At 34.1% G+C, this 61,910-nt stretch overlaps 2 protein-coding genes and 1 pseudogene across 2 annotated transcripts; 1 reads left to right on the forward strand and 2 right to left on the reverse strand.

The window, feature by feature from the left end:
* The first annotated feature begins 6,518 nt into the window (after positions 1-6,518).
* Positions 6,519-7,364, forward strand: LOC103495667 (uncharacterized). The gene has a single exon (XM_008457293.3). It carries the CDS (start codon positions 6,588-6,590, stop codon positions 7,035-7,037), a length of 450 nt encoding a protein of 149 aa, XP_008455515.2. The 5' UTR covers positions 6,519-6,587; the 3' UTR covers positions 7,038-7,364.
* Positions 7,365-17,321: 9,957 nt separating this feature from the next.
* LOC103503146 (cyanidin 3-O-galactoside 2''-O-xylosyltransferase FGGT1-like) lies at positions 17,322-18,910 on the reverse strand. The gene has a single exon (XM_008467300.3). The coding sequence runs from the start codon at positions 18,848-18,850 to the stop codon at positions 17,474-17,476; it is 1,377 nt and encodes a 458-aa protein (XP_008465522.2). The 5' UTR covers positions 18,851-18,910; the 3' UTR covers positions 17,322-17,473.
* A 13,501-nt stretch (positions 18,911-32,411) lies between these two features.
* Positions 32,412-42,053, reverse strand: LOC103503211 (exopolygalacturonase-like; annotated as a pseudogene).
* Positions 42,054-61,910: the final 19,857 nt, after the last annotated feature.

Here is a 61,910-nt window from a genome sequence, read left to right on the forward strand (position 1 = left end):
CAGATGATCATATATACTTTTATCTACTTAATATGTGATAATTCGTATAGAGTTGTATTGTTTCATGAATGAACACATTTTTTTTTAAAAGAATAATCAATTTAAAAAAGAGAGGAGACTATTTGAATGACCACAAATAATCAATAAAAATGTCTCTTCTTTATATTGCTTTTGAGAAAAAAAAATTTCCATAATGATTTTCTTTCATAGACATTTTTCCCTTCTGTAAACTTTGTTCAAGTTCGATTTATTTTAAAACATTTTTGGATTTCCAATATTTATGAAATGTCATTTATCTATGAAATTATTTTAATTGTTATTAAATATAATTAATTTTATAAGTATTTATTGTACTTAAATAAAAAATAATTTTATTTTACTTTTAGGATGTAAATATTCCTTTTTTCATTTTCATTTAATTTTATCATGCCAATTCGACCATGATTTCAATGAATAAAATATCTATTACTTTGAACATAATTCAACATTAAGGATTCCATATTAAAAATATGGAGCAATCTTATCATTTATATAAGATACATTATTGATTATTTAAATCGATTATGTGACAAATTTTATGTTTATCTAATAAGGTATCAAAATTTAACGGCTTTTGCACTACTAATCAAGAAATCTTATCCTTTTCTTTTCTCTCTCTTCCCCTCTTATTAATGTTTCTAATGACTCTACCTACTGGCCACGTCACCAACGACCAACTCTGTCAATAATCATTATCAGTGATATGCTCTAATGATCACCTTCGATGGCCAACTCTAGTGTGATCATCTCCGACACCTAACTCTAGCGACAACCATTGTCTATGACATACTTTGACAACCACCTCCAATAACCAAACACTGACGTAACCACCTTCAATAACTACCTCTCCAACAATCATCTTCAACACCCCATTTCGATGTCCAACTCCACGCAATCCATCTTTCGATTATCACACATCCAATAGCCAGAACTCTACCTCAATCATCTCCCACAACTAATTTTCAACCGGTCATATACTTAAAGAAAGAAACTTGGTCGATGAAAAGTGTTCTTAAATACAAAATTAAAATTACTAGTTTGTGGTATGTTTAATAGTCATCTCATATATATTCTTTATACCCTAATGATTCCGTTTTTTGTTTCTCCCAAAAGGACTTAAAACGATTGGTGATACTTGTTTTTCCTTATATACTCATGATTATCGCTTTATCTAGCTATTATGGGCTTTTATTGCCTTCCCAACACCAAAATACACTAATATAGCAAACCCTACCCTTGAAGTAAAGAGTCGAACAATGGGGAGTAGGGAGTTATGAAGTTCAGGGAGTAGTTGTTTGTGAACACTGATCTTTGGGCAACAGTATAAGGAGTTGGTAAGGTATAAAATTGATGTCTTTTGGTGGGATTCACAAACTACCTTGAGCCAATCAAGGAGTGAAGTTTGTAACTCCTTACTTCCCAACTCCTACTTCTAAATTCTTTGGGCCAAACGTAGCACCTCAAACGCTGACCAAATAACTTTGTAACTCAAATATAAATATTGAACTTCAAACACATATAAGCTTCCGATTTCATAACTTAACTTCAACGTCTTAAACAACTACATAGAGTAATGTGATCTAGAATCATCTAAAATTATATACTACAAATATAAAATCTACAACACAATATGTACCATTTTTTAAGTCAATAAAATATAAATATAAATTCTTTTCTTTTCCAACCTAGTTGAATTGATCCAAATTCAACTTTGATTGAAAATTTAGAGTCTCTATACTCTTTCACTTTTTTTTTTTAATGAATAAACTAAAATCTTAAAGAATAAAAGAAAAGAAAACATTTAAATGGTATGGAATACTAATCAACCAATCAAAGTATGAACTACAAAAAAAGTTGAAAATCAACAAAAATTAGTGGCAAAGCACTCCAAACCAATGCCATAAGAAAAATAATTGGCTATTATCGAAAATGCCTTTTCATTGTCTACCATATTCAAATATAATGTGTCGGTAGGTTTAATAGCTTAATCCCATTCTGTAACATAAATTCATCATTAAAAATAACGTTGACTTTAATTTAAGAAGTAAATGGAAAAAAATAAATTTATTTAAGAAAAAAAAACAAACAAAAAAGGAAAAAGGAAAAAGAAAAAAATCCACTTTGTATTTTGTTTAATAATATGGAATTATGCAAATTCATGAACTTAGTTGACAACTTTTTCTAGTCGACCACTCACCACCTATATTTAACAATTTAATTCTCACATTTTTGTGGTTATTGTAGGTTTATAATGGGAATTTATTAAAATTATCTCATTCTAATTTTAAATTTATTAATTCACAATTAGTTATGTTCATTGTGAATTAATTATTAAAATATACATTATTTGATAGTTGTGTTTTTGTTGTTAACCACATCTTAATTATATTTTTATAGTTAGGTCAACATGTATTGTGTATAAATATATTGACCATATATATCAGCATTGCATCATCAATCATCCATATTAGTTATATTTTACATATCACCTAAGAGGAATAGGGACAATTAAGATTTAAGTATATAAGAATAAAGTTAAAGGAAATATCAAAATATCCACAAGAATACTTGCCTAGCTTGATCCATGCGAAATTAAATTAGGTGGAGAATGAAATAGAGAGCAAATATAGGATCGTATTAGGAAGCTATATCCTCTATGCCACTCGACAAACACATCTCTAATTGTGACACAACTATGAAATTACCACGCCGATTGAAGAAAGGTAAATTCATTATTATTTTATAAAAAAAAATCTTTTTGTTATAATATCATTCCGGTCGAATATGTTTGTTGTAGTCTTCAAGCTCTAGACCCTAATAAGTCAAATTGCAACTTTTCAAAAGTTAAATTTGTAAGCAAATTAGTTGAATTTACTAGCCAGTTGTCATCATGTAAGAAAATACTTTACGTCAATATGTTTTCAAAATTTATTGGGATCCCAAAGGAGGAAACCCTAAGAGAACTGCCGACTCCAACTACCATGTCCATGTATGATCCATACTAGATTTGACCAATTGTCTATTTTATCCATACATTTATTTTCTAGAAATGCCTTGCTTACGTATCATTGGGAAGTAAAGAAAATAAATAATAAACTAGTTAGTCATTAATACTAAGATACAACGAAAGTACAAAGACTAAAATGATACAACAAACTTAGAAAGAAAAATTAAAAAATGTCCACAACATTGATTTTTGACTAAAAATTTGTAGGATTATTCGATGTATCGACTATATAATAAAATTTTATTAGTAAAGCATAAGGTTGAAAGTGGGGGTAGAGGTTGATATTATTTATATAAAATATAGATTTATATATTTAAAATGTTAAGTTGTGGTATTAATAAGGAAAAACATTTGACAAAGTTGAATATGTAAATGTTATATATAAAATTGTAAGGACATAATTAAGTGAAAGTTGACAGCAACATAAGATGGGTATATAGTGGAGTAGCACTCGCATTTTTTCCCCTATTTTTATTTATATTTTTTTTTTTTTTGGTTTTGTGGTCAAGTCCTTATCACAAACAACACTTGCATATATCCCCTTATTTCCTTCTTCCTTTTTTCCACCACTTTTCCTTTTGGAAATTTCTCCCCTTCTCCAAAATGTTGACCTACCACATATCCTTTCAAATGCTTATCTACTAATAACAATTAAATAATAATACTAATAAACATATATTTTTCTTTAAATTCAACACATCTAAACTAGATTGGTATTTCTATAGCACTTTCGTCTCACTCCGAAACCAAAATCAAGCAAGGTTTAAAAATAAGTCAAGTTTAAGTTGCTAAATTCTTGTAGTATAATACATTCCTAAACTTTAAAGCTATACATTCCTAAAGTTTCTTAAATTGTGTTTATTTATTAAATTTTGACGTTTTAGACAAACGAAATTTAGTTTATCATATCTAGGTTATTAGACACAAAATCTTCTGTAGATTTTTCTTTTTTTTTTTTAAATTTAAAAGCATGTTGTATATTGCTTCAAATAGATAGGATACAAAATTAAAGTATAGGATCTATTGGATAGTTTTTAAAGTTCAAATATTTATTACGAAGTAAATTTAACTCATCCGTTAATATAATTGTTGAATTTTATTTTTAATCAATCATAAATTTTCAATTTCATGTCATGTACAAGGATAGATTTTTAAAAATATCGAATTTGATAACTTAATTAACTATTATAAAATTTCATATAGGTGTACGCACATAAGAAATCAATTTTATTACCAACATATGAATAACTTAACTGAAAAGAAATAACAAATCTTATTTCTTAAAAGTAATTAATTGTGAAGATTCATCTAATTAATCACATCCAACTCATTCTCAGAATGAATATCCAAAAGAGAATCTTACTCAAGTGTATAATTAATTTTGAAAAGAAAATAGCAAAATGCTTTTGAAAGAAAATTATGTAAGGTAATATTTAAAATAAAAAATAAAAAAAAAGAAAGAATGTTGAATATAAAAACCACTTGAAATTAATTTTAATTGTAAAAGGTTTCTAGAAATACTTTATTTTAAATGAAAGAAATTCCAAACACCTTCTTACCCGTCTGAGTTTAAAATCTGGTTTAGCATATTTAATTTTTTTTTTAATTAAAGTGAATCTGAAAGATTAATTAATAATTAAGATAGGATTATTAGAAGTTGTATTATTGATATACTTGATAGATTGGTCAAACCTTAGCTAAGCTACCAAAAAAAATCTACTCATACCTCAGCCCACATGTACATTTTTTTTTTTTTTATTGTTATTATATTTTCACTCCTTTTTTAAAATGAATAATTTATTTATTCTCCTCAAAAGAATAAAAAAATGAATAATTTATTTCTTTATAACCCTAGAGCTATATGTCTATATTTATATATATCCCACAACAAATTCTATTAGATGTGCAACTAAAATACTTAAATACATGACCATTTACTCTTTCACATATATTTCCCTTTTTAATATATCCTCTCAAATATATGTCTAAAATATCTATCTATATATTATGTCTTTTACATGTATTTAAAAACTTTTAAATTAATTTTAAATTAATTAGTTTACAATATAACTCTATTAACATATAAAATGAGTTTAGCAACTTTTATAATTTAAACTTCCATCTTTTATTTCACAAACAAATTAAATTATTAAGCAAGAACGGTGCATGAGTTTGAGTTTGTGAAATGGTCAAAATGTATTATTTATCGAAAAGAAGTTACTTCATTCATGATAAAAGAAATGTGTAGGAGAAGAGTTAAAGAAAAGCTCTCCCAAGAATCAAAGTATTGCAATAGAAAAAAAAAAAGACCACTAGATGTAGAGAACCGTGAGGCAGAAACTAACATAAGGATGATATTCTCACACAAAGAGAGGAAATTTGAGAGCTTGTTCTTGAAGATTTAATTGTAACACTCAAAGCCAAATATTCTAAGAGGATAAAGTCTCAAAATATATTGAGAGAACATCTAATGTTGGCATAAAGATCACTAAACCTTTAATATAGTGAGACTTTTACCAAATTTAAAGGCAAATCGGTAGTTGAAGTCTCTTTAATCAAATCTAAATGGTTCTCTGCATACAATAGTTACAAATATAGCCATCAGAATCACAATATTAGCATATATATATAACAACATTTTCAGAAAATTGTAAATATCATCACTTATAAACATCTCATGATATATATATTAGCGATAGACTATATCGTTGATGGTCGATAGAAAGTCTATCGCCGATAGATATTATTAAACTTGTAATTTTTTTAAAAAATATTGCTATACACTTGATTATTATCTTTAAAATTGCTACCTATCACTATTATCATTTATCATATGATAATTAAATAAAGACATATATATTATATATTTTTAAGAAAATAAATTTTGTACAGCAAAAACAATTGTAAATCGTCAAAGTCAACATCATAATTCATACTATATATTAGGAGATTTTAGCAAATTCAACTCAATAGTTGACATACAAATATACAAACAATACAAATAATATTCATATCAAAATTTCAAGTCTACAAATATACAAATTCTAATATATATGTTGACATCAATGGATGTTTCTTTAAATGAAAAACTTATTAAGAAAATTAAATTAATGACCCAAGTAACTATATTTTTACTCTCTGAAACAAAGTTATAAATCTTATTAATGGATGCGATACATTTTCTAAGTCTCATGAGCATTAGTAAAGATATAAAAGATACCAATATCATGAATATGACAACCTAACCTTCAATATTCAATATACATTCTCAGAAAGCATTTGGTAGAACTAACGATGTCAGTCACATTATTTCAATCCATCATCAATATATATATATAAGCTTCTTGTTTACATACCAAAACCCAAATAAATAAATAAATAAATAAATACATAAAACAAAAGTTTTGGATTTGTGAATAAATTAGGTAACATTGTCGGCATATTGGGTTGGATATGAATGGACCCCAAACAAATTGTTACACCAAAGAAAAAAGAAAAAAAAAAAAATCAAAGGTCCTTAAAAAGGTGACCATAAACCTTCATGATAAACACCCACCAACTTCACAATCTTCAAAAATCTCTCCTTATTAAACTTTCTTCTCCCAAAATCGTCTTCTTTTGTATTACAACAATTCTCAAGAACAAAAAAATAACTAAACCCATGTGGCGGTTGGCGGCGGCAGTGAGAAGAAACCTCCACAACATAAGGAAGAGCCCACGAGTGGCAGATGAAAGCATGTACGGCGGAGGAGTAGATGGCGGCGGAAGGGTGGCGGCGGTGGTGGTGGACGGTGACCGGAGAGAAGGTAATTCATATGGGTTTTCTATGATTTACAGCCTTCTTCGAACCCCATTTTCGATTCTGTCTTGCTTTTCTCAACCACACGTTAATGGCGTCGACGGGATGTGGGTCTCCGGCGAGTTTCCAAGAATCTCGGAAGTTAATCATCTTATGGTAAGCGACAGCATGAGATATGCAATATTAATGTAAATAAAAATAAATAAATGGTGTTTCTTCCTCTGTAGTAATTTCGATTGGATCTGGTTTTCAAAAAGAGTCACAAATCGAATGCTATAGAATTATTAATTGGGATCATATACTTTCGTTTTTACCTTTCTTTTTGTTTCCTTTTTGTGTTAGCATATTGTATAACAAATTGTGGGTGTGTAACGTTATATATGCTCGAATTGACGGTTTAAAAATGACTTGGATTTTGAAATTTAGTGATGTTATATGTATATGTTTTTGTATACAATAATGTATTAATATTAGTTCAAAAGTTACAGAAAAGAGTTTCAATGTAATAACTTTTGTGTATATTTTGTTTTTAATTTGAATAATTGGAAGCACATATGGGATTCAAAACCATGTGCCTACTAAAGTTTGAATGAAATGACAATATAACATTCTAATTTGTCGTCTGAGGTGAAAAAAAAATGAATCAAAAGAGAAGTTAAAAGAAAAGCAATTTAATTGGTGTAATGATATGACCCATTTGCCTTGAGAGAATCAACAGAATCTCTTCAATAAAATACAACAAAATTCGTGAATATATCGTCACTTTTGGTTGCTTCTTGGTACTAAATTATGATGCCTCGACTATTTTTCTCATTCATTAATGAAGTTCTTTTGAAGTACTCTTTTTTTTTTTGTTTAAAAAAAGCAATAATAACAGGAAAAAAAAATCTATTTAGGTCAAATTGAATGTAGATCCAAATGATAAGTTGAAGAGGTAAATGGGGAAGTTTTTCTTTTAGGGGTTATTGGGTGCATAATAATTAGGTGGGAAGAAACAAAATAAATTAAAAAGAGAGTCAACACTCTCCAACTTTGGTTTTAATGGGGACTAATGTGCACTTGTGTAGTGGTGGGAGTAGTGGTAGTGACTACCACTCTCTTCTCTTATACAATGTAACTATCCATCTTTGTTTCTTTTTTTTTTCTTAAAGAAAAAATTGAATCTTATTATTATTATTATTATTATTCTCCCAACCTCTCAATATATTCTTCACTATATGCATGTTGTGGGGAAAGGATTTCTTTTGATTTCTTTTGGGTTTGGTCTAAATTTTTTATTCATGCTCCACAAAATAGAGAAGATTTATTTATCTATTTTTATTATTAAACCAAACCCTTGTTTGGTGGTAGTTTCTCCAAGCGAATTCTTTGGCCAAACAAATCATATCTAGAGATTTCCATAAGCCAAAAATCTTTGGTTATCTATTTGGGTCATCAAAGAGAGTAGCTTTGAGTTCTTGTTTAAAGTTTATAATTTGTGTTTACGTTGTTGAGAGAATTCATGAACCAATGTCACGTTAAAGTAAGCTATTGATTTTTTTTGAAACTCTGGATATGTACTCTTTTAGGACAATAAGCACTGTAACCTTATATTTATAGCTTCTTTCATATTTTTTTATTTATTTTACATTTATGTTTTCATTGTTGGTTTTTTTTAGAGAGAATATGACATAAAATGAAAATAGATTCCAAAATAAACCCTAAATTTTGGAGAATATTTTACCAATTTGTACTATGTACTTATGAACATCACATCAAGGATGGAATTAATTTTAATAAGATCATTATTAATTTATTAAAAGCATGCTTAAGTTAAAGCCTAGCTATATAGCTAGAGCAAAGAAGTAGATTTAAGTATTTAAAAATTATATTAAGAGACAAACTTTATACTTTTCCTTTTCCAAAAAAGTAATGAATTAATTCTTTATAAAAATATCACATTTTTTAAAAACATTCATTGTCGTGATGTGATCAATTAGTGATTTACTTTAGAAAAGAAAAGGACATTATGGTCCGTAACAATTTGTTTATCATGAATATAAAAGTTAATAATATAGAAAAATTAAATTAACCAATAATTATAATGTACTTGGTTTATATTAAATTTTGAATTGGGTAAACAAATCGCTTTTTTGTAATAATTATTACAAAGGTCCAAATAATGTCTTGTATGACATTGAATGATCAAGTATGAAATTTTCGTTACGGTGAGATTTTCATTTACGTTCATGACATTGGGTTTAAACTCTCTATAAACAATGTAGACATCTTCATATTTTTCTTTTGAAACGTTGTCTCATGATATTGTTCTTTCTCTATCTTGTGGATGTTGCTAAAATATTATCGTTAAATCATGAAAATCTATATACCGTTGATTCTTTTATATTTTACGTTTGACATATTGATTTCGTAACATTATAAATCCAATAGATACTGTTACTATATTTGGTCATAAGTGCTCTATTTTATTTTACTATGCTATTTCTAATTGCAAATGGGATTTATATAGTTGCAGTGGTTTTGTGAATAGCCCTTTGTTTTATGTGCATATTGCAATTTATAAATATCAAAATATGCAAATTATGACAGAAATGGCCATTGGATGTTCCCAAATATAAAAGGACTTTTTTTTCTACCTTGCTTCCACTATTACTTTCTTGTCTTTTTTCATTCTTTTCTTTTTTTTTTCTCAGCAATCAAACCTTTGGAGAAAAGTTAAAAGGGATAAGTGGGAAAACAGTGGAATGGGAGACCAAGAAAATGATTGAAAGCCTTAACCTTTGAAGGAACAAACAAAATATTATAAGGGTGGTTTTGTGCAAAGTTTTACTTCCCATTTTCTTTTAATTTTTTTTCATATAAGATTCTATCTCTTCTTTTTAAATTAAGATTTATTATTATTATTATTATTATTGTAGCTTTTGATCACTATTTAATTTTTCTTTTAAAAAAGTCAAGTTTGTTAATGTCATATTTAGATAGTGTGAACAACAATGTTAAATATGTAATTTGGTGAAGAATGTAACATACAAGATGTAAAATCTACACATCGGTGTGGTGCTTGCCACACATAATTAACTTCAATACTTAAGGACAAAAAGTGTAATTGTGTAGCATGGAGAATGATTGTTTATTAGAATAAGCTTATAACTTCATAATTATGTGTTTATAGTAAAATCTTAATCTACTGTGGATCCATCTTCGAGTATTTCGAGTTACATTTGGTTAACTCTTAAACCAAAAATAAATATGTCCTGTTTGCACTACTACAAAAATCGAATTACTAGACGTTAATACAGTGTCAAGTAAACGTTTACTTGACGTTTTTAAAAGCGTCAAGTCATCGACTGTCAAGTATAGTCCGATTACTTGACACAAAAACCGTCAAGCATACATATACTTGACACTACAAAATCGTCAAGTATAAATATACTTGACACTTAAACACCGTCAAGTATACATTTATTTGAAACTAAAACACCGTCAAGTATACGTTTACTTGACACTAAAAACCCGTCAAGTATCTGTGTACTTGACACTAAAAAATCATCAAGTATACGTTCACTTGACACTGTATTAACGTCAAGTAATCCATCACACTTCACCTTTTATGTGTCAAGTAAGGTTGTATAGTTGATGCCTTTTATGTGTCAAGTAAATATATACTTGACGTTTTTGCATGTAAAGGAATATCGTATACTTGACATATATTTAAACATTATGTATAATACTGTTTATTAATATATATTAAATATACAAATTTTTCATTTTCTGGTTTCTGCATTAGGTACATTCGTTTCCATAAAACATATCCATCTCGAAAAAATAAACTTTTCAGAACCAGTAGTTACACAACAAAAAAAATGACAAATAATTAAGTAAACCAACAATAATTCGTTCTTCTCACTAATGTCATCAACAATTACACAATTTCAATCCAAATATAACCAATTAAAATTTCCTATCTGTGGCCTATTCCAAAATCAACAATAATAATAGCTATCTCTTATATAACCAATAATAATAGCTATCTTGTATACCAAAACTAAAGTATATCCCCTTGCATCTATTGCCTCATCTATAAATATAATGGCTATGAACAAAACATTTACACAAAAAACGTTATGGGCATTCTCCTATGTTAGCCATTTACAAAATCAAGAAGATCATATCTAGGTGTATCTATCATATGTACCGAGATAAAAATTCAGCCCACTCCACTCGTTACTTCATCCAATTCAAGCTGTGAGTATGAGTTTCTTGTATCAATCTATAAAACATAAAAAGTCAAGTAGACACTTAAAAAAATAGTCATATTATACTATTTATAACGTTACAATGTAAATAGTTTAAAAACATACCGCATCAGTAATAATGCTTGTGTCCTTACTCACGATTTCGTGCATGTATCTCATGACATAAAATCCACATTCAACAGTTCCTACATGTAAAGGACACTATAACACAAAACCAAATAACAATGCATATTAGATTACGTGCTAAATTAAATTGTAAATAAATTTATAAATATATTTACCTTTACCGCTTTCCAGAATGTTGTTTTTCTGGTCTTTTTCAAATTCTTATGAGATTGGAAAATCGTCAAGGCCCTATATTTCCCAAAGTATAGTATAAATCAAAATGAACTAATTTCTTTAGCTATTAAAAATAAAGAAACATGAATATAGTTAGCTTACATATTCGTTACGTATTTAATATCATCTCGGGAGCTTGTTCTTAACGAATCAAGATGGTACACCACATCATCATATTAATTAATAATTACTAATGACCAATGATCCCTAAATGAAATAAATATGCAAGTAATTAGTATTTTTGTACTAATGCAAGTTTAAATTGATAAAAATTTTAAAATATCTAAAATCTACCAAAACAAAATCAAATTGAACAACAAATGTTTTGGAATTTCATACCAGCAAATGTACAGAGCAAATAATGTAAATAATGAGTGGTGTTGTATCTGCAGTTGTAAATAATGGATTGTAGCAAATGCACAGAAGAGATGAGATTTACCAGCAAGGAAGGTCGGAATCGTCGTGGGTAGGAGTCTGCTGCGTGGGTCGTCGTGGAATGGGTGGTTGTGGCGTGGGTGGTCATGGAACATGTCGTGACGTGGGTGGTCACGACGTGGGTTGGCGCGGAATGGGTCGTCGCGGCGTTGACGTGGGTCTTCGCGGCGTGGGTCTCGCGGAAGGTTGGGTCACCGTAGGTAAGGGTGGAGATAGAGATGGAGATAGAGAGATTGAAGGGTTTTGGGAGAGAAAGGGGGAAAATGAAAGGTTTTTTGGAGGGAATTTTTTAATAATTTTTTTCAATAAAATTATTTAATTATTTTAATAAATTTCTTTTTACTAAATTTATTTTAATACATTTCTTCTGCTAAATTAATTTTTAATAAGTTTCTTTTAGAAAATTTATTTTAATAAGTTTGTTTTAATAAGTTTATTTTAATAACATTGTAATAACTTTATTTTAGTAACTTTAGTTTAATAAATTTATTTTAATAAGTTTATTCAATGGAATGGAAATAAAAAATATTTTTATATTTTATATTTTTATATTTTTATATTTGACATTTTTAAAATATTAATTTTCAAAGTATCAAATAAAAATTTTAACTATACTTGACGTTATTTCCATGTCAAGTAAATGTCGACTATACTTGACGCGGAATAAACGTCAGGTAAAATCCGCACTATACTTGACGCTAAAAAATCGTCAAGTACAATCTCCACTATTCTTGACGCGACACAAAATGTCAAGTAAAAATAATTCGAAAATTTTGGTGAAAATTTTGTCTTCTTTAAACTATACTTGACGTTGTTTTCGCGTCAAGTAAAGTTTCGCAATACTTGACACGAATACAACTTCAAGTAAAATGTCCTTTATACTTGACGCGAAAAAAACGTCAAGTAAATGTTAGCGTAAAATTATCCGAAAAACTCCGTGAAAACTCCGCTTTTTTGGGACTATACTTGATGTTTTTCCTTTAAAATTGTCAATACTCGACGTTTTTTAACAAAAGCGTCAAGTATGTAAAAGTGCCTAGTGTCAAGTAAAGTAGATTTTGTAGTAGTGTTGTCAAGTTTGATAGCGCCGACTTAGCAGCTGTCACGAGCTCAATATCCTTGGTCGAGGCTAAAGCCATGAAGATCAATTCGTAGTATTTTTGGCCCAAAACTATCATCTTCTCAGGACCAAACTAGGTTTGTATTGTGCTCCATTCAGCAAACGAAGAGTGTAGGCCTCATCCTTGGCCAAGGTCGAGGCTAGCCGAATCACTTTGACTTAAAGTCAAATTAGCTATTTTCCTTAAGCCCATCTTTCCTTGGTCCATTTACTTATATATGCTTATTATCATTTTCTTGGTTTAGTAGCTTTCTCTTTTTTATTATATCGCTTCAAGAGTGTAGTCTCTCATAACATCGCGCTCTTCACATGGCAGACACCTCATGGTATTGTTCTTTTTCTTTTTCTCTATGTTAATGATATATGATTATTTTGGTAATTATTCACAGGTCATATCCGACCTCCAACATTATCTTGGTCAACACTTTGAGATGAAAGATCTTGGATCTCTCAAGTGCTTTCTTGACCTCGAAGTCTCTCGGCACTCGAACAGGTATGTATTTGTGGTCTTAAGCAAAATATATGCCTCTGATCTTTTGATTTGCTCAGGAATTACTGACTCCAATACCATTTGACGCCATTAGATATATCCCAATGTTCACCCGACCTCTTTTGTTAGTTTTCCTCTTGAAGATGTGAGTTTGTATCAACAACTTGTTGGCAGTCTCATCAATCTAACAATGACTCGTCCGGACATTGCATATGCTGTTCATATTGTTAGTTAGTTTATGGTTACTCCTCGAACCATCCATTTTGCTGCTTTCATCATTCGCTATATCATGGAAACTTTGGGGCATGGACTTCAGTTTTCCTTTCAATCATCTATCATGTTATCTAGCTACTCTGATGCAGATTGGGTTGGAGATCCTACTGATCGGCGATCTACAATCAGTTACTATTTTTACTTAGGAGATTCTCTTATTTCTTGGCACACTAAGAAACAAAGTGTTGTCTCTCGTTCTAGTACTAAATCAAAATATCGTGCCCTTGCTGATGCTACCGTCTAACTCCTCTGGCTTCGTTGGCTCCTGCTGATATGGGTGCCCCTCAACAGGGTCTCGCCTCCTTCATTGAGACAATCTTAATGCTATCTAGATTGCTCACAATGATGTCTTTCATGAGCGTACGAAGTACATCGAAAATGATTGTCACTTTGTTCGTCATCATCTGATCTTGAGCAAAACTCTTTTTTTATGCTTTGTTTTCACTATCGAGCAACCAGCCGATTTCTTCACCGAAGCCTTACCACCTAGTCTCGCTCCAGTTAGTTACTGATCAAACTCAAGTTGACAGCTACTCTACCACCTTAAATTTGAGGGAGGGTATTAATTTAAATTATACATTCTAGGCATAATTATATCTCTTGTCTTATTTAGTTGCATAGGTTGTCTATATCTTCATATTATTCTTACGTAAATATACCACACAAAATATTTTTATCGAAAAAATATTTCATCCACAAGCTCAAAAAGCATTCGTGACAAAGCTTATAAACCTTGTAAGCACCAACTCCAACTATGATTTTTTTTCCTTAGGTTATCTGATTAATTTTTACCAATATTTTGAAATTTTAATTTCAGCTAAAGTTGCGGGAACATAGCACATAATTTCCCCTCTCACCCTTCTCTTATCGTAAGAAAATCGTAAGGATATTTTTAAATATAGTAAAATAAATTAAAATACTTACGATATATAGTAAAATTTTGAATTTTATCAATGATGATATGAATAGACTTTTATTACTGTCTATTAATATGATTGATAGAAATATATTAATATCTATCATTGATAAAATCTGAAATTTTACTATATAAATATATTGTCAAATTTATCATTCTTGACGATCCCAAAAGTATATATATAAACATCAAGATTTCCAACATTCCATCTTTCCCTTGGTACATAAAATTTACATCTTTGGCCTTTAAGAAAATGTCTAATTTTTGCCTTCAATAGAAAAATATGCGAATGAAAGGAATCAAGATAATACTCATTATGATGATCCATAGTTAAAGTATAGATATGAGTACAGATAAAATGTGGATATCAATCAATCTATAATTTTATAAATAGAAGAAAAAATGTATTCAAACTAATAGTTAAGTTGTTAGTTTTTCTTCTAAAAATAAGTTGCATAGATCGCATCTTTCATATTCGAAATTAATAAAGATGTTTACTTTGATGCTTTTAATATTTTCAAATGATAACGAAGGGTTCGATTAATCATTAATATCGGCAGATATTCGGATATTGTAACACCACATAATTTTGCCCAACAATATAATCATTTTTATTGCTTGAATTATGAGACTTCAGAAGAATCATGAAAAATTGATTTCTTTAGAAACATTATTATTAATCAATATAATTAAGCCAAACCACACTATAAATAAAGTAACATATTTATGGTGGGAAAAAGTAGCTTTTTTACTAAAATTATATTTAGAAAAATGGCCTTTTAAAATCTTATCTCTTGCTTAAGGAATACGATTTCCCAAGTAAGTGGTCGGCTTCAATGCCAACCACATCCTATTTTTCAAGCTTTTACAAGCACATAAATATAAGTTTGAAAATGACATAATAGAGAGAGAGAGAGAGAGAGAGAGAGAGAGAGAGAGAGAGAGAGAGAGAGAGAGAGAGAGAGAGAGAGAGAGAGAGAGAGAGAGAGAGGAGAGAGAGAGAGAGAGAGAGAGAGAGAGAGAGAGAGAGAGAGAGAGTATGTTATCAAGTGACAATTATTTCCTTGATAGGGACCAACACTTTGCTAGATGAGGAATGCAAATTTATAAATGAGTTTAATCAATTTTGGTGTAACTTGTGTTGATTTAATAAATTTGGGAAGTATAGAATGATATTGATAAAATGTTTGGTTTATAATTTTTGGAAAAAAAAGTAGATTCAAACAAATTTTGTAATAACTTTAAAAGTTATTATATATGATGTGATATTATCAAACAAATTACAAGCTTACCTCAAACATTGAGAAAGGAAAACAAAAGAGAGAAAAGATAGAGGGAGACATATATTTTAATTAATTAAGGTTGTCCATCATCTTGAAATAGTAAGGTAATATGAACAAATCATGAGGAAGACATATGGGAAGGGCAATGAATTTGAGGATTTCTGTATCCCTCAAATGATGGGTTTCCCGTTTGCAAATAATGGAGATGTAAATGGGCCCTCGATTTCATGGTAATTGATGTCAATGTTGACTACTTTTTACTTTGTCACATGCCAAATTGTTGCTGCAAATAAGTTCTACTGCTACTGGAGTTGCATAACTTCCTCTAACAACAACCTCACTTTACTAATTTTAATCTTTGACGAAATCTGAAAAATTAAAATGTTTATTTGTAATATCGGCATGAAGAATTTCAAAAACGAAATTTTTGAGAAGGTTATCTATACCTGGCCTTTTTAGTTATTACACTAACTCTATGGACAGTACTAGCTTTTGGTCTATTAGAATTGAGTCGCTAACGACATTCACTGTTATAATGTCCAAAAATGTATATGTTGGTGACAGTACCAGCAATAGAAGATAACCATGTTTTGATCTTAAAATCATGGTGTAGCCTTTTACTGTTGCCTGTAAATGATTAATCGAATGAAATTTATACTACACCACTCAATCCTACCTATACTACTAAGTACTTTAAATGGCAAGATTGGGTCGATTCACAGGGTAGTATGAGAATTAGTTTCTCAAAGTAAATTATTTAGCTAAAGTAGTAAACGAGGGGTTTGGTGTGGTTTGAGATTCAGATGTGCATGAAAGTAAAGATATGCATGAAAGTAAGTGATGGAAATGCAATTAAATAAAATGTTCTAGCTTAGAGGAATGGAATCAAGTCCAATGTAATTTTGATAATTTAATTATCAAGGTATGATTTTTAACTCCTTACTAATGCCTAGCTCATTGATTAAAAAACCCAACCAATGATTCTAAATATAAAATAAGGTAATTTAATTAGATGAGAAGCATCCGAATCAATTTCATTTAATACCTATATTTTGGGAATTGTGCTAGCGATAAATTTCTAATAGAAAAATTCTAATAAGAAAATTAAATACAATTTCTCTCTCCACTAATAGAACAATGTTTTTTTTTTTTTTTTGTTGTCGACCACAAATCAAGTCTATCTAACATATTATTTTCTATATGGTGTACTGTTAAGAGCACCATTTAGGGTATCCACACTACTTTCATGGTTAATAATCAAATGGTTGGATGTAAACAAATGTATGTAAATAATGGTAAAAAAAGATCAACAACATCTAAAAATTGTTCCAAAAGATAAATTTATTCATTAGACCCTAGATTTTCATTGAAGTGCAGAATAAGAACATTTTAGGAAAAGAAAACACAACAAACTAAAGCCATGATTCAACTCTTCAAAACACAATAGGCTAGAATATAGCAGTCATTCTCAGTAACTCATATGAAAAATAAAAGATGTGGCTTTTACCTGTTTTTTCTACATGTTTTTGGATGTTACTTCCATGGATGGCACCAAATCACAAAGATTATGGCTAAAACTATCAATATAAGACTGTTCCAAATCTTTTTTCAACAAAAGATCCCTTATTTTAGAATGATTTGTTCTAACTTCTTTTCCAATTTCATTATCTTCATCCATTACAATCTTCACAGCTTTACAAACACTTTCCTTTGTAAACCATCCATCTTCTTCTCTTTTCTCCACCTCCACCCCAACCCTAAGATTGCTTCCCATCATCCTTGCATTGATAATTTGATCCCCAACTTGAGGCAACAGCACCAATTGACACTTATTCACCAATGCCTCTTTTAAAGAATTAGAACCACAATGAGTAACAAAGCATCCCACAGATGGATGCTCCAAAATCCTCTCTTGTTGAATCCACCCACCGTAAACCACCCCTCGTCCCCCAACTCTTTTTGTAAACCCCTCGGGCAACGCAGCCTCTACTGTTTCTGCCCCGAAAGGCGGTTTGAGTGCGGCAAGGAATGGCATGTCTAAAAGCTCAAACCCCATCAAAAGTTCTTGAAATTGCTCCATTTGTAACGTGCACTCACTCCCAAATGCACAATATACCACCGAACCCTCCTTAAACCCTAAAAGCCAACTTTCCCATTTCTCCTCCAAAGCTTCAGGGTTTAGTGGTTCAGGCAAAACCGACCCAGTAAGCAAAATAGGTTTTCTGAACTCAGTTTGAAGATAATTCACAAAATCTCCTTCGATCTCATGACATGTTCTAAATCCTATTGCATCACAATCACTAAAACTTACAAATTGGCGATCATAAAAAAGTACATCACTCCCAAACTTCCATTTTCTTTTTGAAGCAAAAACTCTTGCTTCATGGGGATGAAGGTTTATGGTGGAACTAGGATAACCAATTGGGGGTTTCATGAGATCTTCCTCAGTTAACTCATTTTTAGAAAATTGCCTTGAAGGGGTTAGAGTATAAGCAATCATGGCTGCACTAGTAACACAATAGTGGATTGATTTGATACCTAATTGGCTAGCTAATTTTGGCAACCAATGAGTGAAATCAAAGAGGATGAGATGGGGTTTTAGGCTCTGAAGGAGGAGAGTGATTTGAGGTTGAGTGAGATCCATGGAGGTCATGATGAGGTTATGAAGAGGGTAAGGGACATCACAAGTGGTCTCTGCACCACGTGGGAGGCCATCGACATGAGGAACAATGATAGGAATGAATGTGATGAGATTAGGGAAGAGATTTAAGGGCTCAAATTTGGGAAGGGTTTTGGTGGGGATGAAGAAAGAGATTTTGTGGCCTTTTTTGGCTAGTTTGTTGGAGAGATGAAGAAATGGAGTGAGATGGCCAAGAGCAAACCAAGGGTACATCGCAATGTGGAGGCAGGTATGGCTGGAGGTGGCGGTGGCCGTCGCTGCTGCTTCGGCAGCCATTCTTCTTAGAGATTGGAGATGAAGGGTGAAATATATGGAGCTTTACCTTAGTTGAATGGTTCTTAAAATATTACCTAACCGTAGCTGTTTGGAATAAGCATGAATAATTCTTGTTTAGTTTATCAAAACGGAGCGCTCAAATTGGATTTTTGACCATATGTGTACTAAACTTCCAAAATCACTAACTATTTTTTCTTTGTTTGAACAAGTCATAGGTACGAGATCGAGAGTGTGCATCTAATTATCTCAACTAGGTTCCAATATATATTTATGATTAGAAAGGGTTAGATATATTTGTATGCATAGAACTAGCAAGATAGTATGAAGCCCTTCTTACCCTGATTCTTCCCAAGAAAAAGGAAACTTATTTCTTTTACATAAAATCCAGAGTTCTCTAACATCTTCAACATAACTTTAAAAATTCAATTTTGTAAAAATTAACGAAATTTGGCAAGAGTTGAAATAAATTTGATTAGAACTTTTAGTATAGAAATTGCAAAGAAAAGAAAAACTATAATTTAATCTTTCAGTTGTGAGGCTATACGACGTTAATTTCTGACCATTTTTTTTTGTTCAAACCATTCTATTTTAATAGATAACAGATCACTAAAAGTAAGGTGAAATCTACCCAAAATTGAATCTAAAATCACTCCGAAATCAAACAGATCAAAGTACCGACAAGATCTTGATCAAATACTTTTCCCCAAATTTTTGGACGGTCGTTTTAGACTGTAATTGACACGTAGCCTTTAGATAGAAGTTTAAATCTTCATATTCATAATTGCGAGAAAATTATTCCACGGGAAGGGTCAGAGATAGCTATCCATCTCACCTCTAGTACCCATTTCATCTTCCAATCTCGGAAAATTTTCCATGGAGATGGAGGCATTCTTTTTTCATTTTGTTTTCTTTGGAGAAAAAGAAGTAATTAACTTCGGCTTTCTCCCTCATAATGGTCGGTTTAGAGTTAATTTTAGTATGTTGTCGTGTCTTTTTGTTTATTCTATTTGTCAAACGTTTCTGATGATAGTAGCATTTTATCTTTATGTTATGTAGATACATGGTTTTGGTAGTAGATTTAAAAAATGAATTCTAATTTTGACAATTTGAAAACTAGTGGCTAGTGGTCAGTGGCATAATACCTACCAAATACTAGTCTCTGTGATTTGAAGGAAGTTTAGATTATTTAGGTAAGAATTTGTATCTATGTAGACCCAACATTGATTGACATTTTCATAACAAAACTAAGTAAATTAAATAAATATAACAAGAAAATCCCAACAATAAAGCGCTAATATAATAATGCAGTAATAAAAGTTTACATAGTTGTTTAAAAAAAAAAATGGTGGAAAGTTTACGTTTAAAGAAAAAAAAAAGTAAAAAATGTCTATCCAATCCATATTTTATATTCCACAAAACTTAAAATAACTTTGTTAAAGATTTTTGAAAGAAAAAAAAAATAAAAAAAAAATAAAAAGTCCAAAATAGGAAGAGTTAAAGGAAGTTGGTGATTTGAGAAAGCCTCGCAGCGATGGATTTTTCTTTTCTTTTTTCTTAAAGTTATGATTACTAAAGAAACGTAGGAGTTAAGATATTTCATAAATATTAAATTTACACATTGCATTTTTTTAATACAATAAAAATGAGGAAAACGACTCGCTAACTTCTTGATCATTAACATATGTATGCCTACTATGTTGGAAAAATTATGCTTCTTTTGACATCTAAATCCACCACTTCATTGCAATATATATAAAACACACATATTTGATTATATGTTTTGTTAAGATTGATTACTCACCATCTTCGAAAGGCGATTGATGAGTATCAAAGATGTTAGAAAACCAAGAACTAGGCAACACAAAAACATATAGAAATCGGCACAACACCACTAGGTTTCAAAGATATGTGCTTTTCAATCTAAAACAAAATGGTTATAAATTTCTAAGTCTTTTTGCAGTGAACGACAATTAAAGAGAAAAAGTTTGATTATATTAACAATAATCGAAAGAAAAATGTATAGTACACATATGCATGTGTCCATTGCATGCATTTCAACTTAAATATAATGAATAAATAGAATTTTGAAATGTAAAATAATAATAATAATAAAAAAAAACGACGAGCTCACACTATTACAAATATGGGTTTTAATGACACAAGTTTTGCGTCATAAAGACTTTCAACGACACAATTTTCGCGTCATTGAAGCCAATGTCAAGAAAGGCTATTTAACGACACTTTGGAAAATGTGTCCTTAACAATAGAAGAATTTTGGCCTTTAATGTCGGTTTAAAACCGACATTTAAGGCCTTTAATGTCACTTGGCAACCGACATCTTTGTGAGCGTTATTAAAGGCCTTTAATGTCGGTTTAAAAACGACATTAAAGGCCTCTTTAATGTCGGTTTAAAAACGACATTAAAGGCCTTTAATGTCAGTTTTCAACCGACATCTTTGATGGTGTTATTGAAGCCCTTTAATGTCGGTTGGGCTTTAATGTCGGTTTAAAAACGACATTAAAGTCCTCTTTAATGTCGGTTTGTCAGTTTTCAATCGACATCTTTGATAGTGTTATTGAAACCCTTTAATGTCGGTTGAACTCTGATATGTCGGTTTAAAACCGACATTAAAGCCTAGTTTTTTTTATTCATTTTTACAAATTTATTTTTATTTAATTGTTACATTATTGTCCTATAGACCGACGTTGGGTCAATGTAGATAAATATGTTTTTCACACGCCAACAAATCAATGAAATTCATATTATGTTAGAAACTATAACATTTGTCTTTTACATTTAAATACACAAAATAAAATATTAATATTATGTTTATATATACATTCTACAATAGTACATGAAAAAAGATTCTAATACAAGAATTAAATAGTTAAAAATCCTAAATGCCTTCTCAGTCTTCAATTTTCAACGGTCGCTTGACCATTTCTACACAATCGCTTAGCTTTCAACCCGATATCACTTCAATTATCTACAAACAATATCCAAATAAACCATTTATATGAATAACAAAGCTGTTTGAAGTACTGAAATTGCAGAAAAGGATGAAAAATTCTTAATATTGCCCACCAAATGAATAATCAACATTTTTTTACATAACATTATTATGAAAACCAATATCAATCTATAAAGAAATAAGCAACATCAACACAATAAGCTGAAAAGTAAAGCTCAGTTATAGTAACTTCATTATCTGCTGATACTTGGAGATGAATAAAAATGAAAACAAAAACCTTATGATTCAAGAGAAAGAAAAGCTACTTTACGTGAAAGGACAGAAAACAAATTCCTAGTCCATGCATGGGTAATATACTTCCTTCCATAATGAGATTTCTTTCTTTACCCCATTTGAAATAACTTTGCATGCCTCCACCATTCCACTTTTACTCATGACCTTCTCCATTCACAACACAGTCTCACAACTTTAATTGTTGATAAAGGAAATTATTCACAAGTTTATATTACCCTTTCCTAACTAGCCTGCAAGTATGAGTTAAATGAATAAAGAGGAGAGCATATTTCCACCTTTATCAACCATACTTCACTTCTAACAATAGGAATCCAAAAAGCTTTGCGTTTGATTGAAAGGACAACACCCCATAATTCTAAGCGGTTCTTTCTTCCACAATTCTTTGAAAGAAAGACAAGCTTTTGGCCAACATGGGTAGATGATGGGTCCATCTTCTAGTCACAATAACAAGGTAATTGCTAAATGAATAATGGAATGAAAAGCAAGTAGAATAGCTGATAATTATAGGAACCACATACCAGAACTGAAATACGAACAACATCACAAGAATTTCCAGCTTCTCCATCTTCAACTTTATCCCGACTCTCAATTATCTATTTCATTATTAAGTAAGATAGAGGGGGGAAATAAAAACAATAGCTGAATGACTTGCAGAATTGGAAGGATGTTGAGTTTACCATGCGGAAAATAGTGTGGGATCTACTACTGTACAAATTCATATTTGTCTCTCCAATATGACGATGAGCTGAATGTATAAACAAGTTGTTAAAATTACTTTCAATCACTAATATAATTAAGAAGAGGCAGACAAAGTCCTAACAAACCAGAGGTATTGGCTTCTAAGAGATCAAAATAGAAATGAAAATGAAATCAATTCAAGAGGTAAAAAATTCAAAACGCTCCCTATTCAACTCTTCAGTCTCAAAATCAGAAGTTTAGAATTATTAATCATGCAGGGCAGCTGAAGGAATTGAACCAAGACAAGCAAAGCCCATCAAACTAATCCCACTGACATTACTAGAGTTATCTGACTGAGTTAAGTTGAGCCTCATGTCTGTTGCTGAAATGATCAGCTCTTCTGCAACACTTTCCACATCCAAGTAATACATTTTTGTTTCACCATCTCCAAGACAAGATGTTTTAAATGTACTACATACAACCAAACTTTCGACTGTTTGGTTATATGATATAGCTTCTAAAACATTTTCAGCTAGATTATGACCATCAGAAAAAGAACATGAGAGCGGTTCGACTGTTTGATTGCAATACTGCCCAAACATTGTGGAGGGTGGACATCCTTCCACTGTAATATTGGCAGTGAAAGTATATGAAGAGCCACAGACTATCTGCAATGCAAGAAGATTAGTTTCTGTCAGTTCATTACCTTTGATGATATAAATGAATGATACTTTTCTCATCTTAAAAGTTTTTTAAAAAAACTTACACACGACTAGTAAATAATTCCAAAATTTGCAATTTGCATGTGTGCGCAAGCACGTACCATCTTCGATTGTGTTCTTGAAGATCCAATGCCATTGAAAAGACCAAAATACTAGACTCCTGGAGGTATCTGAACTAAATAAATGATATCAATGTCACCAGACAAACAACCAAAAAAGTCGAAAGAGCAATGGTTTGAATCAGGAAGTTTCTAAAACTGAGTTCTAAAACCAAGAAACGTCTTATAAGAGAGTGCAAAACAAAAGCTTGAAGATATTATTTGACAATTAGACTATACTAACGCTAAGTCTAATAACCATTTGGTTTTGGTTTTTGGTTGTTAAAAATTAACCTAAAAAACACTACTTTCTACTTGTTGATTTGCATGTTGTGTTATCCATTTTTCAGGAGTGTTTCAAAAACCAAAGAAAAATTTGAAAACTAAAAAGAGTAGTTTTTAAAAACATGTTTCTGTTATTTGGAATTTGACTAACAATTCAAATGTTTAGTTAGAAAAGTTGAAAACCATGGAAAAGAAGTTACAAGAAAATAAGCATAATTTTTCACAAAACCAAAATCTACAAACCAAATGGTTCTCTGCATTGGATAGCATAGCTCCAGATTTTGATGACCTTGGATTCCCTCAATTGAAACGTTGGTCAAAGGAGCTAACCCTGTTGCAGGAGATAACTTCTAAAAGCCACTTAAAATAAAAATCATAGCCTCAAATGGTTAGTGTAATTTAAAGTGGTTAGCAGTTTTCTTTCTATTCCCAAATATGTTTTTCAGAAAAATGAGATTTAAGCCTATTTACGTTACTTTCTTTTATTTCGAGGAAAGAAAAACAACTTTAGAACATGTTACTAAATATACATCTTAGAGATAAAATGCTCAAAGTCAAACACAAGGCTAAGATAGCAGACTAGAACAACAAAATGAAGCTTGCTTTAAGTTATAGCTAAGTCAAAGAACCTGAATCTATAATGGAAGTGTTTGAAGCATCCGACAATGAGGGGCTGACTTCTCTGAAGCAAATAATAGGCAAAGCACGCTTCGGTATCTTTCTTGCTTTTGTGATGTCCTGAAAACATTGCATATAGTAAGAAAACCGAGATACAAAGAGAGATTGCAATTGTAATGACTGATAACATACTTGCAAATCTAGCATAAAGTTTTATAATAGAAAACACCCACGTCACTACAACGCATAACAAATCTATGAGTTTTATGCTTGTTAAAAGATTTGCAGCAATCACTGAAGCCATCTGCCAAAAATCAAGGAAAATATCATCATTAGGAAGGAATAATACAATTTAAAAAACACGCATGAATCTGGCCACGAGCACAACAGATCTTGTTATCTTAAAATCTCAACTATCCTTAGTTAATTTATTTCCCTAAACAATGTAGTTCTAAGAAAATGTAGTTACAAACTCTACAGATCTATGAAAGAAAGACAATTAATAGCATAGCAGCCTCCTACAAAACAATCAAGAAAAAACCAGATCAGATACAATGATTAAAATGTCGCGAATCCAAATATTTGATAATACTTGAACCGTTTCCATACAACTAACAAATAATTACAAAACCAGAAAAACAGCGATGCTGAAGTAGCGGTTGTAAGACTAATTGAGCCAATTAAAAATCTGCCGGATTAATGTGCAATTAATTTCACATCATGCAAGGACATATATAAACAGTCTATACTCCAGACGCCGCCTTTCTCGAGCAAGTCAAATTCCATCAACAATTAAAGACAGAAATGAAATCAAATCCAAGCAACGAAAGTGCACAGTATACACTCTTATAACGGTTAGATGCATAGTTAATCCAACATTAGATCTTCTCCCTCACACATCGAACCGTTTGGAAACCATCATGAAAGTGACAACCATAAATACCAACTATACATTAAATAATCTCTCAAAGTCAAGAATTCAAGTGAGAAAATCAAAAGTAGGAAAATACATATCGTCGGTGATCAATAATAATAAAAATAAAAAAAAAACTCTAAGGTTTCTTAGATGGAAATCTAGCTACAACATGAAAATCTTAGTCAGTGTCCGTTCCTAGCCACTATTAGGAAGTAAAGTTCAAGCAATTTTCAATATTTCATACACAAACAGGCCTGCAGTTTAAAAGATTTCATTGGAAATGTAGTGCTATATCATTCTATGTGCTTGAGTTTGACTCCATTACAAAAATTATTCATTTGTTGATTCAATTTTAAATAGTCTCAATCCCAGAAAACTATGCTATTGGGTTTCGAGTACTACGCACACATACTACAATTCTTCTCAGAGTTTTTCATGAGAAAATGCTTGGCCTGCAAATAACATTTTTTTTATCAAAAGATTTGAACTTCTCTATTTTAAACAAGAAACCATGGTTCATTTGGATAATGTGTGGGGTGGGGGTATCGAACCCTTAGGTTACAAATATTTTCTCTAGAGTTTTATGCCAATTCAACGATGCTAATAAAATAGTGTAGCAATACAATATACAGTATCAAGTACCTTAGTAAGTTACCAGAACAAGAAGAAATAAGATAATAAGTTTACCATAGAAAACCCGATACAAAATCCATTATGCAATTACGTTCTTGTTGGCACCATGACTTTATTACCATTTTCGTCAACTGGCTTAAGAATCTGGAGAGAGCACATCAATTCTTCATCAACACTCATTAATGCACCGACATTATCAAATTCACCACAGTTGTTAGGGGACGAAAATATTGTGACAAGTTGTCTCTCGGCAAATAATTCATATCCATCCTCCACAACCTAAGCCAACAAGATTTGTGTCTCAAAACTAATCAATGAGAAAAATGAGGAAGGGGAAAAAGTCTTGCTGATTACCTGATGGGCACGAAAGAAAAGATCCAAATAATGTGTTGTTAATAACTTTTTCCACCTTATCGCAATTTTAAACTCAAAATTGAAGATACTTCTCCATGGCTAACCTTTCCGTAAGTGAAACAATGAACTGGAACTGGAATGATCATCTTTACTCTCCTCTGTTGGTGACTGTCGGTGACTCCAACTTCACCATCCAATTGAATACCTTCCGCGAATTAATGAAAAGGTTTCAGAGCAGAAATCGTCGACTAAAAATACAAGGTATCAAGCAATGGACGAAGAAAAGGTTGCCAGATTGGTGTTCAGTAGATTTTCGAACATCTCGAACGGTGCGACATGGATAACAGATCTTCGAAGGTCTGGGACACTGCGATGGTAGATGGCGTGGCGGTGGTAAGCACGAGGGACGACTGAGCATGAAGGCTCGATGGTGGATGGCTCGACGGTGGTGGTTCAACCCTAAACCTTAAAGTGAGATTGAGAAGAAAGGGAAGAAAAGCGTGAGAGAGTAATGTGAGAGTTGAGAAAAATCGTGAGATGCCCAGAGTAAATTAGGTTTAATGTGGCTTTTAACTTTATTAACTTAATTTTATAAAATTAAAATAATTAAAAAAATTAATCATAGCTTTAATGTCGGTTTTAAACTGACATTAAAGCTCTCTCTTTGATGTCGGTTTAAAATCGACATTAAACATCCGTATTTTAAAAAGTGAAATTAAAGATCCATTTTCATTTTTTCCAACCGACATCAAAGCCCATATCTTCTAGTGTAAATATGCTTAGATGACACCAAAATTGTGTCATTAATACCTTTACCTTGACGCAATAAATATGTCATCGTTATCTATAACTCGACACCAATATATTGTCATCAATACCCTTATATTGACGCAAATCATGTGTCACCGTTATCTATACCTTGACACTAATATATTGTCATTAATACTCTTAGATTGACGTTTTAAATGTGTCACCGTTATGTATTACTCGACACAAATTTATTGTCATTAATAACCTTATATTGACGCTTTAAATATGTCACTGTTATCTATACCTTGACACAAATATATTGTCATTAATATCCTTACATTAACACTTTAAATGTGTCACCGTAATTTGTCACTCGACACAAATATATTGTCAGTAATACTATTACATTGACAATTTAAATGTGTCACCGTTATCTATCACTCGACATCAATATAAGGTTATGTATTACTCTTATAACGACGCTTTAAGTGTGTCACTTTTCAATATAACTCGACACTAATATATTGTCGTTGTAAATATTTCGTTACACAAAATTGTTGTCAAGAAAATGTGCTTTAACGACACTGTTTCTGTTTAATAAAGGCTTATATGTCGACACATGTTTGGTGTCGTTATTCTTCATTTTCGCAACACATATTTTTCTGTCATATATTTCTTCTTTCAAAAAAATTAAATACTAAATTTCAGCATTATCCAGATATGTTTGGAAAGATATTTATAGTTGATAATAAAAAATATAACTTACATTATCGGTAACGATTTTACAATAATCCAAAAGATAAATTTACTGTAATATTACATGTATGTGTGACCTAATCTAATCAAACTGACGCATAAATGAGAACTTGATCGATACCAAGGTCCATGGATTCTTCACCTACTTGCAAATTTGAAGAAAATGAACCTTAGCCAACATTCATTGCAAAAAATGCATATGCATAAGCATAAGCATAAACATTAAGTACATGTCAAACAAAAATCACCTTCTTAATAAGCAGACCAATAAACTTTTCAAAATAAGCGTCCAAAGTTCATACAACCAATGTTTTTAAAAAAAGACCCATAAGGAATGCAAAAGATTAAAAAAAAAAACACTGACTACATAAGCATAGGCATAAACATAGTATATAAATGTTGCAAATATAAGTTTCGATTCAATCTTTACAGACCAAGCAATGTTCTAGTTTGCATCAAATTGAAACTTAGCATAAACTTACCCTTAGCCCCCCTCCTCCAAAGTAAATACAAAACAACATGATTCCTATAACATTGGTCTAAGCGGATTGAAAAAATAGCTTTTCAATGACTACCATAACTGCAGAATAGTTAACACAACAAAGTAAAGTTCCCAAGTACGTGTCAACATGATTCCTAAAACATATGTCTAAGCGGATCACACAAAATAGATTTTCAATGGTTACCACTGCAGGATAGTCAAAGCAACATTCCTAAATACATGTTAACATGATTCCTAAAATAAAATAGTTAAGTTACATTACAAAACATAAAGCACGCTTACCTCTTTCTTTTACTAAATCTCCACCTTCATATCTTGATTACCCTCCACAGAGGCTTCTTCTTTCTTGCAAGTTCGGAAGCCCTAATAATGAATAGCAAACTACATTAGTTATGCAATTATTGTTTCATATGCAATATATTAACTCATTATTTGGTTCCTAACGGAGTTCATGATAAATTAAGTTAACATCATTTTCAAAGTTATTCCAAGAACAAAAGTTGCAACCAATGTTATGAGAAAACAACTGTTATGAGAAAACAACAAACAATGTAACAAATAACAAACACTTTAAAATTTTACATACTCCAAAAATCCAAATAATATATAAAATCCAGTTGCAAAATAAGTAAGTTTCAAAACTTTCTTACCATGAAGATTGGGAAGTTTTGCTATCAAAGATCTCTTGTAGTTCCTCTTTTATCAAATTCAACCCAAAAAATTGAGTAGACAATATATTGATCTAAATAATCCTTGTTTTTTCATGGGAGCCATAAAACAAGAAAACATCATCATTGACATTTAACACATAAGCAAATCTTTAATGGCTTAAATTGAGAAGTCCTAGTTTTGTATCTTATCCTCTTATAGTTTTTAATTTAGTCTATCACTATTCGTAAATGTTAAAATTAGATGATAATGAAACTTACGTAGCATGATACTTCATAGATTGGCAAAAGTTCGAAAAAGCAAAAAAAGTCATCTAAGTAAGGAAAAATGAAAATTTTTTACTAATTGAAAAATATAATATACTAGTTGCAAGCCAAGAACCATAAAATCCATAAATGAACATTATTCCTTATCGTCTCAAATTTTTATATCCATATGGCAAAAAACAAATGAAATTTTCATACATTTTGCAATTATAGAAATTGAAAAATAAATAAATAAATAAATAAATAAATAGATAAATAATAATAATAATAGCAAAACAATGTGAAATATGACAAATATAGATTGGAAAATAATCCAGGTTGACGAATGATTTAGCAAATAATACAGCAAACAATATAGTTGACAAATAATACAAGTTTGAGAAATAATATAATATAAGGTTGAGAAATACTATATTGGAAATATTATACAGATTGAGAATAAATATATTGGAAATAATATAAAATAATATATTAGAAATAATATAAAATAATATAAAATAGTATATTGAAAATAATATAAAATAGTATATTAAAAATAATATAAAATAATATATCGGATATAATATAAAATAATATATCGGGATATAATATACAAGTTGAGAAATAATACAGGTTTGTGAAATAAATATCAAACCTAACAAACTAAACTATTTTGTATTTTAAAGTCTAATCAATTAATAAACAATAAACCAAAAAAATTAACAATAGCCAAATTAAATCAATTGGCTTAAACATAATAAATTTAAAGAATATAGAATAAAATGACCTAAATCTAACAAATTTGAATCCATTGGCCTAAATCTACTAAATTTGAAGCAACCATAAATTCAATTGACCTAAACCTAACAAACAAAATTAAAAGCTCAAATGACCTAAATCTAACAAATTCGAAGCACATTGAAATTAATTGACCTAAACAACAATAAATTCAATTGACCTAAATTTGAACTAACAATAAAAGCAAACTAACCCTAACAAAATTAAAATCACCTTAAAATTAGTTAACGAAATTACAACAAAAACAAATTTGAAAAACTACATCCTTATAATTGATCACACTCTCAAAAGGGAAGGGAAAGGGAGGAAATTAAAAAAAAAAATTGAAGACCAGAATAGTTTTACTTAGCTTTTTTTCGACCCTTCCAATTCATCTCAAACGTACCCTCCAAAAATAAATCCTCATTTGTTTTTATAGTGGAGAAGGTGGAGTGAGAGAGAAAATTGGGTTAGTTGAGGAAAAATAGGGAGGAGAGTGGAGAAGGTGGGAGTGGAGAGAAAATTGGATGAGTTAGAGGAAAAATAGGGAAGAGACTAATATTCATTTTTTTGTTTTTTTTTTAAAAATAAAAAGTTAAATTCAAATTCAAATCCAACTCCCAAAATAAAATAAAAATAAAGTAAAATAAAGTAAATAAATAAAATAAAATAATAAATAAAGGACAAAATGTTGTATCTACAACATCTTAGAAGATTACCCCTCAATTGGATCAAAAAATATTTCTTGTAGACAAAGATAATCAATTGAATTTTGTACTTTAATTTTCTAAACAAAATGTATCTTGCATACTAATTAAACAATCAAGAGCAAATTAAAAGATTGTTTCATAGAGATCACATGGAATTGAATTCGTTCTTGAACAAAAATTAAAGAATCAACATGCTAAATTAGAAGAAAAATGGAAGAAACTCTCAAATAAATTGATACCCATGATCCTCTTACCTCTTAGAAGATTACCCCTTTATTGGAATAAAAGATTGATGAAATATTTTTTAGAGAAAAAAGACAGAATGAGATGGGAGAATTCTGAAAAAAATGATATTTAAAGAGAATTTGGGTGAAAATTGGAGTTGAATTTATGAATGGATCACATATAACTAAAAATTGATTAAGATTTACAGAAAAATGAGTTATATATAGAAAAGAAATGAAAATAACCGCTTCATGGGTTTCGAACTCATAACTTCAGGGCCAGGCGCGTGCTCAATTTGATGGAAATGAGAGGATTTTCGAAAAGTTGTTATATATTTACAAGATTGCCATTGAAAATATGTGAGAAAAAATGATTTGCAGGCTATGAGATTCGAATACAGCACATCAAAGGCGCCTGCGTGAGGAGAAGACGACACGTGCCATGCGTAAATTGGCTGAAGAGTGGAGAAGGTGGGCGCATGAAGTCTTTCGAAAATGGGGAATAAAGGAATATGTTCGGCTGGGATTCGAACTCACGACCTTGAATGCCAATGATTTGTTGATAATTAACAATGCTTTAAATGTGTCAAGAAAAATTAAATTGTGTCAATAGAATTGTGTCAATAAATAATTTTCAACGACACAATTATACCTCACCCCATATTTTTTATTTTCAACGACATAATACCTTGATTAGTTGTGTCAATAAAACCCATTTTTCTAGTAGTCGGGGGAGAAGAGAAATCGGAGCAGCCAAGATTCTTTGACGGGAGTCTCTTAGATTGGTGGGTTCGGCGGCAGTCCCTTAGATAATGTTTGCTTGTTTGACGGTGTGAGATTAGTGGGTTTGATGACAGTCTCTTAGATTTGGAGATGAGTTACGTTGTTTTCCGTTTTTTGGTAGGGAGAGAGAGAAAAGGTTGAGCAAATTGTAAAACTCTTTCTGAATGTCGTGCGAATAGGGAATTGGAAAATTTTGAATTTTTGGTTTTTTTATTTCAAAATTTATTTAATGACACAAAGAATTTGTTGTTAATTAACGACACTTTAAATGTGTCAAGAAAAATTAAATTGTGACAATAGAATTGTGTCAAGAAATAGTGTGTCACTTCTATTTTCAACGACACATTTTACTCCCACCCTACCCCTTTTTTATTTTTAACGACACAATGTTTTGATTTGTAGTGTCGTTAAAACCCAAATTTGTACTAGTGTCAAAGAAATTAATATTAATGATACATCCAATTGACCTTCAAATGATTTTGTTTTTGGAACTTCTGCGATTGGGAATAAGATCAGTCCGTGGATGGAGAATTAATAGGAGCAACTTCGACACACGCACGAGGATTTTGCTTTCCAGTAATGATGGGAATCACATTTCTACACTGAGGCGTAATCCGTCCTCGAGTTCCAGTGTAAGCTAAGTCAATATCATCAACTTCCACACCTTCACATGGTAAATCTTTGCTACAGATAAATTTAACAGCGACAAAAGTAGCAGAAGTGCCTTTGATATTCTTGAAACTAACGTTACATATCTTAATTTTTGATGGAATCTAAACAAACGTATACATAAGAAAACAAATAATTAAATCAGGTTAGTTTTGCATTTGTTATATTACTTGATGTTAATTAGTTGAAAATTATGAATAAGCTGGACTAATTTCAATACACATATACCTTTTTGTTGCTATGATTAGATGGACAATATTCTTGGTCAATAATGACAGGATTGCTAACATTAACCATTTTAATATCTTCAAAATACAAGTCAGAGGCTGTGTATGCAACTGTAGAATCTGGCCAAGATTCTAACACCATTCAAAGTATTGATTAATTTACATGATGATCTCACTGTAACTCCTGTCACCTCTTTTTCCTTAGTGTACTTGCCTAAACTTCCTATACTAATGCCATGTCTTGGTCCACAAATTACATTAGTAATAGTTATTTGCTTGTTGCTGTCTCCAACAGCACACAATCATCTCCTGTTGAGAATGTTAATCTCTTATGAACTACTCATATGAATTCCATCGGTGTTGGGGCTTTTCTCTGGTACAATAATTGTCACATTTTGAAAAGTAACATTCTTGCAACCCAAGAGATGGATATGAAAATTCTTACTATCCAAGGAAGTTATGTCCTTCACTATTGAATTGGTTATGAAACTGAACCTCACATTCTTACAAATTCAACCCCGGCCCGCCCGCAAAAAAGAAAAGGTATCCAAGTTAAAAAAATGCATATATTAATTGAAAAATTATATATTCTACGATATTACATAGAAAGAAGCTAATATGATTAGAGAATTTACCATGGAAATTTTAGTGCATATTTTCTTCAAGTGACAATCATTCTTTTCCCAACCATTTTCTCCTTGACATCAAAAGCACCCGTGCTTGACACTGTCAATTGATCGATATATTGAAAAAGAACCAACCCAACTCCTGTTGGTTCGGGATGAGCTTGTAATGTTCCTTCCATTCGAACCTCAATAGTACTCTTGCAAGGACCATGGAGAATGGATTGGTTTAGTTGGTAAACTCCTATTGGAATCATCAATTGACTAGGATTGGTTGATGCACATGCATCCTTCCATGCATTTGCCAAAACCTGTAAAGTGAATTATTTCATTAGATAAATTAGAATTACATATAATACAAATTTTATCTTATATTTACCTGAATAATATCAATATTAGGTTTGGCACCATATGTGTAACGCCCCGAAGATCGAGGTAAATTTTAGTAAATCATGTGAATTTTCGGAAATTTAAGATTTTTGTAAAACGATAAAATAATAATATAATAGTAATTATATTATTATTATTAGGTATTTTATTATTTTAGTTTTAATATTAATAACTTTTTATTTCTTATTTATTTAATATTAATAATAACATTATTATTTAATATTATTTTAATTATTTAATATTAAGATTTATTATAAATTATTATTATTTTTATTTAATATATATATTAATATTTATTATTATTATAATTATTTAATATTAATATTTTATTATTAATAATAATTATTATTGTTTAATTTTTATATATATATATATATATATATTATTATTTAAAAAAAAAAAGAGAAGAAGAAGGGAACCCTAGCCCCTCCCGCGCGCCGCCCCCCCCCACCGATTTTTCCTTTCTTCTTCTTCTTCTTCTCCTTCCTTTCCCGACAGCCCATCTCTTCTCCTCTTCGGCTTCTCCCACGCCCGACGCCACCATTTCTTTTGCTTCTTCTTCTCTTCAGTTTCGTCGCCGCCGTCTTCGTGGCCGCACACCACCAACGAATCCCGACTCGGCACTCGTCTTCCGCCCGCGAACGGCCGCGCGACCCCGCAAGCCGCCATCCTCGGCGTTCCTCTCTCTCTTTTCGTCTCTGCCTTCGACCGACGATCTTTCTTTCGTCTCCGCCTTCGACCGCCGTCGCCATCGGAAGAGAAGGGATTGAACCCGAGCCGTACCCGACCCGAGACCTAATTCCAGTCGCGAGCCGCCAACAATCCCAGCCGCGAGCCGCCAGCAATCCCAGTCCGAGCCGAGTGAGCCGCGTGAGCCGAGCCGAGTGATCCGCGTGAGCCGCGAGCCGAGTGAGCCGAGCCGCGAGCCGAGTGAGCCGAGCCGCGAGCCGAGCCGCGAGCCGAGTGAGTGGAGCCGCGAGCCGAGTTGAGCCGAGCCACAAGCCGAGCTGTGAGCCAAGACCAAGCCGAGCCGAGCCGAGGCCAAGCCGAGCCGAGCCGAGGTGGAGCCGAGCCGAGCCGAGCCGAACGCCTTCAAGCCGAGCCGAGCTCTTTGTTTCACCAAGCCACCTAAGCCTTCCTTCCTCCGCTCCGGGTCACGGTGAGTCTTCGGTAAGGATTGTTTTCGATGAATTCCCTAATGTTGCTACATCCGATTAGAGTTTGAATATTGGAATAAGTTGTGGCCCTACTTTTCTCCCTTGAAGGTAGTACAGGGTTGACGTTTGAGTTCTCGGGTCTCGCAGTAGGCTTGTTTGGAGGTAGTTTGCCTTTCCTTGGGTAAGTCAACGGATGTCGCTTCTGACCTTTTTAAAACGACTTCTACTAAAGTCATCAACTAAAACCTTCGTGTTTCGTTTAGGTGGGTCTGTTGAGCGTGGATTCGATCGAGGGGCATAACCGAGTATCAGGTAAGGGTTTTCCTACTACTGGACCTCGGGTCGAGGCCGGAAACGTAGTAATCCACAGGGGATTACACGTTAGTGACTATACTGAATAAGTGTATCTATGTTGACTGTTAAGCACTGTTATTATGTTTCTGTCTGATGTAACTGAACCGCAACCGCTAATTGTCGATTGAAATTTTAGATTGATGGACGTTGATCATGGGATTAGACGGGGAAGGACAGTGAGTTCAGTTGGTTATTTAGCTGTTTGAGTCTTGGGGCTCTTCCATAATGGTATACGAATAGTTGACGCGTATAGCAACTGAGGGTGTAATGGTTTAAGCTTATACTACCTGGCCAGTAAAGCCTTTAGGGGAATTGTAAAATGATTGATGATTGTGGTATGACTGTGGTAGACGATTTAGTATAGATCGAGGGGTAACGGTTAGCTTCATCTATGGGGTAGTGTGCCTTACTTATATGTGCATCCTTCGGGAGCACTAGACTGATGTGTGCATCCTTCGGGAGCACTAGACTGAAGTGTGCATCCTCCGGGAGCACTAGACTGATATGTGCATCCTTCGGGAGCACTAGACTGATGTGTGCATCCTCCGGGAGCACTAGACTGATATGTGCATCCTTCGGGAGCACTAGACTGATATGTGCGTCCTTCGGGAGCACTAGACTGATGTGTGCATCCTTCGGGAGCACTAGACTGATATGTGCCACCTTCGGGAGCACTAGACTGAGATGTGCATCCTTCGGGAGCACTAGACTGATATGTGCGTTCTACGGGACCACTAGACTGTTATGTAGGGTACCCCCGAATAGAAAGTTAACTGTTGTCCCCTAACGGGCCCAGTAGTGGGTCCCTTACTGGGTATGTTTATACTCACCCTTTTCTCTTCTTAAACTTTTCAGGTAAGGGCACAGCGAGGGGCAGACCGACGAGAGGCAGGAAGGACGCGTGAAGGCCATATGGACGCGTCTGGTTTCTTATCGCTTCCGCTATGTATTGTGTCAGAATATTTGACTTGTGATTTTGAACTGATGACTTGAGTTTTTATTTGAGACTTTTTGTGATTGATTTAAAATAGGGCCCGAAACTGTCTTTTTTTGTAGCGTTTCTAATGCTTTTAATGAATCGTAACTGGTCCGTTTTAAATTTTATGTTGAATGGTCGAGTTTTGGTATTTGGTAGTGACCTCAGCTTAGTCCGGAAAGTTGGGTCGTTACAGTTGGTATCAGAGCCAAGTTTTAGGTTCTGTAGACTGGCTTATAATGTGAGTCTGTGTTTTGTGTCCTTATGGCTGAAACGATCCTTGCCGCTCGTCAGGTACGCTCCCATGAAAGTATATGTATAACTCTACATGCATTATCTTACCTAAGTTAAACTGCAAATTCAATTACCATTATGACTAAAGGGATCGTTGGTGGTTGTTAGGGAAATGCCGCCAAGTAGAGGTGCATGTAGGGGTGGCCGAGGAGGCCGAGGAAGGGAAGCAGGACGCGTTCAACCTGAGGTGCAGCCTGTAGCCCAAGCCCCTGACCCGGCTGCGCCAGTTACTCATGCGGACCTAGCCGCCATGGAGCAGAGGTTTAGAGATTTGATTATGCAGATGCGGGAGCAGCAGAAGCCTGCCTCGCCAACTCCGACGCCAGCTCCAGCGCCAGCCCCAGCACCACCTCCTGTTCCAGCTCCGGCTCCAGTACCAGTTGCGCCCCAGTTTGTGCCGGATCAGTTGTCAGCAGAGGCTAAGCATCTGAGGGATTTCAGGAAGTATAATCCCACGACGTTCGATGGGTCTTTGGAGGACCCCACCAGGGCTCAGATGTGGTTATTGTCCTTGGAGACCATATTCCGTTACATGAAATGCCCTGAGGATCAGAAGGTTCAGTGTGCTGTTTTTATGTTGACTGACAGAGGTACTGCATGGTGGGAGACTACAGAGAGAATGCTAGGTGGTGATGTGAGTCAGATCACGTGGCAGCAGTTTAAGGAGAGTTTCTATGCGAAATTCTTCTCTGCTAGTTTGAGAGACGCCAAGCGGCAGGAGTTCCTGAACTTAGAGCAGGGTGACATGACAGTGGAGCAGTATGATGCGAAGTTTGACATGTTATCCAGCTTCGCTCCCGAGATGATAGCGACCGAGGCGGCCAGAGCTGATAAGTTTGTTAGAGGCCTCTGACTGGACATTCAGGGTTTGGTCCGAGCTTTCCGACCCGCTACTCATGCCGATGCACTGCGCCTGGCAGTGGATCTCAGTTTACAGGAGAGGGCTAACTCGTCTAAGACCGCTGGTAGAGGTTCGACATCGGGACAGAAGAGGAAGGCTGAGCAGCAGCCTGTTCCAGTGCCACAGCGGAATTTCAGATCAGGTGGTGAGTTTCGCCGCTTCCAACAGAAACCTTTTGAGGCAGGGGAGGCTGCCAGAGGGAAGCCGTTGTGTACCACTTGTGGGAAGCACCATCTGGGCCGTTGCTTATTCGGGACCAGGACTTGCTTTAAGTGCAGGCAAGAGGGTCATACAGCTGATAGATGCCCGTTGAGACTCACGGGGAACGCGCAGAATCAGGGAGCAGGTGCTCCACACCAGGGTAGAGTCTTTGCTACCAACAAGACTGAGGCTGAGAAGGCAAGCACGGTAGTGACAGGTACGCTCCTAGTGCTGGGGCATTACGCCTTAGTTTAGTTTGATTCGGGTTCGTCACATTCTTTTATCTCGTCCACATTTGTGTTGCATGCCCGCTTAGAGGTAGAGCCTTTACACCATGTTCTATCAGTATCTACTCCTTCCGGGGAGTGTATGTTATCGAAGGAAAAGGTGAAAACATGCCAGATTGAGATAGCAGGCCATGTGATTGAGGTAACGCTGTTAGTTCTGGATATGCTCGACTTTGATGTAATCCTGGGTATGGATTGGTTAGCCGCTAACCACGCCAGCATAGATTGTTCCCGTAAGGAGGTAACGTTTAACCCTCCCTCGAGGGCCAATTTTAAATTTAAGGGAGAAGGGTCAAGGTCGTTGCCTCAGGTAATCTCAGCCATCAGGGCCAGTAAACTGCTCAGTCATGGTACTTGGGGTATCTTAGCGAGCGTGGTGGATACTAGAGAGGCCGATGTATCCCTGTCATCAGAACCAGTAGTGAGGGACTATCCGGATGTCTTTCCTGAGGAACTTCCAGGGTTACCTCCGCACAGGGAGGTTGAGTTTGCCATAGAGTTGGAGCCGGGCACGGTTCCTATATCCAGGGCCCCTTACAGAATGGCCCCCGCAGAACTGAAAGAACTGAAGGTACAGTTACAAGAATTGCTTGATAAGGGATTCATTCGACCGAGCGTATCACCTTGGGGTGCGCCAGTTTTATTTGTTAAGAAGAAGGATGGATCGATGCGTCTATGCATTGACTATAGGGAGTTGAACAAGGTAACCGTAAAGAACAGATATCCCTTGCCCAGGATTGACGATCTATTCGACCAGTTACAGGGAGCCACAGTGTTCTCTAAGATTGATCTTAGGTCGGGATACCATCAGCTGAGGATTAAGGATGGGGATGTACCGAAGACAGCATTTCGTTCCAGATATGGACACTACGAGTTTATTGTGATGTCTTTTGGTTTGACGAATGCTCCAGCAGTGTTTATGGACTTGATGAACAGAGTGTTTAGGGAGTTCCTAGATACTTTTGTGATCGTGTTTATCGACGACATCTTGATATACTCCAAGACGGAGGCCGAACACGAGAAGCACTTACGTATGGTTTTGCAAACACTTCGGGATAATAAGTTGTATGCAAATGTGAGTTTTGGCTGAAGCAGGTGTCCTTTCTGGGTCACGTGGTTTCTAAGGCTGGGGTCTCTGTGGATCCAGCTAAGATAGAGGCAGTCACCGGTTGGACCCGACCTTCCACTGTCAGTGAGGTTCGTAGCTTTCTGGGTTTAGCAGGTTATTATCGACGGTTTGTGGAGAACTTTTCTCGTATAGCTACTCCTCTCACTCAGTTGACCAAGAAGGGAGCTCCTTTTGTTTGGAGCAAGGCATGTGAGGACAGTTTCCAGAACCTTAAACAGAAGCTAGTTACCGCACCGGTTCTTACTGTACCTGATGGTTCTAGCAATTTTGTGATTTATAGTGATTCTTCCAAGAAGGGTTTGGGTTGTGTTTTGATGCAGCAGGGTAAGGTGGTCGCTTATGCATCTCGGCAGTTGAAGAGTCATGAGCAGAACTACCCTACACATGATCTAGAGTTGGCAGCAGTGGTTTTTGCTTTGAAAATATGGAGGCATTACTTATATGGTGAAAAGATACAGATATTCACGGATCATAAGAGCTTGAAATACTTCTTTACTCAGAAAGAATTGAATATGAGACAGCGAAGGTGGCTTGAGCTAGTGAAGGATTACGATTGTGAGATACTGTATCATCCAGGCAAGGCGAATGTGGTAGCTGATGCTCTTAGTAGAAAGGTATCACATTCGGCAGCACTTATTACCCGACAGGCCCCATTGCATCGGGATCTCGAGCGGGCTGAGATTGCAGTGTCAGTGGGGGCAGTTACTATGCAGTTAGCCCAGTTGACGGTACAACCGACTTTGAGGCAAAGGATCATTGATGCTCAGAGTAACGATCCTTATCTGGTTGAGAAACGTGGCCTAGCAGAAGCAGGGCAAGCGGTTGAGTTCTCATTATCCTCTGATGGTGGACTTTTGTTCGAGAGACGCCTCTGTGTGCCGTCGGATAGTGCGGTTAAGACAGAATTATTATCTGAGGCTCACAGTTCCCCATTTTCCATGCACCCAGGCAGTACGAAGATGTATCAGGATCTGAAGCGGGTTTATTGGTGGCGTAACATGAAGAGGGAAGTAGCAGAATTTGTTAGTAGATGCTTGGTGTGTCAGCAGGTTAAGGCACCAAGGCAGAAACCAGCGGGTTTATTACAACCCTTGAGTATACCGGCATGGAAGTGGGAAAACGTGTCCATGGATTTCATTACAGGACTGCCGAGGACTCTGAGGGGTTTTACAGTGATTTGAGTTGTGGTGGACAGGCTTACCAAGTCAGCACACTTTGTTCCAGGTAAATCCACCTATACTGCTAGTAAGTGGGCACAGTTGTACATGTCCGAGATAGTGAGGTTGCATGGGGTGCCAGTGTCGATTGTTTCTGATAGAGATGCCCGTTTCACTTCCAAATTCTGGAAGGGTTTGCAGACTGCTATGGGCACGAGGTTGGACTTTAGTACGGCTTTCCATCCACAGACTGACGGTCAGACTGAGCGTCTGAACCAGGTTTTAGAGGATATGTTGCGAGCGTGTGCATTGGAATTTCCAGGTAGCTGGGACTCCCACTTACATTTGATGGAATTTGCTTATAATAACAGTTATCAGGCCACTATCGGCATGCCACCATTTGAGGCCTTGTATGGCAAATGTTGTAGATCCCCGGTTTGTTGGGGTGAAGTGGGCGAGCAAAGATTGATGGGTCCTGAGTTAGTTCAGTCTACCAACGAAGCGATACAGAAGATTAGATCACGCATGCATACCGCTCAGAGTAGGCAGAAGAGTTATGCAGATGTGAGGCGGAAGGATCTTGAGTTTGAGGTAGGGGACAAGGTGTTCTTAAAGGTAGCACCTATGAGAGGTGTCGTGCGTTTTGAAAGGAGGGGAAAGCTGAGTCCCCGCTTTGTTGGGCCGTTTGAGATTCTGGAGCGGATTGGCCCTGTAGCTTATCGTTTGGCGTTGCCACCATCACTCTCGACAGTTCATGATGTGTTCCATGTCTCCATGTTGAGGAAGTACGTGCCAGATCCATCCCATGTAGTGGATTACGAGCCACTGGAAATTGATGAAAACTTGAGCTATACCGAACAACCCGTTGAGGTGCTGGCTAGAGAGGTGAAAACGTTGAGGAATAAAGAAATTCCTTTGGTTAAAGTCTTATGGCGGAATCACCGGGTGGAGGAGGCTACATGGGAGCGTGAAGATGACATGAAGTCCCATTACCCCGAGCTGTTCGAGGAATAAAACTTTCAAGGACGAAAGTTCCCTAAGGAGGGAAGAATGTAACGCCCCGAAGATCGAGGTAAATTTTAGTAAATCATGTGAATTTTCGGAAATTTAAGATTTTTGTAAAACGATAAAATAATAATATAATAGTAATTATATTATTATTATTAGGTATTTTATTATTTTAGTTTTAATATTAATAACTTTTTATTTCTTATTTATTTAATATTAATACTAACATTATTATTTAATATTATTTTAATTATTTAATATTAAGATTTATTATAAATTATTATTATTTTTATTTAATATATATATTAATATTTATTATTATTATAATTATTTAATATTAATATTTTATTATTAATAATAATTATTATTGTTTAATTTATATATATATATATATATATATATTATTATTATTTTAAAAAAAAAAGAGAAGAAGAAGGGAACCCTAGCCCCTCTCGCGCGCCGCCCCCCCTCCCCCCCCCCCGATTTTTCCTTTCTTCTTCTTCTTCTTCTCCTTCCTTTCCCGACAGCCCATCTCTTCTCCTCTTCGGCTTCTCCCACGCCCGACGCCACCATTTCTTTTGCTTCTTCTTCTCTTCAGTTTCGTCGCCGCCGTCTTCGTGGCCGCACACCACCAACGAATCCCGACTCGGCACTCGTCTTCCGCCCGCGAACGGCCGCGCGACCCCACAAGCCGCCATCCATGACGTTCCTCTCTCTCTTTTTGTCTCTGCCTTCGACCGACGATCTTTCTTTCGTCTCCGTCTTCAACCGCCGTCGCCATCGGAAGAGAAGGGATTGAACCCGAGCCGTACCCGACCCGAGACCCAATTCCAGCCGCGAGCCGCCAACAATCACAGCCGCGAGCCGCCAGCAATCCCAGTCCGAGCCGAGTGAGCCGCGTGAGCCGAGCCGAGTGATCCGCGCGAGCCGCGAGCCGAGTGAGTCGAGCCGCGAGCCGAGCCGCGAGCCTAGCCGCGAGCCGAGTGAGCCGAGCCGCGAGCCGAGTTGAGCCGAGCCACAAGCCGAGCTGTGAGCTAAGACCAAGCCGAGCCGAGCCGAGGTGGAGCCGAGCCGAACGCCTTCAAGCCGAGCCGAGCTCTTTGTTTCACCAAGCCACCTAAGCCTTCCTTCCTCCGCTCCGGGTCACGGTGAGTCTTCGGTAAGGATTGTTTTCGATGAATTCCCTAATGTTGCTACATCCGATTAGAGTTTGAATATTGGAATAAGTTGTGGCCCTACTTTTCTCCCTTGAAGGTAGTACAGGGTTGACGTTTGAGTTCTCGGGTCTCGCAGTAGGCTTGTTTGGAGGTAGTTTGCCTTTCCTTGGGTAAGTCAACGGATGTCGCTTATGACCTTTTTAAAACGACTTCTACTAAAGTCATCAACTAAAACCTTCGTGTTTCGTTTAGGTGGGTCTGTTGAGCGTGGATTCGATCGAGGGGCATAACCGAGTATCAGGTAAGGGTTTTCCTACTACTGGACCTCGGGTCGAGGCCGGAAACGTAGTAATCCACAGGGGATTACACGTTAGTGACTATACTGAATAAGTGTATCTATGTTGACTGTTAAGCACTGTTATTATGTTTCTGTCTGATGTAACTGAACCGCAACCGCTAATTGTCGATTGAAATTTTAGATTGATGGACGTTGATCATGGGATTAGACGGGGAAGGACAGTGAGTTCAGTTGGTTATTTAGCTGTTTGAGTCTTGGGGCTCTTCCATAATGGTATACGAATAGTTGACGCGTATAGCAACTGAGGGTGTAATGGTTTAAGCTTATACTACCTGGCCAGTAAAGCCTTTAGGGGAATTGTAAAATGATTGATGATTGTGGTATGACTGTGGTAGACGATTTAGTATATATATATGCCTTATATGCCTTCTACTTTTTGCTTGCAATCTTCTCTTTATTATAGTTGGTAATTAATAATATGAAAATGGGGAATGGATGATTGAAAAATATATATATGCAGTAACTCAACCCCTCTTTATATGTTCCAAAAACTTTTGGTTGTTAAATTTGAAAAAGATTGTTGGAAGATCGAAGTTAAACCATTATCTGTCTATCATAAAATTAGCTATTTCATAACATATGAAATTTACTAACCATTCCCTCACTTCAATAAAATTTTTGTTTGAGACCAACTCAGAAAAAGAAAGAAACAAGAATTTGGGTGAAAAAACATATAACATGAGGATTATATTAAGTTGAAAATCAATCCCTTAAAAACTAAAAAATGTTTATAACCTCATCTCTATTATTAAATGTGTAGAAAAAGTGACAAACATTTAAGTGGTTAAGTATGGGTTTTTTAAGTTGAGGGCAGAATAGTAATTATGCCTCAATGACATTTTTGCAAATACTCTTATCTTCTTTATTTTAGGTTAAAAAAAGAAAAAGAAAAGAAGATTGAAACACAGAGGAAAGGGGGCAGCCGACAAACACACAGTAGAGAGAGGGATTTTATTTTACATACATAAGGAGAAGAGATGTTGGTCGTGGGTGTTGTGACGTGTGTCCGACGAGTTAGACAGAGAGGAGCGGCATTCATCCGGCGTCCAGCGGCGTTTACGGTGTTGTAATTGGACGATGGTATTTCAGGCAATGACGGTGCACTTCGACAGGTTGGTTTCAGTGGCGTTTTTCCGACGTCCTCACGACGAGCTTTGACGACGTTGGGGTTCCGACGGGCTTGGGTTCCTATTTGTGGTAGTTATGTTGTGGGTTATTTAGCTTGTAGTGGGTATTTGACAAGTGGGTCTCTGGAGAGGAGACGGGTTTTCGGTGGGTTTTGAGTCTCGGTATCAGAGGCAACATCCGGCACTTGGTTCTCTCAGTTCCTTGGTGTTTGATCGATGGTAAAGTCGTATACGGTGGTAAAATTACAGATTACATATTATTGTGTTGTTTTTTGTAATTGTTCTTTGAATTGCTCATAATAAAATCCTTTTAAGCTGGTTCTCAAAGTGGATGTAGACCAAATTGGTCGAACCACTATATATCTTTGTGTCGTTTATTCTTTTATCGCTCTTTGTGATTATCTGGCTATTGCGTTCTATTTGGTTATTCAGCTGTGTTCTTTGAGTTAGTGCAAGAATTCCTAACAAATGGTATCAGAGCTCCATTCGATCCAAAGGAGATTTGGGTTTTGTGTAGTAGTTGCAGTTGACACATCTTGGTTAAATCAATTTTTGTAAGGATGGCTTCGATGCGATTTGAAGTGTCTAAGTTTAATGGGAACGGAGATTTTGCTCTTTGGAGAAAAACGATTAGAGCTATTTTGGTTCAACATAAAGTAGCTAAAATCTTAGATGAAGAGAGACTCCCAACAAATATTACAGAAAGTGAAAAACGAGATATGGACGAAATGGCCTATTCAACTATTCTTCTGTATCTGTCAGATGAAGTGCTTAGGCTAGTGGATGAGGCTACTACTACAGGGGAATTGTGGAAAAAGCTAGAGAGCCTTTACTTGACAAAGTCCTTACCAAATAAGATATATATAAAGGAGAAATTTTTTGGATATAAGATGGACCAAAGTAAAAGTTTAGAAGAGAACCTGAATGAATTTCAGAAGATTGTAGTTGATCTCAATAACATCGATGAGAAGATGTCGGATGAGAATCAAGGTGATATTCTTTTAAATTCATTACCAGAAACATATCGAGAGGTTAAGACAGCTATTAAATATGATCGAGATTCATTGACCATGAGTATAGTGTTGGATGCCTTGAAGACTAGAAATCTCGAAATTAAGAAAGAACGCAAGGATGGAGAGTTACTTATGGCTAGAGGAAGAAGTGACAAAAAGAGCTGGAAAGGAAAAAAGAAGAGTTCCAGAATGAATTCAAATGGGGAAGCTAGAAAATGTTTCCTTTGTCATAAAGAAGGACACTTTAAGAAAAATTGCCCTTTGAATAAGTGTAAAGAAGCATCAGGTAGCAACCATGCAGATAGTGAAGCGAATGTTACTGATGGGTATGATTCAGGATATGATTCAGTAGAGGCCTTAATGGTGTCTCACAGGGATATACAGAATGCTTGGATCATGGATTTAGGGTGCACATATCACATGACTCCTAATCGAGATTTTTTGATTAACTTTCAGAAAAGTGATGGGGGAAAAGTCTTATTGGGTGATAATGGTACCTATGAAGTAAAGGGAACTGGTTCAGTTCTAATTGCAACACATGACGGGATGAGTAGAATGCTTACAAATGTAAGGTATGTTCCAGAACTCAAACGTAATCTAATATCTCTTGGTGAATTAGATAGATCAGGTTATACCATAAAATTTGAGAATGGAATTATGAAAGTTACAAAGGGTTTATTGGTTAAATTGAGGGGAACATTGAGGAATGGTCTGTATGTGTTGGAGGGTACTGCAGTTTCAGGTAGTGTTACTAAGACATTAGAGTAACAGAAATAGCAGACAATTGATCATGTTGTGACAGAGGTCATAATTGATGGTGTACAGTCATTAGGCAAAGGTTTAGATGTATCTAGTGATCAATCACCACTAGTTTTACAAACATTGGCTACAGAGCAGTCTGAATTTGATGGTGTACAGTTTCAACAGGAGAGTAGTTTGATTGATAAGGCTAGGTTGGTAGCCAAGGTTCTTCAGCTCATAGGTTTAAATACCGGTCTGAGCTGAAGGTTAATTCTGGATGATGAGGTGATTGGGAGAATCAGTTTGGTGACTTAAATAGTTTGTTATAAGGGATATTTGTAGAAAAAGTGACAAACATTTAAGTGGTTAAGTATGGATTTTTTAAGTTGAGGGCAGAATAGTAATTATGCCTCAATGGCATTTTTGCAAATACTTTTATCTTCTTTAGTTTAGGTTAAAAAAAGAAAAAGAAAAGAAGATTGAAACACAGAGGAAAGGGGGCAGCCGACAAACACATAGTAGAGAGAGAGATTTTGTTTTACACACACAAGGAGAAGAGACGTTTGTCGTGGGTGTTATGACGTGTGTCCGACGAGTTAGACGGAGAGGAGCAGCATTCTTCAGGCGTCTAGCAGCGTTTATGGCGTTGTAATTGGACGGTGGTATTTCGGGCGTTTGAGTCTTCGTTTTCGGGCAGTGACGGCGCACTTCGACAGGTTGGTTTCAACGGCGTTAGGGTTTCGACGGGCTTGGGTTCCTCTTTATGGTAGTTCTGTTGTGGGTTATTTAGCTTGCAGTGGGTATTTGACACGTGGGTCTCTAGAGAGGAGATGGGTTTCCGGTGGGTTTTGAGTCTCGGTATCAGAGGTGACATTCGACACGTGGTTCTCTCAGTTCCTTGGTGTTTAATCGACGGTAAAGTCGTATACGGCGGTAAAATTACAGATTACATATTATTGTTTTGTTTTCTGTAATTGTTCTTTGAATTGCTCATAATAAAATCCTTTCAAGCTGGTTTTCAAAGGGGATGTAGACCAAATTGGTCGAACCACTATATATCTTTGTGTCGTTTACTCTTTTATCGCTCTTTGTGATTATCTGGTTATTGCGTTCTATTTGGTTATTACGTTGCGTTCTTTGAGTTAGTGCAGGAATTCCTACCAAGATGAAGTGGCTTAAATATTTCTATAGTTAGTTAAAGGCATGTGTGAGAGTAAATGATCAACAGTTAAAGTCACTTTTGACACGTTAAATGGAGCAAATTCATCTGGCATACGAGATTATTAATAACCATGAGGTATATTATTTTAAATCACTTTTCCCTACATTAAAAAAACCACTTTGACATGTCTTAAATCACTTTTCTACTTAAATTGTGATGTTTGATGATGAAGAGAGTAATTTTGGAAGCATCCTTTTTAAAGGTAAAAAATATGTGCCAAAATTATTTTTTTACTTATTTACTTATCATATATTCGTAATCTTATGAGAAGATCGGTCACAATGCCATCGATCACAATGTAGAACGATCGATATCCTTTCTAAAAGGATGGGGACCATGTTAGATTTTATGTTGGGGATGTGATACGTCTATATTTTGGCTAGAGCCCTTGAGTATTTGAGCTTGGGCTAGTGTATGTGCTTCATTTTTGCTTGCTTTAATTTGTTGCCTTGTACTTTTCTATGATTTACCTATGATATACTTTTAGAGTCATGCATGTGTGAATCATATTGTGAAGAAAATAAGTATGATTTTAAGCATACTAGTAGATAGCACGTGAAAATCACACACAAAGAAATTATAGTTTTAACTTAACTTTATAAAATTGGAACAATTATTTCAATAATTTCGTATTTATATTATCCTTTTTATATTCACATCGTAATAAGTGGAAAATGAATCTATACATAGACAATTTTGTCATATTTCGAGTATATCTTTGAATTTCATTTGTTTGCATAATTCAAATTCCATTTCTAAACATCTTGAGCTTACACGTTGGAAACTTAACCATCTAATGTATATATATATCTAAATAAAGTGGAAGATAGAAATGTTCTTAGTTGTGTAATAACATATAACATTATGTAATATTAGTTATAGAAGATGAAAAAGTTACATTGTGGCTCTAATAACATAGAACATTAACTAATATCGGATATGAAATCAAAATATTTTTTTTACAAGAAGATGAAAAGCTAACGAAGTGTAACATCTTGTTGAATGTGAAAATGACTACAAACATAATCTATGTGAATGCCAAAATTGACACTAAAGGAAGACTAAAAAAGTTATAATGAAAAGAATATTTCTTTTGAAATTATGAAATTATAAATGTGAAATCATAATTTTTTTAATGATTTTGTAGGTAAAATATTAGAGGAAAGACTTTAATATTTTTTGTTTTGCACATTTAATTTCCTTTATTTATACTCAATAAATTCCAACAATATTTACATTTTTTTAACAAAATCAAAGTATAAGTCACTCAACCATTTCATTAATAAAATAGTTTTAATAAAAAATATTAAATGAAAAAAAAACATGAACAAGATTCTCATGGTTACATTAAAAAATAATTCTCAATATTACATGATTTAAACATAAAGAGCATAGACATATGTACATGTCAACCACGAAATTAGTAGTTCAAGTTTCCCCAACTTTTGTTTGTACTACTAAAAAGAAACCTATAAACGAAGGAATATACATAAGCATACTTTTATACAAAAAAATAAATAAATAAATAAATAAACAACAAAATAAAAAAAGAAAAAAATAGAAAAGAATTGTAATGCCCCAAATTTAAGGTAATTTATTTGCAATTATCTTAAGTTTAATTTTTGAATTTTTGGATGTTATTTAATTGTTGAAATATTGATTGGTAGAGATTGGAACTTATTAGATATTTTGGAAAAATATCTAATTGTTTGTATTTGAGGAAATTCGATTAATTATATATTTGATTGTATAATTAATTGATTGTGAAGTTAAAAATAATTATATTATGAGAATAATATAATTATTTAAGGGTATATGTTATTTTTGTAATAATTTTGAATAATTATATTTAAGCGTATATAATTATTTGGGTTTAAAGTTAAAATAATTATATTATGAAAATAATATAATTATTTAAGATTGATGGTTTATATTTTTGGAGGAAAAAGGTGATTTAATTGGAAAGAGAGATATAATTGGATTTTAAGAGGGGATTTGGTGGATTTTAAATGAGGAGAGAGGGCATGAGATTTGTTTTCGAAAAAGATTAAAGGAAAAAGAAAAGAAAATAAGAATTTTATATTATTATCAATTTTCTTTAAGTAAGCCTTGGAAAACGTGGAGTTACTATTCACCCATCTCCTTGTTTAAGCAAATCTAAAAGAAAAACCCTAACCCTAAACTCCATCAATTCGCTGCCACTCTCCTTCGTCCAACAGCCACCACGAGCGTCAGCCCCGTCTGCAAGCCACTCTGTCAGCTGATTGTCTGCGTCTGCCCTAGCCGCGATCATCTTTGCCGCATTGTTTGTCAAGTCGATCCTCTTCTTCGTCGAGCTGCTTCTTTGTCAGCCGTCTACCATTCTGCTGCGTCGTCGAGCCATCTTCGCCGTCCGCTTGTCGATCTGTCCGTCGTGAGTCACGCATGCGAGTCTGAGTGTCTCCAAAGTACGAAGAGCCAAACGTGCATGTAGCCCGAGCCAATTCGCCCTCAACCCAAGCCGCTAACCCATGAAAGTCACGAGCCTCAACTCGAGCCGCGTCGAGCTCCCTTGTGCGCACTTGTCTCCTCCAGCTGTGAGCTGCGAGCCGCGAGCCACCCTGTCTTCTAGCCGAGTCGTCTAGCTGTCACCCCTTTTGACCAAGCCGTTTGAGTCACCTAGCCTACTTTTTGGTTTTTTTCACCTATTTTTGGTAAGTTTGATTGGGTTTTGGTTAGTTCCCAGCAAAGATTAATTTTGGACCCTAAATAATTTATTTTTGGATTAAATTGAATTATTTTTTTAAAGGGCTGGTTAGATCAAATGTAAGTTGAACTGTGGAACTTTTCCAGTTAAGGGTAAATTGAATTCAACCTCAACTTTGGGTAAGTTGAATCAATTGGATTTTATCCTTAAGTGACTATTACTTAACTTATTAATTTTAGTTATTGGGTTCCCTTGTTGAATAGGACTTGACTATTGAAAATCTTGACCGTGATGGTTAGGATAATTTTGGTTTTAACTAATCTCCAGGTAAGAGATTCGAACATAATTTCAGAGACTGCATGTATTTATTGTTATGCATTGATGGTAGCTAAAATGCATAACTCAATACTATTGATAATTACTGACATTATATGGATGATTGATGACGATGACTGACATTATGTTTATGACTAGTAGTATATTGATGATGACGACTGCGTTATGTTTTTAATGAAGATGTTTGATTAAAAATGATATGGTCGATACTTATGCCATGTTTATGATGATGTTATGTTATCCTACATGCTATAAATATGGTGTGCTATTAGCTTTATCTATTAAAGTCGTACCCACATGGGTGATCCCACATGGGTATCCCTCGGGATCACCACCTTTTTAATGACTGTGTAGTCCGACGGGATCATCAGTCCAGTATGACATAGACATGATTGTCTTAGTGTTTCCTTCGGTTACACTAAAGACCAGTTTGTCCTAGGAGTTCCCTTGGGTTCACCGAAGACTAGATATGTTCCTACGGGATCACAGATTACACGTGTTCGGGGACGTGCTAGTTTAGGAGTATCAGTTGATAGGACTCTAATAGGAAGTTAACAGGCACCTAGCGGGACTAGTAGTGGGTCATTTACTGAGTATATTTTTATACTCACTCTTTCTTGTTTAATTTTAGAGGTAGAGGTAGAGGTAAGGGCAGAGGGAAGCTGGCGAATGACAAGAAGTGACTGTCGCGAGCCATAGGGAACACTTTTGCTTCCGCCTTATGTTAATTGTTCAGATTTCAGTATTTATGTATTTGTTTTTATTAATTTTTTCCTTTTAAAACTAGATAGGGTCCGTGTTAGAATTTTATTTTTTTAAATTTATTTCTACATACATTTGTTTATGATTTTAATGAGTAATTTGAGGTTTTGTTTTATTTTCTATTTTAATTAAGAAATTTTATTTATCTTTTAATTAGTAATGACTTCGGCTTAGTACAAAAAGTTGGGTCGTTACAAGAATGGAAAAACATGATTTGAGTTTTTCTCAATCTTTAAAATTTTGTTGTGACTTGTGAACATGAATAGAAAAAAAAAGAATGAGATATTTATACCCAAATATTTGAAAAGAAAGAATTTGCAAGGTTGAAAGATATACAAAAGAGTTAATATTGGAAGGAAATGTGAATAGTTTGGAGAAAGGAGACAATATTTACTATAATTAATTTCAAATTAAAAAATAAAATTAAAAGGAAAATGAAGAATTTGAAAGGTTGAAAGAGATAGAAAAAGTTAATATGGAAAAGTGAATATGAATAGCCAAAAGAAATGAGACAATAATTACAATAATTAATTTCAAATTGAAAAATAAAGTTTAAAGACAAATTACAATAAAACCAAAGTAGAAAACTGAAGGGAAAACATAAAAAAACATGCAGTAGCGGAAGAATTAGGATCATGCTTTATTCTATATGCGTCTAAACGATTTAGAAATTAACATGCAATTGCTATGCGATGGACCTAAATGAAGAGAGTGAAAGGTAAACGATGAACTTACATTTTATAGTTCTGAACTTCTTCTTCGATCAAAAGCTTCTTCTTTGTCTGAAAATCCCGAGCAAGGACAACTACTATGTTGACCTACTAATCTCAAGACCAAGAACAGAGTTGTGAGACTCGGTTTTTTGTGAAGTAAATCTTTTAGAGAGATGGAAGGTAGTGTATCGTTTAAGTGATTTTATGAGAAAAAACATCATCATCTTCTCATTCTGTAATAAAAAGTTTATATATAAAATTTTACATGCAAATTGCATGCAAATTATTTTATATAATCTCAACACCTAGTTAACCCATTAACAATAAGTTGCCACATTGTCCACTAACTTTTAGTTAATTAAGTAATTAATCAAATGGGCAAATTGATCATTTGACCAATTAAGTCAAAGTCAAACTTTTACTTTTCTTAGTCAAAAGTCAACTTTTTGACTTTTTTTCTATTTTACCCGTCTTGACTAATTCTAACCTCCCGGGTATGAATCTGCATTCATTTTTCTAAAATTCAAAATCATATTTGAATATAAATCCGGTCAAAGTTTTGATTTTTAAAGTCAAAAGTCAACATGTTGACTTTTACAACTTTGACCGTTTCAAAACTTTTCAAGCTTCTAAATATGAATCTATATTCATATTTATTTAAATTTTATTTAAACACAAAGCTTAAAGTTTATATCTACGGACTTATTTCTTATATATTTGTCGGTTTCTCTCTCTTTCTTAATTCGAACAATTCGAGTTACTTCAACATACTTGTTCTTAGTTAAATCCATATGAGCTAGTAGGCGAACCTAATGGACCTATAGATCATGGGCTCTAACGCTTCGAGATTAACTGACTAAACTCTTTTAGACCAACCTTAATCAACATTCGTTAACTAAAGAGTCATTCCACTAAAGACTCTTAGTTGCTCTCCTCTCACTATAGATATATTTCTATCCACCTGATATAACCATGATGAGTAAGTTGATCGTTCACAGGTTGTTCGTAATCTTGGTTGGGTCAAAATACCGTTTTACCCCCAGAGATTACATCTTGCTCCTTAAGACCCACTGATCCACTATTGAACAATTGGTTTAAGGTCCAACCTATAAACCGGAATCCTTCTCGGGCCAATGAGAAGGTGGGGCCCCTTGTTCAAGGCTTGGATTTAGTCCTTAAGGGAACAACCTATCTACTATCCCAGAAGTGGGTAAGAGTGAATTTCATCTTACACCCTATGTCACTAGCTATTCACTTGGTCTTATCCTTGAAATGAGAGGCTTATTGGGTCAGCGATGATGAGTTGCCCTCACCTATGCAGATCTAAGGATACTACCGAATGAACAAAAGTTCATAGTTAGCTCAAGATTAAGATCAAGTTACCTAGGTCATCATAATTGAAATAGTCAGTTTATAGTTTACGGTGTTATAACAAAAAGTGACTATTTCGTGGTTCCAGTCTTATGCAAACCATTTACATAGGACGCCCCCACTCCCACGTCTCTACATGAACGATTCAGGATTACATCGTTTGTACTAACTACGGAGCGGGCCGCATCAATAGTGTTTTTCCAAAATAAGGCGCCCAACCTTATTCATATACTATAGACTATTTGGGTTATAAACTCAAACTTAATCCATGTTTATGTCTCTACATAAAGTTCAATTTATTGACAAACTTAGTAAAAATAGTCTCGGGACCTTAATTTATTGGTTTTAAGACTATAGCATTCAATAATACAATTTATTGAATAAAATAAAAAAATACGAGTTTTAGGACACAAATTCCAACAAAAACAAGTAAATGAACTAAAAGAAATGACAAAATTGGAAACAAAAAGTTTCTCTACTTCCATTGTTTTATATATCCTATAGATTTTAAAATTTTCTCTTTCATCTCTCGTGCACACTTGAATCCTTCTTCGTCTGACTATCCTAAGTCTTGCATGCTTGGAGTAGTTTTTTTCTTTTTTTTTTTTGAAAAAAATACATTGGGTCAGGAGGTGCACCCGGACATCTCCACTAAGTGGACACTTCCTTTAGCACCCTCATCATCCCCACTTCATTAATGTAGAACAAAAACATACACAAGAAGCAAGGGACAAAAGCCAAGAAAATATACAAGAGGGCTAGAGATAAGCTCAAGTCAAAAGAAATTAAAAAGCAGCAAGATTAATAGCAATATGTGGAGACACCATGGCTTATAAAAAGTGGATATTTGCTAGTTAGTCCAGAGACCCGAAAGTGAGAAAATATCTTCCTAAAGATCAATGGTTGACTATTTCTTGTCTTTGAAAACACAGATGTTTCTCTCCAACCATGTTGACCAAATCGCTGCCACGATAGTATAGAATTTAATTATATTCCTATTGTTGTATTGTTTGAAGAAGGCACAATTTAGAACAAGGGGATTGCACATTTTGATGTTGATTAATTTTTCAGCTAATAAGATTCTCAAGCTTCTTCCAAAATACCTTTGTAGTTTGGCGATTGATAAAAATATGGTCAATCTCTTTTGTATGCTTATGGCAAAGGACATACCAGTTTAGAGCATACTTAGAGTAGTTTTATTGGGTCCATATCATCAATTTAGCAAATATATTCACTAGGACAAAACCAACTAACTTTCTCGCTTGTTTTAGAAACAAATCTCCTCTCATGATTACACTAGTACAAATTAGGGTTTTAACGACACTACAAATCAAAACATTGTGTCGTTAAAAATAAAAAAGGGATAGGGTAGGAGTAAAATGTGTCGTTAAAAATAGAAGTGACACACTATTTCTTGACACAATTCTATTGTCACAATTTAATTTTTCTTGATACATTTAAAGTGTCGTTAATTAACGACAAATTCTTTGTGTCATTAAATAAAATTTGAAATAAAAAAAAACAAAAAATTCAAAAAATTTCAAATCCTTCTTCGCGCGACATTCAAAAAGAGTTTTACAATTTGCTCAATCTTTTTTTTCTCTCTCTCTTTATTAAAAAACGGGAAACAACGTAACTCATCTCCAAATCTATAAGACTGTCGTCAAATCCACTAATCTCACACCGTCGAACAAGCAAGCATTGTCTAAGGGACTGCCGTCGAACCCACCAATCTAAGAGACTGCCGTCGAAGAATCTTGGTCGCTTCGATTTCTCTTCTCTCCCGGCTACTAGAAAAATGGGTTTTAATGACACTACTAATCAAGATATTGTGTTGAAAATAAAAAAGATGGGGTGAGGTACAATTATGTCGTTGAAAATTATTTATTGAGACAATTCTATTGACACAATTTAATTTTTCTCGACACATTTAAAGCATCGTTAATTATCAACAAATTTTTTGTGTCATTTAAAAAATTTCGAAATAAAAAAACCTCAAATTTTAAAATTTGTTAATTCCCTCTCTCACGCAAATAAAATTATATGACAATAGCATATTTTCTCTCAACATTTTCTCTCTCTACCGAAAATGTGAAAGCCTAGGCTCTCTCTATCGATATCATGCATATATTCATTATTTTTTATAATTTTATACAGAATTAGAATCTAGACTCTATTATCGAATCCAATGCAATGAAAAACACTTAAAACAAAGTCCAAACAAACAAAAATAGTTAAATCAAAGATCAGAGACCAATTGGTAAATATCCAAAAAGATTCAATACTTTCACGCGCGTAAACACCTCAAGGTCGTGAGTTCAAATCCCAGCCGAGCGTATTCCTTTATTTCCCATTTTCGAAAGACTCCAGCATCTTCTCCACTCTTTAGCCAATATATGCATGCCACATGTTGTCTTCTCCTCACGCGGGCGCCTTTGATGTCCTGTGTTCGAATCTCATAGCTTGCAAATCCTTTTTTCTCACATATTTTTAATGACAATCTTGTAAATATATAACAATTTTCCAAAAATCCTTCCCTTTCCGTCAAATTGTTTTTGTTGTAATTTCGTTAATTAATTTTAAGGTGACTTTAATTTTGTTAGGGTTAGGCCTGTTAGGTTTATGCCAATTGGGTTTACTGTACTTTTATTGTTACTTCAAATTTATGTCAATTGGGTTTACTATGCTTTTATTGTTTGCTTTTATTGCTAGTTCAAATTTAGGTCAATTGAATTTATTGTTGTTTAGGTCAATTAAATTTATTGTTGCATCAAATTTAGCAGATTTAGGTCAATTAATTTAATGTGATTCGAATTTGTTAGATTTAGGTCATTTTAAGCTTTTAATTTTGTCAGGTTTAGACCAATTGAATTTAAGGTTGTTTCACATTTAATAGATTTGGGTCAATGATTCAAATTTGTTAGATTTGAGCCATTTTATTCTATATTCTTTAAATTTGTTAGGTTTAAGCCAATGATTTAATTTGGCTGTTGTTATTAATTGATTAGACTTGTAAAAAACATAATAGTTTTTTAGGTTTGATATTTATTTCACAAACCTGCATTATTTCTCAACTTGAATATTATATTAAATATATTATTTTATATTATATCAAATATATTATTTTATATTATTTTCAATTTATTATTTTATATTATTTTCAATATATTATTTTATATTATTTCCAATATATTGTTTATATTATTTTCAATATATTATTTTATATTATTTCCAATATATTTATTCTCAATCTGTATATTATTTTCAATATAGTATTTCTCAACCTGTATATTATATTATTTCTCAAACCTGTATTATTTGTCAATTATAATATTTGCTGTATTATTTGCTAAATCATTTGCCAACCTGTATTATTTCCCAACCTATATTTGTCATATTTCACATTGTTTTGCTATTATTATTATTATTATTATTATTATTATTATTATTATTTATCTTTCAATTTCTATAATTGCAAAATGTATGAAAAGTTCATTTGTTTTTTGCCATATGGATATAAAAATTTGAGACGGAAAAGAATAATGTTCATTTATGGATTTTATGTAGTATATTACATTTTTCAATTAGTAAAAAAATTTCATTTTTCCTCACTTAGATTACTTTTTTTGCTTTTTCGAACTTCTGCCAATCTATGAAGTAGTATGCTATGTAAGTTTCATTATCATCTAATTTTAATATTTACGAATAGTGATAGACTATATTAAAAACTATAATAGGATAAGATACAAAACTAGGACTTCTCAATTTAAGCCATTAAAGATTTGATTATGTGTTATGTCAATGATGATGTTTTCTTGTTTTATGGTTCCCAGGAAAAAACAAGGATTATTAGATAAATATATTGTCTACTCGATTTTTGGGTTGAATTTGATAGAAGAGGAACTACAAGAGATCTTTAATAGCAACACTTCCCAATCCTCATGGTAAGAAATTTTTGAAACTTACTTATTTTGCAACTGGATTTTATATATTATTTGAATTTTTGGAGTATGTAAAATTTTAAAGTGTTTGTTATTTTCTCATGATATTGGTTGCAACTTTTATTCTTGAAATAACTTTAAGAATGATGTTAACTTAATTTATCATGAACTTCATTAGGGATAAAATAATGAGGTAATATATTGCATATGAAACAATAATTGTATAACTTACGTAGTTTGCTATTCATTATTAGGGCTTTCGAACTTGCAAGAAAGAAGAAGTCTCTATGGAGGGTAGTCAAGATATGGGGGTGGAGATTTAGTAAAAGAAAGAGGTAAGCATGCTTTATGTTGTGTAACGTAACTTAACTATTTTATTTTAGAAATCATGTTAACTTGTACTTAGGAATGTTGCTTTGACTATCCTGCAGTGGTAGCCATTGAAAATCTATTTTGTGCGATCCACTTAGACATATGTTTTAGGAATCATGTTGACACGTACTTAGGAACTTGATACTTTGTTTTGTTGACTATTTTGCAGTTATGGTAGTCATTGAAAAGCTATTTTGTTCAATCCGCTTATACATATGTTATAGGAATCATGTTGTTTTGTATTTACTTTGAAGAAGGGGGGGCTAAGGGTAAGTTTATGCTAAGTTTCAATTTGATGCAAACTAGAACATTGCTTGGTCCGTAAAGATTGAATCGAAATTTACATTTGCGACATTTATATACAATGCTTATGCCTATGCTTATGTAGTCGGTATTTTTTTTTAATATTTTGCATTCCTTATGGGTCTTTTATTAAAAACCTTGGTTGTATAAACTTTGGACGCTTATTTTGAAAAGTTTATTCGTCTGCTTATTAAGAAGTTGATTTTTGTTTGGCATGTACTTAATATTTATGCTTATGTTAATGCATTTTTTTGTAATGAATGTTGGCTAAGGTTCATTTTCTTCAAATTTGCAGGTAGTTGAAGAATTTGTGGACCATGGTATCGATCAAGTTCTCATTTATGCGTCAGTTTGATTAGATTAGGTCACACATACATGTAATATTACAGTAAATTTATCTTTTGGATTATTGTAAAATCTTTACCGATAATATAAGTTATATTTTTTTATTATCAATATAAATATCTTTCCAAACATATGTGGGTAATGCTGAAAATTAGTATTTATTTTTTTTGAAAGAAGAAATATATGACAGAAAAATATGTGTTGCGAAAATGAAGAATAACGACACCAAACATGTGTCGACATATAAGCCTTTATTAAATAGAAATAGTGTCGTTAAAGCACATTTCTTGGCAACAATTTTGTGTAACGAAATATTTACAACGACAATATATTAGTGTCGAGTTATATTGAAAGGTGACACACTTAAAGCGTCGTTATAAAAGTATTAATGACAATATATTGGTGTCGAGTGATAGATAACAGTGACACATTTAAATTGTCAATGTAATAGTATTAATGACAATATATTTGTGTCGAGTGACAGATTACGGTGACACATTTAAAGTGTCAATGTAAGGGTATTAATGACAATATATTTGTGTCAAGGTATAGATAACAATGACATATCTAAAGCGTAAATATAAGGTTATTAATGCCAATAAATTTGTGTGGAGTAATAGATAATGGTGACACATTTAAAATGTCAATCTAAGAGTATTAATGACAATATATTAGTGTCAAGGTATAGATAACGGTGACACATGATTTGCGTCAATATAAAGGGTATTGGTGACAATATATTGGTGTCGAGTTATAGATAACGGTGTCATATTTATTGCGTCAAGATAAAGGTACTAATGTAACGCCCTGAATTTTCGAGGTAAATTTTTTTTTTATCATTTTATGTAATCTTTCGGAAATTTAAAATTTTGTAAAATGATAAAATAATAATATAATATTAATTATATTATTATTATTAGGTATTATTATCATTAAAATTTAATATTAATACTTTTATTATTATTTAATATTAATATTAATATTATTATTTAATATTATTATAATTATTTAATATTAATATTTTATTATAAATTATTATTATTTTTATTTAATATATATATATATAATAATAATATTTTTTTATTTTTTAAAACCCTAAAGAATCGCGGGCGCCCCCTCTTTCGAATTCTTCTTCTTCTTCATCGTCTTCCGCTTGCGAACGCCGCCGCTGTCTCTCCAGCTTTCTCTCTTCCGCTCGCGTTCCGTCGTCGTCCCATCTCTGTCTCCGTCCGCTGTCACCGTCCTCTGTCCCCGTCTCTATCTCCGTCGGTGTTCTTAGCTCCACCGTTCGTTCGCCGCAGCCACCATCCGCGCGTTGCGCCGTCTGCCGTCCATCTGCAGCCGACGTCTCCCTCTCTCTTCGTCTCTGCCACCGTCGCGGCTTCTCCCTTTTCATCTCGTGTTCCCGACGCAGACAGAACACCGAGGGGAGCTGCCTTCTACCGCCGTCGTTGCCGGAAGGAGGAAGGAGTAAACCGAGCCGCGAAGTGAAGCCGACCCGAGCCACGAATCTGAACTGAACCGAGCCGCGAGTCGAGCCGCAAACCGAGTTGAGCCGAGCCGCGAGCCGAGCCGCAAGCCGAGTTGAGCCGAGCCACGAGCCGAGTTGAGCCGAGCCACGAGCCGAGCCGCAATCCGAGTTTAACCGAGCCGTAAGCCGAGTCGTGGACTGATCCAAGTCGAGCCGAGCCGCGAGCTGGCCAACCCAAGCCGCGAGCCGAGCCGAGCGGAGCCGAACACCTCCAAGCCGAGCCGAGCTCCCTGTTCACCGAGCCACCTAAGCCTTCCTTCCTCCACTTCGGGTCACGATGAGTCTTCGGTAAGGATTATTTTGATGAATTTCCTAATGTTGCTACATCCGATTCGAATTTGAATATTGGAATAAGATTTGGTCCTACCTTTCATCCCTTGAAGGTATTAAGGAGTTGACGTTTAAGTTCTTGGGTTCTGCGGCAGGCTTGTTTTGAGATAGCTTTCCTTTCCTTGGGTAAGTCAACGGATGTTGCTTAGGACCATTTAAAATGACTCCTACTAGTATCATCGATTAAAACCTTCGTGTTTTCGGTTAGGTGGATCCGTTGAGCGTGGACTCGATCGAGGGGCATAACCGAGAATCAGGTAAGGGTTTTTCTACTACTGGACCTCGGATCGAGGCTGGAAACGTAGTAATCCACAGGGGATTACACGTTAATAACTGTACTGAATAAATGCATGTGTGTTTGACTTTAAGTATCGTTGCTATGTTCTTGTCTGATGTAAAGGTAACGCGACCGTTAGTTGTAGCTTGTGTGCCATCGGGTGTAAGGAATAGCGTACGGATAGGCACCAATGCCGGATGTTCAGTATATTGTAGTTATATTAATGGGCTACGTTGTAGAATGGAATTGTATGTCGATGGACCTTAAAGTTTTACGGTTAGGTACGTGGTAGCCTTCGGTCGCGACATTGATCATGGAGTTTGGTCGGGGAAGGACGGTGAGTCCGATTTTGATTGATTAGTTGACTGGGTCTAGGGGTTATCACACTGGTGTGCGAATTGGAAATGCGTATAGCATCTGAGGATGTAGTTGTTTAAACCTATACTATCAGTCTAGTGATCCGAAGGAGGCACATATCAGTCTCGTGATCCCAAAGGATACACAAACTGGTCTTATTGAATGTTGCTACATAGCATCTGTTATGTAGGGTACCCCTGAATAGGAAGTTAACTGTTGTTCCCTATCGGGCCCAGTAGTGAGTCCCTTACTGGGTATATTTATACTCACCCCTTTTCTCTTCTTTAACTTTTCAGGTAAGGGTACAGCGAGGGGCAGACCGACGAAAGGCAGGAAGGATGCGTGAAGGCCATATGGACGTGTCTGGTTTTCTTATTGCTTCCGCTGATGTATTTTGTTAGAATATTTGGTTTTGTGATTTTGAGTTGATGACCTGAGTTTTTATTTGAAACTTTTGTGACTGTGATTTAAAATAGGGCCCGAAACTGTTTTTGTAATATTTCTAACATTTTAAGGAATCGTAACCGGTTCGTTATGACTTTTGTGTTGTGTGGTCGAGTCTTAGTACTGAGTAGTGACCTCAGCTTAGTCCGGAAAGTTGGGTCGTTACAACTAATGACACAATTTTGGTGTCATCTAAGCATATTTAATGACACGTTTTTCAAAGTGTCGTTAAATAGCCTTTCTTGACAGTGGCTTAAATGACGCGAAAATTGTGTCGTTGAAAGTCTTTATAACGCAAAACTTGCGTCGTTAAAACTCATATTTGTAGTAATGTCAGTAAGGGTTGCCCCGTGTTGTTATGGTATGAATCCCTCGGTCAGGACGAAGTCTATAGCTAATTAATAAAAAATTTAAAAAAACAAAAAGAATTGATAAGAAAGAAATGAAGTTGGTTTGTTCAATTTGCATGCATCGCCACTTTATGTTAAGAAGTTGCATTTTTATCTTATTGTTGCTAGGAGTAGGAGAGGAAAGCGAATTGAGGGTACTTTAAATCTTATATTCCAAATTTTGTTAGGACTTAAGTAGAAGGGCATTGGACTCTTTTAAGCATGAATAGATCTGGAGAAAGAAGTTTAAATGTGTATCAATCGATTGCTTGGTTTTTATTGACTGTTAAGACATGAGAAAGTGACTTAGCAAGTTATTATTTATGTGACTGTGTGCTTTTTTTTCTACCTTGCTTAGAACAATCAAGGATTAATCGTTGGAGGTGTTTGATAACATAAAAAATGTACTATCTAATCTCGCTTAATTATTCGAGATTATTTTATGAAAATTTTCATTTCAATATGATTATTCTCTAGCTTGGGTATGAAGGATTCTTTTCCTATTTCAACCTATTTGTGAGATTTCGAACTTAACTTTATGTCTATTGATGATTCAATTATGTTTTGATAGATTTTGAAGATATTATTATTGGACGCTTGGGGATTTTATGATCACCGATTTGATTAATTAACTAATGATTTGTGATTGATTGTATGTTAATTACCAAAAATGACTAGCTAAGTTGATTCTATATGATAATTTCAGCCAAATAAAAATTAATACAGTTGCTAAATACATAAGAAATTAATTAAAATAATTTTGAAAATTCAAGAGAGTTCGATAACACGTTTCAGAATGTTAAGAGTATAAACATCGAGAAAATTGTTAGCAAATGTTATAACACGACTCACATAGTTATACG

This window comes from Cucumis melo, chromosome 1 (assembly GCF_025177605.1).
Source record: "Cucumis melo cultivar AY chromosome 1, USDA_Cmelo_AY_1.0, whole genome shotgun sequence".
Lineage (NCBI taxonomy): Eukaryota > Viridiplantae > Streptophyta > Magnoliopsida > Cucurbitales > Cucurbitaceae > Cucumis > Cucumis melo.

Bases quoted from the DNA above. Each gene is read 5' to 3' on its own strand.
- LOC103495667 (XM_008457293.3), top strand. From the start codon at position 6,588: ATGATAAACACCCACCAACTTCACAATCTTCAAAAATCTCTCCTTATT.
- LOC103503146 (XM_008467300.3), bottom strand. From the start codon at position 18,850: ATGTACCCTTGGTTTGCTCTTGGCCATCTCACTCCATTTCTTCATCTC.